Here is a 72,089-nt window from a genome sequence, read left to right as displayed (position 1 = left end):
TACCAGTTGAAAGTGGTGCGTGACTTTGCTTTTCCCTTAGCTATACAACTTCATCCTTGATGTCAGGAATTTGGCCTTACCCAAAAGATGGTAAGAAATTGCTCTAATCTAATCTAATCTAATCTAATCTAATCTAATCTAATCTAGTTTAATCTAGTCTATTATGAGAAATAAAACCTTTGTCAAGATCTTACGCAATGTGCATGGTAGGGTTGTCTTGCTCTTATACTACATTTTGTGTGAAGATGCATATGCTGTGGGCACAGTAACTTCCATAACTTACTAAAAGTATTTCTAGGGTGAGGCAGAATCCTTAGGAAAATCTTCTTCCAGGCAGGTTCATTTAGAAATCTTTCTCATACTCTTTTGATAAAGAAAATATTTTTTCTAAGTCCAGTTAGAAAAATGTTTTGCTACAAGGACACGGAGGTATAGTCTTTAAAAATTTACTTGTATTGGATTAATTTTTTCCCATTTGTTTCTCCTTTCTGAAATAGAGCATTTGAATTTTTTTCCTATTTTTTTCTAATAACATCCCTGTAATTTCTTGGTTTGACCAAGGGTTTCTCTTCAGAGAGTTAATCCACACTGGAAAGAATTTCTTTAGTGCCACTGGGTTTTCCTTCTCCTGCCTCAGTAAGCAGTCCTCTTTCCACTAAAACTACTGCCTGCAGAGAGCAACCTCCTTTGCCATCATTTCAGCTTCATTGCCTAGAAAGCATTGTGAGAGCTCACTATAAACTGAAACTGACCCCAGGGTAACAGAGTGATTTTTTTCACACATTATTTAGTCCATGGCTAGATTTCATACAGATTTCCAACAAGGCAAAACCATTATTTGTCTTCAATGGTATGTCAAAGTGGCAGAATAATACTCTATTTTGCTTGTTAGTTGTTTTTTTTAATATTGCAATGAAAGATACTTAATTCAAAAGTGTTTGGATTTTTGATTGCTTATAGTTCCTAGAGCTTTCAAATGAGATCTGTCTCTACAAAAGACTCATAATGTCAAAATGGAGCACTGCTTTCTGACACATCATCATGTCCTCAAGTTCCTTTTTAATAGATGTTGGTCCTGCCCCAAACCTCAAAGAACCTGAGAAGGAGCCTAGCATTTTCACAGACACTATGTTTAATTAAACTAGCTGTTTAATTAAAATAGCTGTGTGTGGTGAATGATAATCTTTAAAGGTTTGTACATATGATGAGACGGGCGCCATGACAGTAGCATAAATATCACTAGGTATGTTGAAAAAAGCATTAAAAGGAAAAAACATTATTTATCACCTGAACTGTGATTATCTATAACATCTGCAGTTGTTGTGTTCTTTTATTGTGTTATTATGGATTTTTAAAGAAATCTTATGACCAGGAACTTCAGTACAGAGAATACTAAGCTTCTCTGCAAAATGATGAAGTATTGAGCTGTTTTTCTTTCCCCACTTTTTCCATCACTCTGAGGTAGGAAAAGCCACTACAACCTTTCTTAGGCTAAATTAACATTCATGTTAGTTGACCTCTGAGCTCATTGCTCTCAGAACCTTTGTTCTTGACAGCTGTTCAGATCACATGCAGTGTCCAGATGTGCCTTGAAAGTACTATTTGTTTTGAATAACTACTCAAAATTTCAAGTAAAACAGTACATTTTTTGGGGAGAAAGAAGTGATGAGACAGAAAAAAATTCTGAATATGCACCAAAGTTGATTTGAAAAAGCAAAACAAATTAAGCAGAAAAATATTAAATCTCATTTCTTGAAAAAATAAGGATTCAATAACATAAAGCATTTTTCTTAGCACTTTAGACCAGATTTTTTTGTCTCCAAAATCATCCTCAAAATAGTGTTCCAACACTTTGCTTAGTCTTTTGTCATATAACTGCATAATTCAGTCTCTTTATCATGAGGTATCACTTTCTGGCTTGGAATAAATAACACTTTCTTGAGCATTGTATCACTCTGTGTATTGGATTAATATTTTTTTCACATTCCAGCTATTTCTATGGTATTTTAATACAGAAACTGAGAAAAAAAGTATTATAATCTTACCTTCATCTTTCCTGTTCAACTAGCTGTAGTCCAACATGTAAAAGTAATGTAAATCTGTTGACAAATGTAACTTATTTTATGACAATGGTATTAACTCTTGGTTTGAAGTTTTTAGTTTAACCAAATGAAATTCTTCTCATGTTTTAAAAGGATATGAGAAAAAATATTAAATTAATTGTACTTTAAGGATGAAAACCGTATTTTTCTTTTAAAAGGGAAAACACAATGTTCCAACGTGTCATACACTTTATCATCATCTTTTTTATGTCAGAGGAGATGGGAATGAAAACTGCTCATATCTTCAATTGCCAACACTTCAGTTTCAGAAATCTATTAATCTGCAGGTTTTGTCATAATCATATTTATATACCAGAGGATTATTATGAAATTATTAGCTCATGGACAATGAGAGTTCTGGTGCTGCCTGTCTTACAAGATGTCCATTTTCTACATAAATCAAGTCCAACTAGAATCACTGATACAGAAAAGAAGATACATTTTTGGATTTATGTTTATCAGGGAATGACATGGAAAGTTGTCAAGGACTACTTGTCATATGGCCATTCTTTTGTCATGGTGTGTATCTGTAGGAGAATCAAACTGGTTTTTACTGGAATTTTATTATGTGCATTTTGAGAAGGCAGTGGTGCCTCTGAATTGAGTTCTGAGCCACAGTAGAACAGTATCACTGAAGACGTTTTTCCAAACATCCATCATCTTTGATACCTCTTGGTTGCATCTGCACAGCAACAATATTTCCACTCTTAATTAATACAGTTCTATTTCTCCACTGGTGGACACATTCTCATCCAAATTGAAAGCAAACAAAACACACTTGGCAAGTCTGAGCCTGCTCATGCCTTGGACATAAACATGAAAGAAGGTATAAGAACAAAATAGAGGTATAAAAAATTGAGAAACTACTTGAAAAGACTGGTGAAAAAAATTGTGAATATTATTATCATGCTAGCATAAATTCAAGAAGTGGTAACCCAAGCCACATTAATACAAGGTACTTTGAGTGTGAGCTTCTTTGTAGAGAAAGAAACTACAAAAACTGTCAAAACCAATCACTTTATTATGATTTTACTGCATGACCCCAAGTTGTAAATTTGATACTGTGCTGTGCAGTATACTTGTAGATGTTTCTAATAAAGCTCAAGCAAGACATACAAGGTTGTTGTGAAAGCAAATGAGACCTTGCACTATGCTTCCAACCCAACAGCATACCACAGAAGGATTCAGTCAAGGCTTTCAGGTCAAAAGAGCAAATATGTACCAGAATACTTCTAGCAGAATGAATGCTATAGAGTTCTACTTAACATCCTAAATTATAATTATCTGTCCAAGACATACACTGCCTGCAGAGAAAGAGATTTTTCAATACATAGAATTAGGAAGTACCCTTGCTTCTGAGTTTTATCAGGATTTTAATGCATTTACCAGAATGGGTAAGAAACTAAGCATTCCTTGACTGGAAAATTCCTGCCTTTTTATGAATATTTACTTTAGTAAAATAAGCTTCTATTCCTACATTTAAAAAGTGTTTATGGTAATCAATATGACTCCACAGCAAACAAATAAAATAACCTGTCATAAGGATACTGTATTCTAAACAGAAAAAAAGCATGGGCATTAAGAAAATTGTAAAGAAAAGTAAGAGGAAATATCACAGACTGTCCAGAATGATATTGTATGTTAGCAACCACTTTTTGTGGTAATTTTTTTCTACTTTTTTTTTTTAAGGATTTTGTGTGGACTTCATTTTTAGGATAATTTTGAAGGGAAAAAGTTTAGTGCTCTTGAAGTTATAGAAGCTCTAATAACATATGTGGATTGAATTGGATGTCCAGCCTATAAAACTATAAGAATATTGACAGGCTGTTTAAACTGGTTATTCCCAGTGAAGGTGTTCATTTTGATGATATTTCTTACAGATGTGTGACTAATGGTTGTTCTTTCTGATCTTTCAGCGTATGCCAGGATATTTCTGATGCTTTTTAGCTTTCAGATTTTATATATTTTGTGAAGATGAATGAAACCTAGATTTTCTAAAGTTTTCCTAGTGTTCCTGTTATTCTTCCTCTTTTTTTTTAGACCACTGTAAGATGTTAAATATAAATTTTTCTCAAAAAATTTTTTCAGAACTTAATTTTCTTTGGGCAGATTATTAGGAAAATTCCAGTTATTAAGAAAATTCCAGTTTGATTGTATTATCATCAACAGATCTAAGGTCCTAGGGAAGCTACAAAGTCATAGGGTGTTACAAAAGAAATTTATTTTGAAAACTTGTCATATTGGATAGCAGTTGTGTTACTGCTAGATAGCCTTGCAACCTATCTCACCACCTACGTTCTTTCCAATTTTTCAATCTGTTTGACACATGTAGGAAAAGTAGGATTGTTCCATAGAAAAAAAAAATGAAGTACCCCTGTCCAAGTTTTTGCTCTCTACTTGTGTTTTGGAGATATAAATTTGAATTTATTTGAGATCTGTATTTCTTCTAGTGCTTTATGGTTAAATCCAGAAGTCAAATGGTGAATCTGAAGTAAGTTGAAACTGAAATAGTTTTAAAGGAGTTAAAACTATAATTTTTATTGATTTTAATAGCATCCATTCTGTACCTGTTAGAAAGATTTAACACGTCTTAGTAATTTTTCTCAGGTACTTCGGATTTCAAAAGATATGTCTGTTAGGGAAAAAAAAAAGCTAGGGGTAAATAGAAAAGTGTATCTTTTTATTCAAAAGGTTTCTCATTTAAACTTCAAGGTCACAGACACATTATGAAAAATATTGATTTTCTTGACCTCAGCTGAGCAACATCAAGACTTAGCTTACATTCATTCCTATCTTAAATTTATCATAAATCTCATATGTGCCAATATTCTATATTTCAATGTTTTGCGCACATTAACTATATTGTAAAATCATATTCTATTAAGTGACACAGCACTAAATTTACTACACAACAGGTTAATCTCAGCATTTCACGCATTGTGAATAATAAAACAGGTATTGACCCTAATGAAATATTATTATAACTTTTATTTTTCATTGTGGAGGGTATTTGCCCAATTTATATTGTACAGGTATTTGCTAAAACAGCACAGCCACAGGAAGCTTTCCTTATTGTATAACAAGGTTGTTCATCATAATTATGTTGTGTCAGCACACCCATATAGGTCAACTCAAGTTCAATAAGATAGGATTATATATTGTTCTGAGTGCAAGCATGTGTTTAAACACTTCCCTCCCTTTAAAAATAATCATAGTTGTACAACACCGTAAATAATGGCTAATCTATGAGTTATTTCACCCTATAATCTAGAAAACAAGAGCTGTCACAGAAAGCAATGAGTATAATGCTAAGCAAACTACATTGTTTCAGTGGCAGTATTTAATCTTAAAAATGAATAGGAAATATATTTTACCATAATACTTTGGTATCTACATATATTTCCAGTTATGAGTCATTAGCATTAGTAAGCCTTTGTTGGAGTGGTACAAATTTGTTGTAAAGAACTGAAGTATTTTCGGAAGACTCAGAAAAAAGTGTCTTTTTCTGCCTATCATCTTCAGTCTTTCTCATAATTAATTTGGATATATTCAATTTCTTTTGGCTAAAAGCTAAGAGAAACTATTTTCAATTCAGCAGACATTGTATTTTTGCATATTATTGTCATTACCACTGAATATAAATTGTCTTTCTTCCTTGCTAGTGTAGACAATGTTTCCAGGAAATATTTTGTCAGAATTTTTTTTTTAATTATCCAGTATTCATGTTTACTTGTGTGGTTGTATGTAGTAATCTATTTAATATGTGCAAGTTCTCCTCATTCCTTTCATTTTTATAAATAGGTGAATTTCACAATAATTTTAAAAAAGAGAGATGGAAAATGAGCCTATAAAGTGATGGTGATTTAAAGCATATGTTGTAGTACAAAGTTCCTTCTGTATTGTTACTCATAGGAAGAGGACATGGAAACAATATAAGGAAAATTTAAGTTTGCTGCAGTAATAATGAAAATGAAGTCTTTTTAAGCCATGAAAATCTCTGTGCACAACTTTAAAACAGCCAATAAACTTACACTGCATACTGGCTTAAACAAGCTGGTCAAACACAGTAGCACTCCATCAGTCTTCATCTTGAACTCCAGTTCTCTAAAGGTTAATGTATCATCCTCTTTCATTGATTTCAATCCTTTCAGTTGTTGATATGTTAATACATGTATTGAGAGTAGATTTAAATTTCTTTCTCATTTCTGTGTAATTCAAAAGACACAATACTCTTCATGAAAAAGAATCACGAGGAATAATTATAGGATGATTACTCTTTCTTCCCTGCCTTCTTTTCTTTCTCCCTGCAATAATTAAAAAATATAAAATTTTAAAAATAAATAAGATTAAAAAAGGAAAAAAAATACTAGTCTGGGAGAAAAATCACAGACAAGCCCATATTGTACCACTTCTCTTTTAGCTCATCATAAGTTAATAAAAAAAATATTAACACTTAGTACATTTGAAAAGATGAGTGTTATTTCAAGCTACAGAAATACACTGAATGGGGATTTCATTTTCATTAGTCTATATTTCCCACTAGCAGAGCTTGCAATTCTCATCAGTCCCTAATCTTTTTCGGCTAGGAAAGCTTTCACATTCCAAACTTACTCTGATGATAATGCTCCATTAATCCTAATGGTAGCGAGTATTGGGGTTTCTATGCATATAGGTCTCATATAGTTGTCTATACTGATGAATGTCATTTTGAATGACATGTTGCAGCTCTCAGGTTGATTGGATGTGAGCCCAAGGGCATAGGTAGCAGGCAAAGATGATTTTACTAGGACAGTTTGCATAACAAGCAACTGTCATCTCATTAGCAAGCATAGGCATTTTTGCCACATGCTGTTTAACACATCATCACACCTGTTCACACTTCATTGTCCCAAGAATTCAGTTAGGCAGCTTGTTGTTGGCTTTATTTTTTCATTTCTTACTGAGAGTTGGTTATTTGGTGCCAGAATAAGAGGTAGGAGATAGGTAACGTTTAGGGTTTAAAATATAATGTCCTGTGAATAATGCTCTGAAGGGTGGTAAAGACCAGGATGAGTTTGAATAATAACTACTGTCAGTGACTGTTTCATAGCTCTTGCTACCTGCTGTTCTTTTGGAAACTGAATTATCTGTCCTCATAGCCTATAAAATTGACCGTTTAACCAATGTTTGGTTTGATATGTAATCTGTCTTCATTTCCTCTTCTTGCTATAAAATGCACACTGAAGCCCCATAGCAAGATTTTTCTACAATAGGGAAGTGAAGGTCCCATCACTTTTTGCATAAGTCATTCCTGTGTCTGGGCAGATCCTGGTGTACCTTTACAATGGTAGCTCAGACCCTGCACCAGCTTCAGCCCGGGGCTACATGCTGGTGGAAGTCTGTCACCAGAAGACTGGGGGTTTGATGCACTGGCAGTTAAAATGCTTCTGAGGTGTCTGGATAGCCAAAGAGGGCACCCAAGGCTTGCCTGCTCCCCTAACTTTGCTGCTGGGTGGAGAAGCATTCTCCTTTTTCAGTCCTAAAACCAGGGAAAAAAATGAGGCGGTACAGATTAGATGAGCTGGAACACACAGAACTGCACAGCTAGTAAGAAGGAAAACATGAGAAAGGGATTCTTGCAGCTGCAGATTTGGAGAAGGTGAAAAGGAGGAAAATGAGGAGATCTTGGGGAAGGTTGACTTCACTAATGAAACAGATGGAGGAATGCATTGAAGTAAAGAAGTGGGACCAGATGAAGCCAGCTTTGATAAATTGGACTTGCTCATAGCCCGCCTACTCAGTCAAGTTGTCCAACTCACCCTTTTCATTTGCTGATGACTGCAGTTGTGGAGGAAGCTGCACACACTTTCATTTGCTCAGAATAAGCATGTTAGCCAGAGAAGAAGGAAGGGAAAATGGTCTGCAATGTGCTACATCAGTGGAAGTGTTTCTCACAAGTTTTCTTTGGTGTATGAGAAAAAGCTAAAAATCATCCATACATGTCTCGCAGTGTTGTGCCAATGTAAAAATATTGCTTTATTTAGTTCCATTGACCCTTTCTTGTATCCTGTTGAATGCACAGTACTCTGCAAGTGCTACAGTATCTCTGCATTTTGTCATATGTTATTGATAAATCAATCAGAAACAAAAAGCTTTAACAATGGAGTTCAGTGAAGGAAACCTAAATCTTCCATTGCTCCTCTATAGAGAGTGTGCCGTGTGTTGGTGCCTACCAAATTTACTTTGGCCCCCTCTCAGTATGTCTGTATTATCAAATAGAAAACATAAGTATATAACTGCAAGTGACTTATATTTGAGCTACATAAAAATCTGACATTCTTAACCCTCTTGGCAAGCATCTGGTCCCTGATTTTTTTTTATATAGATCTCAAAAACAATGAGTCATTTGAGTCAAATGCCGTCACTGTGGCAATACATTTATAATTTCCCGAACAGTGCCAGAGACTGAGACACGCACATTTATTTCATAAAGAGCCATACTTTGTATTGTTTCACTGCCTTCTTGATGAATATTTGCAAATTTTTTCCTTGAAATTATTTCTGGATAAATGGGGTTTAGTTGTAAATGAAATACCTGAGAGGTATTCTATGCCCTCAACCAGGGATGATTTGAAGAACTTAACTCTTCTGTCTCTTTCAGTTTCTTTCATATGTTTTTCGTTACAGAAAACACAGAGATAACCCATCAACACAGATCAAGGGACCCACTTATTGATCATATGTTGTGCAACACAGACTCTTTTAGCACATTTTCAGATGGAAGTTTTGTGGCTTTTCTCTTTACAGTTCAGAATAGCATTTCTGAAATGTTCCAAAAGCACGTGACATTTTTTGTTCAGTTGTCTTCATACTGGATCAGCAGGAGGCTGCTACTTCTAGGATGGGGGTATAAGTCTGAGATTCAATTACTGACTGTGGTCCCCATTTAGAAGGAACTGATGTGCTGCCAGAACTTCAAGACAAATAAAAGATAAATAGAGGATCCAGAGTGTTTTCTGCTTGCTGCAGGGTTCACACAGTGCTGCTGCCTGCTGCTTCACAATGTTCTGTTCTCCCTAAGGAGAATGTAGCTCACTGTGTTACAAAAAAAAAATTCTCAAGTACAAAATATGATTCTGCATGCAGCAAGATGCTCTGCTTAGAATAGGGTAAAATAACTCAAACAATGCCTTGCAAAACTATTTGAAAGGCACATCATGCTGCTTTTGGAGTTGAATAATACTGAAACCAAGCTGACTCATCAATCCCAAAGTTAAACATCCTGATAGTGAGGTGAAGATGTGGCAGATATGGTAAAGTACGCGGACCAAGGAAGAAATAAGAGGTACTACTAATAATTATCTAAAGCTGTTGAGCTGACACAGCCAGCCTGGACACATCTGACTGATAGTCAATCACTTCATACTATAAAAGCTCAATCCCACCTTTTAAAGGCAGGATTTTCTAACATACCTCTTGGATTGTGTCTGCAGATTCCTTCCTTGAGTGGGGATACCCTTCATGATTACTTCTTGTGACTTGCCCACAGTCATTAGTATATACAGAATGTCAAGCTCTACTTAATATTAGTTTTTTTCTAGCTTTAATAAAATTGCTTTAATATAATTGCTTCAATATTGCTTCAAAATGGTACATTATATGATACTGGTAGATATAGCTCTTACGCTCTGTAGTAAATAATTCTGATTAAGATATTTTTGTCAAATCACTATCACAATAAATATTTATGTAAATATATCTGGTTTGCCATCCTTAATCCTGTGGGAGAAATCTGTAGAAAGGTTCAACACATCTCTGGAATTCCCTAGACCTAAGACATTGAGAGTTTGGGGCTGCAATTAGATTAAATCCAAGATTAGATCCAGGGGTACCTAGATTTCTCTCTCTCTTAGCTTCTCTGAGGAGGAGTTTCAAAAGGAAGGGAGTTGTTTCTGCACCTCGTGTCTCAGCAGAAAGGATTTTCTGATAAAGTTTGTCTGAAACTCCCATTCTGCTCATGACACTGCATAAAGTGGACCAGCACTGTCCTTCTTACCCCTAGTCTGCTGGCTATATAGCCTTTAGGACTTGATCTCAGAGAAGAAAATTCGTCATTCTTTTTTTTTTTATTAGGAAAACATGAATATTTCAGGAAAGGTTCACCCAGCTCAATTTTCTTAGCAATATCCTGCTGTTTAGGACAACAAAGACAGTTGTCAAACTATTGCATCCAAACTCATACATCTTCTAATGTGTCACAGTATTATGCCTTTGGGACTGACCATGAGACTTTTCCATTTTCTGTTTCTTTTACCCTAGGTGGTTCCCGTCATTTATTTAGCCCTTTGCTCTTAGCTGCTGGCCAATCCTTATGAATCTCAGCTTCTCTTTCACCAATTCTTATGAATCTCAGCTTCTCTTTCACCACATGTACATAGCACTAGCTTTGATTCTGTTTAGTAATTCATAAATAACATAGGAAAAATGAAAATTCTGCTGGTTGTGCAGACAGTGCAGTACTTTTTGGGAAAAGGCGAAGTCCACAGCACATTATAAATTACATGTATGTCATTGTGTGATTGTTGCAACCTCTCCAGAAAGGAGCAAATCTCCCATACGAGCCCTTATTGATGTCACTGCTTTGGAAATGCTTCAAAAATTGCACTTAGTGCCTATTTATGTGCATCTGGGTTGACTTCACAGAACCATCTTCAAAGATTAAACCATGTTGATGGGAGTTGATTATATTGCACATTGCAAAAATAAAAAAGACAAATATGTTCAAATATGATACCTGTTTCTGCGGAGAATTCAGGGGAGGTTTTAAGGAATATACATTGTTCCCTTCCCTTCTTCTCCATATTTTCATAGCGTATTAATTTCAAAGCACTATGTTTAAAAATTAACTGCCATTAATTTCTTCTACTACTTTCAGAAATATTGTCAGATCATAATTGTTCTCTGCAGCAGCCATCATAGTCTCGGTTTCACACTTCTTCCGAGCAGTCAGTGTGGTTCAAAAGTTTATTGACAGCTATGGGGAAGGAAAATTGCATTTCCTGGAGATAGATTCTCTTATGGGATCAAATGCTAGAAAACAGCCAACTGAGAAGTCACGCATGTAGAAGCAATGACTATGGCATATTTTTATTAAAAAAATAGTAGTTTTTTTTGTAACTATTTCTGATAGAGGTCTCAATGCAACACTACTGCCAAAAGCATTTCTTGTTCTTGGGAGCAAGTGAGAGGAGAAACGTGTTTTTATGTGCAAGGAACACTGCAAGGGAAACAGCTCTTACTGTACAGTAAGTGCACAATTCTAGCATGTATGTTTTAGAAGAGTTATTTAAATATTGCAAATTGTGAAATGAGGAAGCAAAAATATTTTTGAGGACTATAGATTCATGTGATAATTCACCACAAGGAGATTGAGAGATGGCTTGATGATGCAGCTTAGGTACTCTAACTGAGGGGGAAAGCTAAGTTTTATGTTTTGTTTCATCTAGTAGAGAAGACAATAAAGATCAGTGGCTGAAAGTCAAAGACAGATGAGTTAAAAATTTTAATAAGTGACATCTAGTTTTCTGTTTTTAAAGGTGAAACTGTTAAACTCTCGGTAACATTAATGAACTATCAGTGTTACTATGTGCAGAGTGAAAACTTACTAGGAAACACAGAGCAAACATAAATTATATTCTAACCAAATAGAAGTTAATGGGCTCAATTCAAAACTAAGTAGATGAAATTTAAGAAGTTCTAATGATCACTCTGGCCTCAATCTCTGTAATTTTTGAGTGCTAATTAAGTAATCGCTTTTCCTGAGTAAGGACTTCAGCATCTAACCACAAAGTAAGGACACACAATTTCTTATTATTCTCTAAAAAAGGTATTTTTCTGACAGGGGTAACTGTATGCTAGCATGTTAGAGAAATTGCATACTGTTCAACACATAAAGTCCTTGTGAGAATGTCTCTTTTCTAAGAAATAAAATGAAAAGCGCTTGCCACTTGAAAGTTGTAAGAATATGATTTGAATGTCATTGGGGGATTTTCTCTCACATTTTATATTACAGGAGTCAAATGTGTAGCCCAGGAACTGTACTTGTATTATGGTTGGTTTAGGAAACTAAATATAGATCCCTCAGGCACTGTTTTTTCAGGTGATCCCATGTGAGATAGAGCAGAGGGGGAAAAGCAAAGCAAAAGCTCTCTCTGACAGATCCTCTCCAGACAAGTTTTTTCAACTGATAGGAAAAAAGGAGAGTCTATGTTTAGCTTCCAACCAAAAATCTGACTGCTCTGTAGTTTTCAGGCTGTTTGGCTAGGCCACTTTCTTTCCCACTGAGAAACACTCATAAAACTCATGAGGTTTATTTGAAGAGTAGTGTGGAAAACATGGAACATCTGTCTCCTATCTTCTGACAGGCTGTGTAAAGATGTGTTTCAACAAAGTGGATTACAAAACTCATGATCTCAACTTGAGTTATTCTATGCTGGCTATATCTTTGCAGAGAGGAATAAGTATGAGAGATAAGTAATTTTCTTTTTAAATTATCTTATTTTCAAGTAGCCTTTGGGAGACCGCCCCTAAATACGGACATCAGTGTTTTTTCCTAACATGTCAAAATTATTCACTGCATTGGGAAGAAAGCAGGAATACAAGTAGAAGGAAGACATAGTCTTGAAAAGCTCCACAATAAAAGGGGCTTAGGGAGGACACCTCCATGGAGACTTCAGTGGGAAATGAAGAGAATTCCTCCTTTTGAATAAAAATCCTCAGTCTGGAATACCATGAAAAGAGATTTTTTTAGGTTATAAATATTTTCCTCTAATGTTTTTGCTATCTCTTATTGAGTTACTCTGTACCTTTGCAATGATTAGTTCAGATTTATCATCTTCAAATCATGTAAGGAAGAAAAAAATCCAGGTGTGGATATGTCACTTCTATTTGACTTAGCCTATGCTCCCCACCCCCACCCACCACCCCACCCCCCTCCCCCTGTTTACTTTCTTTCCCCTTCTCCTTTTTTCCCCTGCCTCCCAGATCTGGAATTTCAGAATCATTTGATGATTAGGTACTTCTTATTTTGTGCATGATGTTAGAATCTTTCTGGGAGAACCATGTGTAGTCTCAGAACCAACACAGCACCCTTTGTCTTAATACATTTTATTGCTGCGGTTGTATTCAGAAGCTCTCACTCAAATTCTTATCCTTGTGTACTCCCCATCTTTGTCAAGGCTTTGAAGATAGTCCTAGTAAGAATCACTATTTGACCTTTAGGGTTACATCTTCCATTTCCATTTACTGAACTTTAACTCTCTTTTAATGCCTTCATCATATGGCTGAAATGAAAAAATATGTCAAGCTTGGGAAGGCACAAGCTAGTCCAGAAGAAAACATAAGTGTGAGGGATTTCCTTCTTCAGGATATTCAAATTTTTTTTAGAAAATATTCCTAAGGCAACTTTTAAAATTTGATATTCGTGGCATATCACTCACAGTTTCCATCTTTTTCATTCATTTATTCCTTCTTACTTGAGATTTCTTAGAGACAGGGATGTGAAAAGGTACTTCTGAATAGAGTGCTTTGGTACTATTTGTTAGTTTTTCCAGTGTTAACTAGGACTGGTTCCTACCTTGGCTAATGTTCATTTACCATGTGATGGTGTCCTTTCAGTGATGCAATTGTGTGACTGAAGGGCCTGGGGAGGGTTGGAATTTAAGTCAATGTTATTTTTAAGTCACTCAACACACAGACTGTATACAGAGACATGTGACCACTTATCAACAGCTGTTGGGTCACTGGTGTGCCTTGTATTACAGTTCGGTGGTGCATTTCAAGGTCTAAATTAGGATTTTTTGGATGAGTTTCCAAATTTAGACTCTTTATTCGAGACAGCATAGAATGAACTTTTAAGGCAGCATGAAGTTCAAGTTACTGCAGTAACAGATCATCTGAAAATGTGAATATCAAATTCCTTTTTATTTTTGGAACTCTTAATACCACTGCCATTGTTAACATACAGACTGAGTCCACCTCTGCAGGAATAAGTTGTACTTTTTTTTGCTGATAAGACTCCTTCTTCTGCTAAATTCTCAAAGTGGGATTTTTTTCTGCTAGTGTTGTGATGACAACTGAGAGATGGTGGCTTCAGTTCAATATTGAAAATAGTAGAAAATATATCCCTGATTCTATGACACATGTTGGAAGATCCAATTCCACAGGAATATTCAATCATTTGGTGTATTTGTTGATCTCCTAAGCGATGAAAGGAAGATGCGATTTCTTATGACTTCCATTATCTCTTCTTCTTTTGTCCACTGGGTGCTGGAGGCAAGTCTCAATCATTTGCCCCTATGATTTTCTGTAAACACATATGGTTTTCATAGTGATATTTTAGAATGAGATCATCTTAGTGGCAAACACATTGCACAAAATCTTCCTTGTCACTAAACATACTATAAAATGTACATGATTTCAGAGCAGGCAAGCAATTAAAGGAAAAAAATAGTGAGCTATTTTTAAATGTCTGGATTTTAATTTTCTGTTTCACGTCTGCTATTTTAGCAGACAAGACTGGAAGATAGCAATTGCACTGCTTGTTTAAATGATGTGCTTTAAAACAGCTGGCAATTGACTTTAACTGTAATTACTGGCTTCTTACCAGTATTTGCAGCTGTATAGTTAAGATTGGTGCTTTGAACCTCATTTTTGGCATTTATCTATATTGTTATATTGCTTTCCTAATTACCTTTTCATCAGTTTTATTTAGATCTTGCACTGAGATATAATTACTTGAACCCAAAAATTCTCTATAGATTGATTTCCATAAATTACAAATATGTCATGTGTTATTTTAGCAGACAAAAATCAGCAAGACAATTTTTTCTCCTACTAGAGAATTTCCTAGAGATTGTACAATGACCCTCTGCAAAAATCTGGCTTTGCTGTTGTAAATCTTGTCTTCTATTCTAGGTAGAATAATGCTTTGGCTGATTGTGGAACAGAACCAAAAACTCTGTCAAAAAAGCATTCAAAGTTTTCCACCAGTTCCTAGTGGACATGCTGTGAATGACTAACCTTTGCAATAACAAACAAAATTGTTTTGAGAGATCAGTGGCACAGATTGATAATCCTCTTTCAAAACATTCTAAATCTGCTCTGTTATTACACTGTTGTTATCTGCTGAAAGCTTGTATGCACTGGAAGGAAATCAGTCATGTGAGCGAAGAATTCAGGATCAGACCCTGTAGAGACAGAAAATTATTTTGCTCTCAGCTGATTAAAACATCTTTGAGTACAACGATGAGGCTGAGAGGATATGAGTTTAGAAAGAATAAATTTGTTGTTCAGGCACTGGAATGGGATTCAATTTCCCATTCTGCCACTCAGCACCTCGGTTCCTGGGCTCTCCTACTGTTGAATAGATAATAGCACACATTCATCCCTCCATTTAGTACGTGCATGTACCTTGCCATGCACAGTGTGGTGCTGATCTTGTCAGCTGAATGGGTTGATATAATACAAGTGACAGCACTGATAGCAATAATAGTCGGGAATAAGGCTGACAGACCTCGTGAGGAGCAGACCCCAAGACGCGGGGGTCCCCTCTAGCAGGTTGCCCTTTGGTCTGTACCAGCAAGAGATGGGCAGCAATGTCAGGGGTGGATGAGGATAGGGTGGAGGTAGCCTGTGAAGGCTCCCAAGGTGAATATCTGTGTCTCCCCAGGGCCTAGGTGTGATGCAGCAACATGCAAATTCAGTGTTCAGCTCCTCCACCTTTAACAGGTTTGGGCTCCTTGTCCATGCTACCTCCTGTGCTGAGCTGCAGCATCAGAGTCACAATGTCAAGGTAAATTGCCCATGAAGATCACAGACAGATGAAGAATGAGTCAAGGTATTTGTGCCATTATTTTTTTTTTTTTTTAATTTCAGCTTAAAATGTACTGCATTGTTCACAGGATTTCTGCTATTTCTCTCATCAGCCCTTTGGCACTTAAAATGTTCCTTTGTTTTATAAAAAGCCCAGACACTGAATCAAAATTACAATATTAATTGGTGTAATAGCTGGATGGTAAAATTCTGTGTTACTGACAATCCTGTCTCCATGGCTGGAGTTCTGAGCTTAGAGTCCAGCAGTGCAGATCAAAGTGCCAAAATGAGCCCAGTGGTGGAGCAGCTCCTAGTTGGAGTGCTTTAAAAACCTTGTCTTGCTCTGAGTGACAGCTGATAAAAATGTTTTCTCATGCCCCAGAAGCCTGACATTGTCAGAGGTCTAAAGGATGGCACTGTGTTAGTGTTATAGACCTGAGTTTGGCCCTGCAATTGCTGCTGTAACAAGCAAGCTGTGAGGCTGCCTCTGTCGCCTCTTTGTCTTCCCTGCTCTGGTGAATCTTTCATGTGGTTTTCTCCCTGATTTTCCTCCCTCCTTACTGCTTTACTAATTAAAATTCTAATCACTCTGACAGCCAGAGCTAGGGGGGAAAAAAAATCATTCTTCCATGCTGCAGAAGGTAATTTCAAGGTGTTTTAGCTGCCAAAGAAACGAATGGAAATTAGACAAAGAAACTGGTTGTCAGAAGGGGGTGAGTTAGCTGCTGTGCATCCTTCGACTGTAATAAAATATTAAACTTCTAAAGAAAAAAAGTAAAACAGGATTCATCCTGTATATTATTGCCATATATTTAGAGATAATATAACCTAATTTACCTTTCTGAATAGGGAAAGCTTTTGGTGTGTTTATTAACATCAGAATGATTTACTTACCTTGTAGTGAATGCAATGTCAAACATTTAACTTGGTTTGATGAGTGATTGGTGATGATATGTGTTACTTGTTTTTACAAGCTGTGCTTAAGAATATTCATTTAAAATGTATAGCAGCCTGCAGACACTTATTTAAAATGATAAATAGTTCTTGTTGCAGTGCTGTGTGGATCATGCTGTGGATATTGTGATATTAGAATTTATAAAATGTAGAATATTATCACAGTCAAATATCACCATCTGCTTTTTCAGGCATTTTTCTGTCTCTTAGACCTACATATTTCCTCAAAGTGTATGCTTTTATAATGCAGTTTAATAACATACAGTTGTTTTAAGATGCAAAAAAACCCCTGGTAGTCTCTATTGTACAAATATATGGATTGAATATAACATATCAAGAGTTTGCAGCAATTCAGTTTAAATAAACATTGCATCAGCTTTTAGCTACTGCTCAAACTAAATCCAAATCTTACTGGGATATCAACAAATATATGGCTCATTTCTGTTGCTACTGTTTTGTTTCAGCACTGATAGTGTAGAGTTAGAAGCTTTTACACATAGTCAAATCTCGTGGTATTTAAAGCCAGAGTATTTTAGCCTGTTTGCCCCTTTTTATTCAGCTTCAGGATAAAATGGAACAAGGAGATGATTATACTTTGAGTGTTGGGATTGTATTGTGCTCTGCTCTTTGTGTCAGAGCCAGTTTTGGACAATGTGGAAATGCTTCTGCAGCCCCAGCCTTGTCACCAGAAGAGCCATAGAGTTTTGCCTTTCTGCCTTGCATCTGTAAATGCTTGTAAGGATGGGTGTTTCAGGAAATGCATATCCTCTTCCTTATCATCCTTCCAACCCTTTCATAAACATACCATGACAGAATTGTAACACTTCTGCTATTTTGACAAGTCTTCAACAACTTTGCTAGAGTCTACCATTTGTCTTTTACTGATGGATGAAGAGGATCCTATACTCAAAACTATTTTATTTTGCTTGTCACTCCCACAACACTTTTTTCATCTGCAAGAACAATTGTGGCTCCCAGTTTTATCTTGAAAGTGGCAACCGACTACTGGAGCTTTCCCTTCTGGAACAGATTCTGTGATGTAATACATGCTTGCTGTAATCACTTTTAGAAAGCCCTCATGAGACTTTTGTCCAAATCCAGTTGGTAGGCCAGATGAAATTTTACCACAGCTACATGGTTGAATATATTTTTAATAGCAACAGTCATTGAATGTCCAAAATACAGTGGTACTGAAAAAGCAATTGTTCTTCAATCTGCACAACAAAAATCTTTTATTTCTGAAGTTCTTCCATTTTCATTGAAAAGGAAAAGGAGGAAAATAAGAAAAAGATTGCGGAATGCCTTACTCCCCCCCAAGGGTGAGGTGAAGCCATACCGGGGAAAATGAAAGACACAGCCAGGTTTGGGGTTTTTTAACACCTATTTATAAACCAGTTTATACTTTTTCTTCACCTTACTTAATTTTCCCCAACACAACATATCTAAAAATAGGCATGAATATGTGCACAGAAGAGGAACTGGGAAACTGACAAAACTTAGTTAAAAACAAGTGAACCACTTGTTTTTAAACAAAAGCACTAACATTGACACAGGACTTATTTAACTTGGAGAGTTGCTGATCCTACATTCAGGTTTTACAGAATGAATGTGTGCAGTTATATTTGAAAATGTCACTTAATAGTCAGTGTTAAAACTGTGTGGGAAGTGTTTAGATCATACCTTTATCAAGGACTCAGTGCTATAAGTTAATCAAAACTCTGTGGGTGGGAGGAAGTAATGCGCCTTTAGCTGAATATTACTGAAGTTAAAAAAAAAAAAAGAACACTAGACTAAAAATTAGTCATGACCCAGGAAGGTGTTCTTTTTGACTGATCTGATTCATGCATAATGACTAAAATTTTTATTTACATTAAAATGAGAAGCAGGACTAGCAGCGATTGTGTTGTGGCCATCTGACCGACCTCTGATATTACAGTTCCTCCTTCTAACTATAAACTGTTTCATGTTTGTCTCTGAAATCAAATAATAAACCCTACTTAAACAGTATTGGTGTTTATTATGAAAAAAAAAAGTTTTTAAGAGAATAATTATTTACCAGCATTATCTTCTTGACACTCTCATCAAAATTATATGGATGGCATAGACAACTGATGTCAACTACAAAATTTTTTGCTGTAGATCAGGTTCTTAGATGGTGTAAATCTGGCATTGATGTTCTTATAATGTATCAAATATCAAATGGGGATATATTATTTGTCTTTTGGGTATCAAAAACATAGTGTGCTAAACCTTTAAAGAATAGCTATGTGTTAAATATTAATTGAGTAGAAGTCATGGCAGTGCTATGTGTTGGAAAAGGAGAGTTCAGACTCACTGAATTCTTAATCCAGAAAGAAATTGGGTGAAAAAATAGCCCAGGAAAGTTCTAGAAAAAACATTTAAGATTAAGTTTTGAGATACCTACAGAGAAATCTTTCCAAAATGTTGGTCAGCTTGGCATTTCCAGGGAGATGCAAGGATACAGGAGGTCTAGGGATCCTAGGGACCTTGGGTGGTTATCTTTCCCAGCCTGATAATCATAGCAGGGAAAGATGAGGCAAGATTCAACAAGTTAGCCATGGCCTTATCTAGTGAAGCCTTGGAAACTTCCAGAGTGGACCTTTTACCTCCTCTCTCCCTCAAAACACTATCTGAGCTTTCCAGTCCCTCCCCGTGTAGGTGTGTCTGAACTGCATTGTTACAGGATGTTCTGGCTGGGGCTCCTTTGGTCGCTTTGGCTGGAGACCTTCCACCTTTGCATAAAATAAAGAAATACTCACTGAATTAGACAGAGGAAATTAATCTCTGTGGTGGTGACTGGGTCCTCAGTCTAATAAGTATTTAATTTTTTTATACACAAGGAGAAAACACTGACACCATGACTTGAAAGGCTTCTCTCCTTGGAATACCCTTGTGGTCTCTTAGAACAGAGGGATCTAAATGCCTTCAGGCAGGGTTGAGATTGAACCCACCCAGGACAGAAGTCCTAAACACTGAACTATTGAGTAAAACAGAGCTACTACAGTTCCCTCCCATTCTTGGAAATGATGTCATTTAATTGCCCTTGCTTTTCTTACAAACTGGCCAGAAATTATAAGTTTCCCTGAGGGTAAAATATATTGTGAATGTGGAGACATATGGGAGAAGTGGGAGCAGAGGAGCAGATTTGCAGGATGGAAAACAAAGTAAAAATAGTACACAATTTTATGTGAATGTATCAAATCCTTTTTTGTTTTGTTTTGTTTTGGTTTTCTTTTTTTTGGTTCACTGTTTGGCCACCCTTCTGAAAAATCATTTTTTTGCACAGTCATAATCAGGGCTACTACTATATCCATATCCTCATAAAAAGAGACAGTTGCATAATGAGGATTTAAAATCTTCCTTTTTAAATACCATGTGTAAGAATGCCACAGTATCTGAAGGGATGGAGAAAGAAATCTGCAGATTTGTGTCAAGTGGCAGTTGCAAGAAAGGCTTTAGGCAGCATTTCATGCAGCAGTTTCTGAATTCTCCTTCCCTTCATTTCCTCTCTCAGCAGCCAACAAAATGAGTTGACACAAGGCAAATGCCTGCCAAAGAACTTTAACAGGAGGCAGTTTTTAATTAACAGGGGCCAAAGAAGGTGATAACCCCAAGGGTAGTGAGGCGAAATTAACATCGAAAAGCAGTTCCACGCTTCCGTGGGTCCCAAAAGGCCATTCGTATTAGTGGTGTCTGTTCTGATTGAACCTTTTCCATGTCTTTTTATTGATTCCCTTGTCAGAGTCTAACAAAAACACTGCTGGCCATCAGTTGTTTGCCGTGGTGGCAGCTTATGGCCCCAAACAGCTTCCTTGTAAAACATTCGGCATGGCAAGGTCTGTCACTGTGGTTAGTATTTCCCAGAAATGATTAATTTTCTTAAACCTAGAATAAAACCCAACTAAATTAAAGCTAAAGCCTACTGAAATGAAAGAAACTCAGTTCACAGTTTCTGTCCAAGTAACTATTTCATCCTATTAACTGTTTGCCTGGCTTAGAGTAAAATGTTTTAATTATTAACCTTTTTAAAGTGACATTTCAGAGAAGATAATCATGCTGGCTGTTTCAGAAAGGATTTAGCCATTTAGCATATCTGGCACTTGCGGAAAGTATCTTTAAAAAATAATATCCTGTGGATAAATATTTCAAGTTTCTCTTCCTGGGATGAAAATGAATAATAAATAAAGCTTGTAAGAGCTTGAGGAAAAACCTGCCTAGCAAGCAAATATAAATAAGTCAAAAAAGAAATGCAATAAATAAATGAAAAGCTGGCACCTTTAGGTGTATCAATGCCTGATCCAAATTCAACTAATGTCAAAAGGAGAACCATTCTTTACAACATCTCAGGAATATCCATGCTTATTTTTATATATTTCTGCTGCATAATCAACTCCAGATAATGAAGGCCATAATTCAATAATATGTGAACAACTTTATAGAGGAGTGCCAATGTTTACCTTTCTGCTTCTTAGAGACATAGAAAAAGGGTGTCATTATATGAAATGGAAGTACTGTTCCTATTTTCTTCTTCAGAGCTAGGGCCTAAATGTTGATGTTAATTTGGTCAGCTGACTTATTCAAAGAAAACATGGTTATCCCATTTTGCCTGAAAAAGTGTCAGCCCCTCAGCCCTCCAGACACATTAGGTACTTGAGTACACAGACTCTGTCCTTTGAAAAGCATGCACAGCCCCCACTGACTTCAGTGGCAATGATACCTTCTTCAGGGTACAATGTTGGACCGTATACCACATCGTACTTTGCTATCAGCCCTCTTTACAAGAGAAGTGGAGACTGATTGTTGTTTATTTGTACTAACTGTTTCCAATGTTTTCAGTGAATTTTACCAGGAGTGCACACTGATGCCAAAAGAAAGAGAAAAAATTTAGTCTGAGATCAAACACTCCACCACACTGTGTGTGAAAATATTTGAGAGAAGTGAGAGTGGGAAAAATGCCAGTAAACTTATTGGGGAGAAATCCAGTGCACACAGGAGACAATATGTACATCTATTTAATGAGACATGTACCCATACATATAACATGTTTTGAGTGTTTCATGTAATGATGCCAAAATGATAACTTTTTTTTGCAATGGGCTAGCAATGTAAGACATTGAAGTATTTTATCTTCCATCTCCCTCTTTAAAACATTATGAGAGTCACAAATAATTTAATCTATGTTCTTTTGGCTGACTGCAGACATGCGCTGGATAGCAAGATCTCAGTGAACATATGTGATCGGCTCTCTGACACTACTTGCTAGTCACAGCTCCTTTTAGTTGCTGATGTTATATTAGCTGACAATGTTCTCCTCTCTGACTGTTTGACTAAAATGTCAAAGTGGAAAGAACACAATAGATAGTAAACCATAAATAATTAATCTTTCATATTGATTTTCATTGTAAAATCATTACCAGGATGATATACTCTATTTTCAGGAGTCAGAAAGAATGGCGACTTTGTGCTCATGCTTTCATTATTTACCAGGTTCACATATGTAAACATTTTAATAGAAGAAGACTTCAAGTTGTGCAAGAACACCATTTTGTATAAAAATGTATTCAAAAGCAGCTTTGTCTTTTGAGTATTGTAATGTTTTGCGTTAGTGAAAAGGGGAGCTGGGGAAGCTGGGCCATAGCCAGACATCTGCAAGTAACCTTCTTGACCATCTTGAAGTCCTTTAGTGACCAGGAGAAACACCCGGTAGATGAGGAAATCCACCAGGTAGTAATCTACCTGGACTTCAGCTAGGCCTTCAATGCTGCCACCCACATCATTCTTCTGGGAAAGCTGTAAACCCACAGCTTGGACAGGTGCACACTTCACTGGGTTAAGGACAGGCTGGATGGCCAGGTACAGAGAGTGGTGCAGAATGGAGTTGCACCCAGGTGGCGCCCAGTCACAAGGGGTGTACTCCAAGGCTTAGAACTGGGGACAGCCCTGTCTTAATCAACAACTGATAAGGGTATCAGGTGCACCCTTAGTGAGTTAACAGATGACTCTAAGTTGGGAGGAAGTGTTGGTCTGCTGGACAGAGTGAAAATTTGGCAGAGGGATCTGGAAGGCTTAATTGATGGGCTGAGGCCAGTTGAATGAGGTTCAATAAGGCAAAGGGCTGAGTCCTGCCCTTAGGTCTCAAAAACCTCATGCAGAGCTACAGGCTTGAAGGCAGAGTGGCTGGGAAACTGCCTGGTGGAAAAGGACCTGTGGGTGCTGGTTGACAGTGGCTGAACATGAGCCAGCTGTGCCCAGGTGGCCAAGAATGCCAGTGGCAACCTGGCCTGTAGCAGCAATGTTGTGGCCAGCAGGAGCAGGACAGACACTGTCTCCCTGTACTGGGCATTGGTGAGGCCAGATCTTGAGTTCTGTGTTCAGTTTTGGGCCCCTCACTACAAGAAAGGCATTGAGGTGCTAGAGCGACTCCAAAGAAGGGCAGTAGAGCTGGGGAAGGGTCACAAGCACAAGTCTAACAAGGAGCAGCTGAGAGAGTTGGGGGAGTTTATGCTGGAGAAAAGAATGCTCTAGGGACACTTTTTCACTCTCTACAACTGCCTCAAAGGAGATTGTAGCCAGGTGAGAATTAGCCTCTTTTTGCAGGCATCTAGTGACAGGGTAAGACAGCAGAGCCTCAGGCTGTGCCAGGGAAGGTTCAGTTCAGACACTGAGGAAGAATTTCTTCATAGAAAGTGTATTTAAGCAGTGGAATGTACTGCCCAGGGAGATGGTAGAGTCACCATGCCTGGTAATGTTCAAGAAACAAATATGTTATGGTTTTGGCACTATGTGTTATGATTTGGCTGATGTGGTGGTGTTTGGTCCAAGGTTGGGCTCAATACTCTTGGAGGTCTTTTTCAACCTTAATGATTCTATGATTCTGTGACTCTCAACCCATTCCCAGGAGTGTTACAATTTAAGTAGCTATTATTGACTATTATAATTTGTAATTCAGCCTCAGAGATATTACAGAAGAACATTCAGAAAAACATCTTGACAGTTAGTGTCACTAACTGTTTATTTCTATTACATTGCACATTACTGACCTCACTATTGATATTAGTATAATTTGTACTGCAATCCAAAAAGCAAAATTCAGAAATAGACTAAGATCTGTTGTTTATCTCACATAGCTGATTAAATGTGATTTTAAATGCAGTGTCCTTTTCTTGCTCTTTTTGGAGATATTTTCGCCCCCTTAGAGGACGTCATCCAAGGTAAATGTTGTCACTGATGCTTGGCTTGCCATGACTAAAATGGCAGCTGTGTAACAGCTATGTAACAAGCCTTGTTTGTTTATCTATTTTTTATTTTTAGAAGAAATGGTAATTGACATTAAACAATAGGAGCTATGGTAACAAGATTAATACAGCTAGAAAGACTGTGGGTATCAGAATCCATTGTACTCTGGAACCAAGACTGTAGATATCAGAATTTATTGTACACTGGAACCCATGAGACTTCAGAGCTATTCTTTGTTATTTGGCAATACGTATTTTCAGAGATAACCCTTTCTCAGCCCAAAGAAAAGAGATGTTGTGGTGCTAGATATTTTTAATAAGTATTTTATATTTTCCAAATCAAAACTCTACATAGTTTCTAGCTGAAAGACCCCATAATGCATCTCGGCTGGCAGTGTTTTTTATTATCTCCATGTGTTACCATTCAAATAAAGAAAATGAAAACTGTGAAAACATTAATCTCCTCTTCCACCCTGTCTTGAAAACAAATCTCAGAGAAAATACTGACAAATGGTATTTTAATTTGTTTGACCTCTAAAGTGATTAAACAATTATGAAACCTCTCCTCTTTAACAACTGGTTGAAGTACTTTATATTCTCTCCTCAAAGAGATGCAGTTTCCAGCTAGTAGCAGAGTGATTGATTTTTCCATATCAGATACATTGTTATGGTCTATTGCTTCCATAGCAAACCTATAACATCTGTCTTCAAACTCGGGCTGCAGTCCTGCTCTACTCAGTGATACTTTATGCAACCACATCCTTCTATTACAAGTATGAGTGGATTAATATTGATTTTTCCCTCTTGTCCAAGACAGAAGGTAGATCTTAACAGCAATAAATTACATATCTGAGATATGAGGACATGCTTGGTCCTCCTTGGTCTTCATGCCACATATTATTACTTTGCCTTGCAACCAATTTCTGATGTTTTTAACCCATTACTAGGGTCAAAAATGAAAGTTGTCTCCAGGTTTAAATACTTGTTTGGGTTATGTTGACAATAAAAATTCACTGTCACAGGTTCTAGAAACAGCTTTTAATTCTAATCATGAGTAGTGAGAGTGATCTTCCAAAGCTTGTACACAGGCAGGCTTGGAAATAAAATTGCTAAGAGCAGCACTAGAGCAGGAATGACACGAAGTGAGAACTGATGGCTTTCTCAGAAAGTCAGTCTAATGCAGACAGTAACAAAGACAGTAACAAAGTAGTACTGAGTAGCAGAGGCCGCACTCGGGAGTGTGAGGATGCACCGAATGAATGATAAGCTTTTTTATGAATGTCATGCATTACACTGCTGTCACATCCCTCTAGACTGGTGAAACTTTTCACAGTTTCCTTTTCCAGCCTTACTTAGGATAAAAGGATGCTTAAATTGCGTTTTCAGATCTAGGACTTACAATAGGCAACAATCTGCAGGAAATTAATTGTTAAGTATAGACACTTTTATGGCTCCTGCTTGATTTCACTTGAAACACCAGATTCCTCATGGTGCTCTGCATGCTTTGTGGTGTCCTGCTGTGGTACTGGCTGGTCACTCTGGTGCTTTTAGGCAATGTTTCATTAATATGAGTTTTATTTTGCTTGTTTTTCTGGTTCATTTGAAATTTTTTGAAGTATTTTTGAAGTATTTTTGCACATTTTTAATATGCTGTTAACAGATATAGGCTTTTTAGTCTGACAGAGTCATGTATGTAAAGATTGAAATATTAATATATGGGGCTAAATTCTGCCATGGAAGGGAGAAAATCTGCCCAGGAAATGATGCAGTTGCAGGGATATTATAGAAACCAGGTACAAATACAAGATCCCTGACAAAAGAGGAGCTGCTGAGCCAGTGGCTCCCTATGTACCTGGGCTACCACAGAGATAGCACCTGTGAGTGCTCAATGCTCATGGGGGCATCATCTTTTCCCTTGCAGGCAGCTCACCATGGGCAACTCACCTATTATCTTCTCTTTCCTGTTCAGGCAGCAGTTTCATCAGTTTGTTGTAATCCAGCCAGCATTTGAACAGGTTTTCATGTACAATAATAGTTTTTCTAACCAAGAAGCCTATTTATAACTGCATTGAAAAGCTGTGTGGCTGCATTTCTAGGGGAGTTGGAGGCTAGAGAAGATGAAGGCAATTGAGTTTGTTAGTTTATAGAAAGCATTAAAAAATGGATAAAAAAAGGTTATAATCTAGAAAAAAATCCTAGTCCAATTATTTTCAATATAAAATGTACTTCTTGCTTTGTCCATTGCCGCCCCTCCCCCCGCCCCCTTTTTTTAAGCACATGTAAACTTCTCTATTCACCACCAATTTCATGTGGTCAGAACAAAAATCAACCATAGCTTGATGACAGCTTTTTTCAAGCTTCAATTGTGCTGATGGTTCAACACTTCTACATCTGTTTAAGCCAAAATTACTCTGGTAGTATTTACTATTTGCAAGTATTAACCACAGAAGGAGCTGGCCAAGTACTTCTTCCTAAAACAAAATTCTCCCAGATAAAATATTGGAAAAAACAACAGAAAAAATGCCATCTTACCATCTTTGTCTTTTACAGAACATACCTGTATAGAACAGTTCTTTTAGTGAACTACCTCTGTAACTTAGAAAGGTGTTATCACCAGAAATCTTAGTCTAGGTCTGAAAAACAGCTAGAAATTTCTCTAGTAGAAGACAAACAAGAGATATAGCAAATTTTATGCATTTCTTATGGTGGTGTAGTGAACATGGCAGTTGAAATGTTTTGTAAACAAAATCACTGTATAAAAATTGCCATAGTTTGAATACTACTAATGTGAGAAAGATTTAGATTACAATCCTAAACAGGCAAATATCACAGCAGTGTGTTGATGTGTTTATAATCTAATTTTATTCACAAATTATTTGCAAATGAGTTTTTTCATCATTTGCTGTTCAGAATTTCTTGACAGTATTTAATGTGAAGAAGCTTTGTTCATTGTATCATGCAGATTTTTGACTGGGAGCAATTATTTGCATATTCATATTTGTCCTGTTATGTATGTATTGCACAGGTGGCTACCCTTATGTTTTAATGTGGCCTTCTAAGCTATCTAGGGATCTAGGGACATAAGTGGCTTTCTTTTCTCAGGTAAGGGCTAGAGATATTTTTTTTCTTTGTTAGTTCTCTTTTCTTTTTTAAATAAATTTATTATCATGGTGCCCAAATGTTTTGTTGTTATGACAAAGTGGCAATAATGGCAATAATACCTGTTATTTGTGTCAGAGTGGTTCAAATGGAACCTTTAAAATGTTATATTTTTCTCATTTCCAGTAGAAAATAAAAGATTTTTTGTATACTGATGTACTCAAGATTTAAAAACATCTTGTGGTCAACAGGAGTGAAACATTTGTCAAAAAACAAAGATTGGGTTTGTACAAGAACAGGTTTTGGGTGACAAGTCCTTTTTGTTTAGGCCTATTGGTGCACTTAGAAAAACAAATGAGATTTGTGGTATGAAAAAAAAATCTTTCTTATGCCATATCATGATTTTAGTATGTAACTTAATGACTTTCTTATGAAGGAATTGTTGGAGCTAATAATTTCTTAGATAGGTGAAAAATGCTTCCAGTCTTTTTCATTCAGGAGTATTTATTGTTTTCACTAGAAAAGCAGTGATTATTTTCTTCACAATAATACTGTACGGTGATTTTGTATTTGATTAGCATGAAAAATTATTTCAGTGGAGTCCTATTTGAAAATGTATTTGTGATATTTTAAGATATCATTAAGCAGTTCTTAAGAAGACATTGTATATTATTCTATTAGATTACATTTTCCTTCAGCATTACCAAATGCTTTACTTATTGCTTTATCAGGCTTTATCATTGACAGGTTTGCATAACGTGTCAATATTCATAACTAAAATCTGAAATGGGAAAGAGTGATACGTAATAGAAACTGATTTCTCTCTGCAATCATAGTTTCAAAATACATGCAGCTATTTTTATTGTCATAATTGGTTTTAAAATATTTAAAGCATTAGTACATGAGATACAATATTACAATTTTATGAGTCTCATTAGACCCTTCAATCAGTGAAAACAACAAGGCTAGGGTGCATAAGGTGATGCTGCTGTTTGAAGGCAGTGAGGAAACGCAGCATTCTGAGGCAGGTGTAATCTATCGGGTTTTGAAGACGAGCAACATTTTTACTCCTAGCCAGGGGAGGAGTGAAGATTCTATGACTCCAGCTTCCTTTGACTTTTTATCCTTGTACATGAGCTAAAGTCAAGTCAAAACCTTTCCTGCAAACCTGGTCCTGCAAAGGAGCACAGGTCCCTTGCATTTTGTGAGGAGTGATGTGCTCAGACTGGATACCAAGGGCTGATCTCCTCCAGAGGCCTCTCCAGGGTCCTGTGCATGCTCCAGCCTTAGTGGGCTGCCACTCAAAACCAGCATTAACCTGGACATTTTTAATGCCTCAAATTATTTTCAAGTTCCATAAACAGAGGTGATAATGAGGGATTTTCATATTCATAAACTCAAAGCCATTTTCCTCCTAGCCATGGAAGAATAGTTAAGAAGTTATTACAAAATCAGTCGTAGAAGTTCTGAAACATAGCTTTTTTTTCCTTGAATAAAGTAATTGTTTTAGAGAAATATATTTCTTATATGTTTGTACAGAAAACAAATGCAAATTGGAATATAGCCTTATCTATCCTTATTTATATAGCTTCAAGTGTGTTCTTTCACAATACCATTAAGATTATGAGCAATATGCTGAAATGTTACAGAAAAAACACTGTAAATAAGGATTCCTTGTTCCTATGTATTACATTATATTCCTTTAGTATAATGATCAAATACTACTTGTTCTAAGATTGAAGTATGTATGCTGTGTTCCAAGGAAATCTCAGTGTAGAAAAGACCTGAAAGAATCCAACCATCTCCAAACTCGCTTCCTGTAATAACTTGATTTTGCCCTAAGGCAGAAGCTTCAGAAAGAACTGAATAGATCCATTACTTATGAGAACTTTGAGACAGTATAAGGACCTGGAGTAGTATTTCATGGGAGAAAAAAACTGTGGCAAATTTCATACCATGTATAGGCTCCCAAAAGACAAACATAATTTCCTAAAAGGGAATATATATACAAAGGCAGATGTTATAAATACATGACTCATATAAATTCAGCAGTGTTCCCTAAAATGACCTAACAAATCAAATACAGGATCAGTATTCCTCTGAGGAAACACTGAATGTGCCTACATGAGCTTTTAGTTTTCATCAGGGGTGTGCTTTTGAAGCAGATCTCCAGGTTGTCTCTACTTACTGCACTTTGGTTCACAGCACACAGACATCAGCTTGCTCAGTATGGTTTTCTTTCAGACGAAACTAAAATTAAATACACTTGGAAAAGCCATTTCAGGCATCCCAGCCACAGTCCGGGAGAAATTTTCTTTCTCCAAAAGAAAAAGTAAGAAAGAGCACACAAGACCCCCTGAAATGTGTTTTGTCTGTTTCTGGTTCTTGCCTTTAGCTACAGCTCTACAGAGCAGTTTGGTTGCTCTGAAGGCTCACGTAGACCCAACCAAAGCTGCTGCAGACTGCTATTGGGGGTGTTCACTGCAGCAAGAGCGTATCACTCAAAAGAACAGATCTTGCAGAAAGTTACATTTCAGAGTGAAGAAGCTTTGATTGGAGGGGGAAAAACACAGTAGAAAAATATTTTTTGAAGACTATTAAAGTTACAGGTAGCAGTCAATGAACCTTGCAGTAGGATCACTGTGCATTATTAATAGCACTGTTTGTTTACAGTGGTAAAATTTTTTCTACTACCTCAAAAACCTGTATAATTTTAAGCTGATATATTAATGGCTTCAGAATCTGTCTATGTATGCACATTTTTCTTATATTTTTTGAGTTTTTCTTAGTGAAACAGTGAGTTAATATTTTCTTTAATTAAGAAAAATGAAAATAAATTGTTGGCAAAGATATTTTCTGCAGCTTCTGAAATTAGTATTAAACTGGAAGTATCTGTATGATACAGAAATGTGTATGAATTTGTATGGGTAGAAAAGAGATACCGCCTTCTCCCACATGCCTTTATTGAGGGAGTTTCTAAAGAAAGCCAAGAACCTTAAAGGACTTTACTGAAAAATATAGCAGCAAAGGTGAATTTATCTGTGACATTTGCCAGATTATTTATTGTGCTCCACTGTACATGAAATGAAATGGGAAAAAACAAAATAGATAGAATTATAAGGGAAAATCTTTTCTTGTAAGAAGATTACGTGTATGCTGTAGAATATGTGGTGACACCCTTGGACTGTGTCCAGTTCTCATGCTGCTGTTAAAGAAAAAAGGCTCTTTGTTCTGAGTAAGTTCATGGTCCATCATGAGGTGTCCTTCCCATGTACGATCAAGAATCATTGAATCATAGCATGATTTGGGCTGAAAGGGAATTTTAAAATCATGGTTCCAACTCATCCTTTTGGGCAGATCCATCCAACCGGCCTTGAACTCTTCCAGGGTTGGGGCATCCACAACTTCTCTGGGCAAGCTGTTCCAGTGCCTCACCACCTCCACAGGGAAGAGCTTCTTCTTAATATCTAATTTAAATCTACCCTATTTCAGTTTAGAGACATTTTACCTTGTGCCCTTGGAAGAGTTCAGTGTCCAGGTTTTTTCTAGACCTTTCTGGAAATGTGCAATAACGTCTCCTTTGGTCTTCTCCAGATTAAACCTCAACTCTCGGCCTGCCTTCAACAGAGGACATGATGCCAAAGTGTTTTCGTTTGCTACACACTTGAAATAGTGCGACTCCAAACACATTGTTATGGCTTTAAACCTCTCTTTCTGCCACCTGGCAAAACTACCTTACTGCCTAATCTTGTTGGGAATAGGCATAGGTACAATAGGATTTCTGCTGGAATGGGATGTTTAAGTGATCCCCTGTCATTAAAGTCAACAAGGTTAATTATAATCATCATACGATGCAATAGCTCTGGGTTTAAACTGGAGTTTTCCTGTCCTCTAGGAATGGCTGGTAACTACAAGAAAGAGAAATTAAACCAAAAGTGGCAGGAGTTGGTGTGTTATATCACATGCAGTTATATATTGTCACATATAAGAAGGGAAAAATTACTAAAGAAAAGAGATCCAGGGTGAATATAAGAAAAGTGTGGTAGCTTAAAAACTAGGAAATTTTATAAAATCATCAAGATTCATCAGGAGCACTATCCACTGTCAGGCAATGGTCATCACTGCTAGGAATCATTCGGCCTAACAGGATCCTTTGGGAATTACTATTTTATAATAAATTCTTTACTAGTCTAGCTCTGCCAAAATGAGGTGGTACATTTTGCATTTTCTGAATCTTGCAAAACTCACCATGGCTTTCTCTGGAGCATTTTAAAAGCTGTGGTACATTGAGGTGCAGTGTAAAACAACAGAGTACAACAAAACCCCAAACAATTCCACAAACACAACCACAACAAATCAGGGCCTTATTTTCAATAAGGTGCCTGTCTAAACTGATGTTGTTGACTCTGGAATGACATCTCTTACTTATATACAAATGATATATATTTAGATTAGTACAAATTATTTGCATTTAGATTTTACTAAATCTGTCTGGTTCTACTTTCAGTGACACATCCTTACTAAAAAAGCATCACAGAGAGGAGATGGTATTTTGATTTTTGTTTTTCTTTAACTCTTTGAACTTCAATGGTGTTTTTATAGCATAGAAAGAATTCTGCTAGTTTTCTGTTTGTTTGCTTTTTCCATACTGTAGTCATTAGTGCAAATATCTTGGCTCAAGTTAAATAAAACATTTAGTTATTATCTTTGGCAGATGGATATTCTTGATAGTAGACTGAATTTGAGGCCCTGTGCTCAGAGTCCAGAGGTCATGTGTGAATTTGTTATGCTTTCTGGTTAACTCAAAAAAATAAATGAATCTGATGAAATTCTCATGAAGTGTTTATTTTTTAATGTTTCTATAATATACAGTAAATTATAATTTATGAGGTATAATTGAAAAAATTCTAGAGGAAGTTGTGTATAAGATTAGGGGATTATTAAATCAACTTTTTTGTGTTTTCAAGCTTAAAATATTTTACAGTTACAATAAATTGTTTGAGAGTGCTATGCCACGGCGGTGTCAATGGCAGGAGCGCCGCGACCTTTCTGAAGAATCGCCTTTATAAAGACGTCCCAGGGGCACAGGCACAATCCCAGCAGCAGAGAGATTCTCAGCTCGGCAGCAGTGCCAGCAACACGGAGAAAAAGAGACTCGAGCACTGTGTGGCAAGTCCCACAGAGTGGAGGCCTTTATTAGAGCAGGGCCCTCTGTGAAGGGAGCCAGGGACAGCTTCTTGTGTTTCACAGGGAAAAACAGGGGTTTATATAGGGAAGGGGAAGCACGGGGAGAAACAAGTAACAAATGGGATACATGTAACTTGGAAGAGTGACAAGGGAAAAAACCAATGGGGTACAACATATTAACATAGAACTGCAAAGGATCATGGGTGGGAGGGTTTCCTCACCCTAAGTGAGTGTGCCTCGTTCAAGGATTGGCTCTCCAAGGGAGACCAGCCACTCGTTTGCTGGCCGATTCCTTGGCCCCCACAGTGCTATCAACCCACAAATTTTAATAATTTAATAAATACACTGCTGTAAAATGGGACATATAGCCAAATCCCAGAGTGGTTTGTGCACAGAGTATTACAGTACTAATATAATATTTTTTCTTTACTTAGATAGTGGAAGAGTATCTGTTTTTATCCATAACACATGGTGATTGGTCATCAGTTTTAATGAACTGCATCTAAGAACTTGCGGGAGTTAGGAGGATAGTTGTCATCCCCCTCCTTTTTCTCCATCTGTTGCAGGCTGTTAGATACTGCTGTTGAATACAAGGAGAGAGTGTCACTTATTACCTCTCTTGAAGCATGTTGACCTTTTAGGCTCTTGGCAAAGTGACTGCAACGTCAATATTCATCTTATGGGAGACTGAAGGCAATTATTAATCTCTCAGTGCTTGCCTGGAAGGAAAAAAATAGGAAAAATGTGAATTTATTTTTCTTGAAGGAGGATGAGAATGAACAGAATGAAAAAGGAGCTGCTGCAATTGGTGTGCATATGTGTGTGTGTGTGTGTGTGTGTGTGTGTGTGTGTGTGTGTGTGTGTTTCTTACTTTTTAAAACACTATTATTACTATGGTTTGATCATAACTCTAATTCTGAAATGGTACTATGAAAATTATCTGTGGGAATTTTTTTGCACATAGCCTTGGCAAACTATCCTGAAAGTAGAATGGAACATAGTGAAAGATCTGAGGTCTTCTCCAATGGTAGCTGCTCAGCACAAGGTGGTGGGAGCAGTGAGATCAAAGAGATTTGGCGCAGAACTCTGTCCAGATCTTAATAAGGAAGGTCCAACAACAAATGCTGTAATGAGATAACTGTTTTAATACAAAGAGGAATATAGATACCCAGCAAATCTTAAGTCCCTTCAGTTGCTGGGCACCATGTATTTGTGCTGCATCAGCTGGAGCCCAGGTAGACTTTCATATCCCGCTGTTCAGAGCTGATCCTATCCACAAGGGAAAGCTCTCCCTTTTGGTCATATAATTTCTTCACAAGTAAGGAACTCTGTTCTAATGAGAACTTCTTGCTGCCCTTTTAGGTGAAGGCAAGGCCATGATGGTGGTCCAATAAACAACACCCAGTGGAAGCTGCCTAAAAAAATTCTCTCTTGCAATGGGTAGGCGTAGTTTATGCTGCAGCCAAGGAACTTTTGCTGGACAGTACAGCCCCAAAGGCCTCACATTGTGTGCAGCTCAGCACAGCACAGTTCAGCACAGTCCTGTGCTTCCTTAAATTCTATCACTAGTCCAAAATGTGCAATACTCCCCCCATCTGTATCAATAGAGTAGGTATTCAACAGTGACATAACTGAGTTCAGAGTGTAGTGTAGAGTGACATTTGTGTTTGTTGGCAATACAGTACCTAGAAATAATAATTTATTTTAATAATATCATTTATGATAAATATTTAAATGATACACTGGGTTTTTTTCTGGAAATTTAAGTAACTAACTCTAAAATAAAAAGAAATCCCTCAGTTGCTTCTACTTTTCCCATGTTAGAAAGACTCTATAGATGAGATGGATGAGATTTCATCCAATTTGCAGTGACTTAATAGAGGGAATAGTTGTATGATAGCTGGTAATCTATACAGGCTATTTGCATCATCTACAAATACAATTTCAAAACCTATTGAAAGGATATGCATGTGTGCATGAATTCATCCATTTATTGCAAAGGGAGAATCTGTTTTCTTTCAGATTATGCTTATCTCATGTGAAAGGAATCCTCATTTATTAGTGGATAAGACCATGTATCAAGTGACTGTTCCTACCTTTGAAGCAATTTTGTTTTGTGACTGTATATATATATATATATATGTGTGCACATTTCAGATACATTTTGACTTAATGAAGGGCTTAATAAAAATCAGCATTCATAGCTTCTTGTGTAGTCAGATAAATTAGTTAATGCATAAACTGAGCTCTTATGTATTATGCAAAAGATTAGTTCTAAGATTTGCATAATGTGCTACAAATGACCTACTGTTTCAAACTGTAGCAGCTTGGGTAAAAGTGGGTTGAAAGCTGAAGTGACGTCAATAAAGTAATTACTCCTGGCTTGGCACATCTCATTCACTGTCAAAAGTTCAAGTCCCTGTAGTGCTGAGAGAACAGCTGAAAAGACATTGAAGGCAGGTTAAAGCAAAAATACTGCTACAATAGTCAGCAGGAAGGGCAGAGAATGGTCAGTGTGATTGGGATAGCAGGGATTCTTAGCTCTTCAGCATCTGATCCAAAATCCCATTAAAATGAAAAGCAGTCCTTGTGCCTCCTTAAAGAGTATTATTATTCTGAACCACAAGCTGTAGATCTGAGTTGTGAGATTGTACTAATTCAGACCTGACTACACTGTTAACTAAATGTTAAATCAATTCAGTTTCTGAGAAGGGGGAAAAATATTCTTTCCTTACAAATCTTGAAGTAATTGTGTAGTAGATTCGCTACATGAGAAACAGCAAGTGCCTGAATTTACATAACAAGTTTGATCATATCAGGGGGCAACGCACAGAGTGGATTGGAAACACATGGACTCCAGTCAGTCCTTAATTTGGTTTCTTATGTGGTCAAAGCCCTTCCTTTCTCTTTCCTCAGGTGTCCTTTAGGAGAATTTTTGTGAAAACACGTCACAAAATTTTGTCTTGCTATGGCAAACAGCTTACAAGCATAAGCCCATGGCACTAACACTACTCAAAGTGGATTTTCTGAATCAATATTAGTCTAAAAATATCTAGCTATCTCCTGTACTGCAGCTTATACTGAAGGCATTTCAGTCCTTCTGCACTCCTGGGGGCCAAAAAAGCTCTTGAATTGGTGCTATTAAAAGGCTTTCTTAATTTGCTCTCAAACAAAGGATGAAATGGATATTAGAATTGTTAGCTCCAGATTGACTGAGGCATGTGAACAGAGCAATTAGAAGAGACACAATTCCACCACTGACTGAGCAATGGGCTTCCCTCTGTCAGATGCTGGCAGAAGCAATTAGAAGCACAAAATTTTGTCTTCTGTGTTGGCCAGGCATGCAGGTGTGTAAATTCACTTACCATAATTTAAATTTAATTTTTAAGGGGATTATCATTAAATTTTAAAAAGAAATAATCAGTACACAAAGTATTATAATTTTACTTATTTTGTTCTTATTGAAGGAGAAAGAAAAGCCTTTTTTTTTTTTTTGCGTTAGGGGCAAGAAGATTTGTAATCCACATAATTTTTGGCTGAGGCCATCTTAAATTATAGTTCATTCAAGATAGAATAAGATCTAATCCACTCTTGAAGTATAAAAATATGAGCTGCAGCTGTTGAATTTCTGTCTTGCCAATTTGTGCAGTTTGTTAGCACGGCTCTTGTAATGTCTGACTGCTCCAAAGAAGCCTCAGCCACCAATGCAGTTTGAAAACATAAGTAAAATAAATTAATAGGTCTTCAGGTAAGAGAGAAGAAGCTTTGAGAACCAGACATATCAGCAGAACTGAAGAAAGAAGTAATTTTTGTGGCAAGAGGCAGAAAGGATGGTAGACCAGCAGTGCATCAGCAGTGTGGGCTGGGGGCATTATGGCTTCCACAGGAAACGGCTGCCCTGGGCCGTGTCCATGGTCACTGCCAAATAGAACAATGTGTCCTGTGCTTTGCTCTTATCATCACCCTCAAAGTGCCCTGTGCTTCTACTGTCAACAGGGCTTTATTTGGGAAGCCCTGGATGGCCAAGAGTCTGTGCATCCTCCAGAATGGGAGCTGTAGCCCAGCATGACAACCCAGGGCTGGTGAATATGTTGACCTGCAAGCTCTGTTCGATATCAGGACTTGTTCCTACTCTGACTTCCACTATTCTTCTGATCTCATACACAGTGCTGCTCAAATAACTGACTTTAAATAAAATGCTGTGTTGCTCAAGAAGAAATGGGAGAGTGGGAACCCCTTGCTTTCATTAACACACACAGGCATAACAGATGGAATAAATGGACCAGCTGCTTTCTGTATTGAGGTACCTGGATTTTACTCCAGCCACTATATCAGGAGGAAAATTACATGCTTCAATGTCTGGTTGAAACCTTTTTTTGGGAAAAAGAAGAAAGAAATTTAAAATTGTATACTTAATTCAAAAATTATATCATTTCAATCTTTGATCATCATGGGGAATAGTAAGAAACCAAGTAGGGTATCTATTAATGGTAACTGTTTTCAGAGACTTGGTAACAGCCACAAGCACAGTGGATTGAAGTCAGGTCATTTCTAACAATAAGATAAAGTCTCATTGTTTCACTAGGAAGCAGTGTTTGTAGCTATCTTTATGACAGGCAGTGTTCTGTCTTAATTAGTAGTATTATTTCTACTTCACCTAAAATAGCTGAAGGGTTCTCCTGGGATCTATTCTTGTATACAATTTTGTTTAATCTTATTATTAATGATAATATTATTTTTTCTTTCTTGCTTAGATTATCATCTGTATGCCAATGATTCTATTATTTAAACAAATAATTATTACACATTACAATTCCATTTGCTGCATGACAATAACAAAGTATAGTTACAGCTCATTCAAAGTAAATTAGTTCTAAAACACTAATAAAATTAATTGCAAGATGCTTGATTGAATAATAGAAACAGTTAAAATAGGAGCTCTTTACCATGGTGTTCGATAGTATATTCCTTACTGGAATAAAGTTACTAGCCTTAAATATCTTGGTAATTGTTAGCAAACAAAGAGTAATTGAAACTTGGTTGCTAAGAAACATTATTTCTCATTGTTGGCAATAATGATTTTCTTTGATTGCTGCTTCTGTTGTTCATTGCACAAGCCAAATGTTTACTCATAACATTGTGAAAACATTCTTTGGACTCCAATTGTTTTATGTGATACCATTGGGTCTGCTTTAAAAGCTTACAGCAGCATGGTATTCTCCTGGAAGAGTGGTGATGTGGGATTTTCTGTGGTAGACGTAAATTTTTAGAATGTCAAAGATACATGAATGAAAGCTGGAATTGCAGTCCAAGGTCAGCAATGCTAACATTCTCTCATATACTGCAGGTGGATACATTTGTAGGAATACTTTTCTTGATGTCTAAATGGCTTAACAGCACTAGATACATTTTTCAGATACTAACACTTGCTTTTGGGGAAACAATTTTAATAATCTGAAAAGAGACTTTATTTTTAAAATTTTTTAAGTCCCAAAAAAAGTGGCTTTAGTTCCCCCCAAATCATTAATCAAAATCCATAAAAAATGTAGCCACATTTGTGGCTGGAAAAGTATTCTTTGTCAAAAGCCAGAGCTCTTTGATTGTTGATGGAGACAGCCATCTAGAATTTTTTCCCCAAGCATTTCTGTTTGATCAGATCATATAGTTGGGAGATTCTATTCCCAATTTCTTTGTGATAAATGCAAGGGATGAAAAATTAACAGCAAAAAAACTCACCCATGCTAGTTTATTTTTTTGACCCATTAAATAGACAAGTTCTGTTTTAGGTCAAAACTCTGCTCTGTGAAAATTAGTTTAATATTCAAATGGCAAAAGTTTTAAAAAACAATTTAAATATTTTAATTTTTTTTAAGTTTTGGAGTGTTTTTAAATGTATACATTGTCTTTGAAATTAAGTAAAATCTAATGCATGCATATCCTAATTTTAAGAGGAAATACTAGGAAAAGAGGAAATACTTAAAATAAAGACCTGCATTATGACCTACAAGTGTCAGTGAGGATTTTTCATTCTCCAACAGGTGCATGATTTTCATTGTAGAGACCTATGTTATATCCCTTTTCTCTTGTCTGCTGAGGTGTTTTTTAATTATTAACTGTAGGATGGCTGAGTGCTGTTTAAATCTATAAAAGCAAAGAGTCCACAAGTACAGGAACTGCACACTGCAACAATTTACATGACAAGAGTGGTTTACAGAGCAATTTATAGCATAAATTTTCAGACTGGGAATGTATGCTTTGGACAGATGCCAGCTGCAGTTAGAGGAGGAAGGAGGTATTACCTATTTTGTTTTGACTATAGTTTTTTTCAGTTCAAGAGTTATAACCTTGTGCCTGTGAAGTACTCTGAAAAATTAAGTCAGAACCCACCCGGTGCTACAGAGCACAGCTGTTACATACATCAGTTCTTGTGCTGTAAAGAAAACATACATCATAAGAGAGATGTTTCTGCCAGAAAGAGAAATGAAATTTGTGTCTGTATGTGTGTACATATGCACCTGATTATTGGTTTCACATGGCAACTCATTGTGGCAAAGAGTGTTGTAAGTTTTAGTCCCCTAAAGACTGAATTCCCATGCTGAAATGTTTGAGGCTGAACTCTTTCAAATAATTTCTGTGTTTGAAGATTTTTTTTTGTTTTTTGATCTGAAAGCTGGTTCTTTTCACTTATTTAGAGAGGGATAGCTTCTGCTTCTTGAAAATGCTGGGAAGTGAGGTTTGTATTTACTGTGTGAAAAGAGGAATTTCGTGGAAAAACATCAGATTTCTTGATTTTCTTCTGAAAGCAAAATGATTTTTGCAACACATTTCAGCATCTTCTTTGTGTGTTTCCATGTGTCGTAAATATGTGCTGATGTTGATAAAATCTGTTTTCCTAATGAGTGTTTTAGTATTCTTTTGTTCCATTATATTAAGTTCCTATTAACTGGCTTACTGTTTAGGTCCTGTGACTAATTCTTTGTTTCTAGTTTCTAATTTGATTACTTAATTAACGGTTTCCAGAGTTCCAGAATGATGGTACTTTTATAAATGAAATGCAGCTACCACTGCTTCTGAATATGGTAAAAAAAGACTAAATGTCAGTCAAGTTCCAATGAAAAAGAGAGAGAAGAGAAGAGAAGAGAAGAGAAGAGAAGAGAAGAGAAGAGAAGAGAAGAGAAGAGAAGAGAAGAGAAGAGAAGAGAAGAGAAGAGAAGAGAAGAGAAGAGAGAAGAGAAACCTATAAGTGAGAAGGAGAATTGATCCAGTTGTCAAGGCAAAATTTTAATGGATTTTAGGTGATCTGAATGAGGTAATTACATATTTAAAGGGAGCTTCTCTGTTGGACTAAGCCAGACTGAGTCTCTCTTGAGAATCTCTCAAGTCTTCTATGCATTCTACATGCACTGTATGATTTTGCACAGGAGCCAAGTTATAAATTCTGCTATCTTCTGTATAGAATTACAGAGTGTGATGCTACCTATTCTTTTGGGATTTTATTCTTTCAGAAGAGAAAGTGTATTCATAAGATCTAGTCACCTAGTAACAATGAGGAAGTACTGTCTATGTACAGAAAGCAGATTAGGCTGGGGTCAGTGACTTTATGACAGCTATTCCAGTATATTTTATTTGAAAAGCAAAATGCCAGAGATTTAGTGCTTTTGAAAACAGTGCTATATAAAGCCTGCGTTGTATGATGAACACAACAGAGGAGCAGCAGAGACAGCAAAGAGTGATTTTAATTTCTTTAAATGTTCCTTCTTTCCATAGCAGTCCCTGCGTCACATCATCCTTATAAAGACTGCTGGAGTCTCTCAGTAGGACATTTACTCTGGAGAGATGATATGGACTGCCTTCAATCAAGGAATTCAATTGCACATAAGGCAATAGGCTGAAGGAAGGCAGTATGGTAAAAAAGGGAGAAAGGCCTGAAATGCCTCAATAAAACTACCATCTCTAGTGCAGGTTAGCTTCACCCAGGTAGTAAGAATAACTAAGCCAAAGAGAAGAACACAGACATTAGTAAGCTGCATCCATGTTGCTGGAATAATTATAAAGCAAGATGCTGAAAATATATGATATAATAGGAGAAGTCAGTGTAAAGAGCAGAGGGAAGAGGACATTTTATCAAGCTGTGCCACATGTTTTGAGGAAGCTGATATCTACATCAAAACGTCGCCCACCTGACATGTCATCTCTGTCCAGGTGTTTGCTCTCCAGATATGGTAGCTGTGGGTGGATGGATGGGTACAACTGTAATGTGGGTAATTTTTGTATTTGTGTTCATAGCCATATTCTGCTATCTAAGAGACAAGTATTTATGCTTGCATTCTTGGTTTGCTTCAGAAATGATTCCATTAAAATGAATGAGCATATTAGTCCAATGCAAGGGGAAAGAATCTGGTGTCATATCAGTTGAGAAATATGTGTGACAATGTACTTGCTTATGAAAGAGGCACCAAGGATATTCAAAGCTGCTACTGCCAAAACAACAAAGTGAGATTTTTCTGTCTTTTATATGAAAGAAAATGAAAATTTTTAATATTTAGACCCTCATCAAGTTATGAAATTGTGCATGATAATGTCTGTGGGCACTGGATTAAATTCACTGCACTTTGTAATTACTCATGATACATTCACTCCTGTAAATGTCATTACACCTTTCTGGGTAGTGGTAATAGGACATGTCTGAGGTCTCTCACCACCCCCCCCCCCTCCCCCCCGCCCCCGGCTACAGCATCTCTGTTCTGGTTTGAAAAGAGAGTTAATCCTCCTGCAAGAGAGGAGAGGAGAGGAGAGGAGAGGAGAGGAGAGGAGAGGAGAGGAGAGAGAGAGGAGAGGAGAGGAGAGGAGAGGAGAGGAGAGGAGAGGAGAGGAGAGGAGAGGAGAGGAGAGGAGAGGAGAGGAGAGGAGAGGAGAGGAGAGGAGAGGAGAGGAGAGGAGAGGAGAGGAGAGGAAAGGAAAGGAAAGGAAAGGAAAGGAAAGGAAAGGAAAGGAAAGGAAAGGAAAGGAAAGGAAAGGAAAGGAAAGGAAAGGAAAGGAAAGGAAAGGAAAGGAAAGGAAAGGAAAGGAAAAAAGAGAAAGTCAGGGTCTTAAGTCTGGGGCATGGTTTAGAGTAGCCCGAAAATATTGCAATATTTATGAGCATTTTATTCTGTGTATGCACAAAGCACTTGTCATTCTGAGTCAAGAGAATGAGATGTTTGAGTGCTATGAAAAATGAGACCATATTCTGCTACCAATGTTTGCACCTATGTGTTCTGAGCGCAGAGTAGGTTTGGCATGTTATCAGCCCAGATGGGTAATATTTCATTCCTGCATTATAATAATATAAGCACCTATGAACAGCAGAAGGTTAAAAAGTTGTAGTGTTGCCAATTCTTGAGATGTAACTGAGCTTCACGCTTTTTTGTTTCTTATGGTGCCAAAAGTGAGAAACTTGACCTTTATTTAAGAAAACTTATAAACCTTATTTTTAAAAAAAGGTTCTTGAAAACAGATGGAGAAAAATACATGACTTATTTAGTCAGATGTCTTTCAAGCTGCGTACAATGAAACATCATATGATAAATTTATGATTAATAGTTTGTTCAATGGAAAAAATTCTTTGGATTTATTTTTTAGCATGGGTGTTTTCAGTGCATGAAGTATGAGGCTGCGGAACTTAATAATTTTAAACATTTTTATTTTAATATGTCTGTGTTTCTATCACATTTCCGTACCTGGCATAGTTCCATACTCAGTGTTGGTTTCAGAACACTTAGCTGGACTTCAGTCTGTCCTGAAAATCTTTCTGCATATGTTTAAATTTGAGGCATAAGTGCATGTGTTCAGTTACTACATTTGGAGATACTATTTGGTGTGAGTAAAGAGAACAGGAGCTGTGTACTGCCTACCACTTCTCTAACAAAATGGCTTATGCTTCCAACATAAATTAGTCATCCATATTGTGGGAGCCAGAACCTCACAATCCCTCAAAGTCAAATTTGGATGGAGTCAGTATCTCCCTTTGGGATATACAATACTCTATTTGTAATGCTTTGCGCTTCCACTATTTCTACTTTCACATAAATCTTTTTTGGATACTGTTTATGTTTTTTGTTTCAGATATTTTAGTGTGGCTGTAACTTTTCATTTGCACCACATGCATTTCCAGGGGAATATAATTGATCTATTCCCCTTTGCAATATTCTGTGTTTTATATTCACTTTAGCTGCCTGCCTTTCTTCCTCCACCCCAATAAATTCTTTATTGCAGATTCTTTTTTTCTCAAAAGCTTCCAGATTTATTGTTTTTGTTTTAAAGAAATGTGTAAAACAATAATTGCTGAGGGCATTACTGCTTTCAGTTTACAATGTTACTAACTAGAATGACAATCATTTTGCTGATAAATGTGGAGTAAATTAGAAATTCAGAATAAAGAAGCCATTACTTTGGTGGTTTTTGGTTTTTTTTTTGTTTGAGAAAGAGATTTTTACACCATAACTTGTCAATGAAGAATTTTTAGCTGCCAGGGCTTTTACCTGTAGTGAGTACATGGTTCAGGGTAAGAGGTCAAAGACAAAGATCTCCCTCAGCTGTCAATATTCAGACAATTGATCTTCTCCTTTTATTTCATCTCACCAGCCACTTCCCTTCCTTTCCTCTCCTTTCCCTCTTTTTTCCCTTCCCCCATTCTTCTCAGGGAAACTAAATGTCCTGCTGCCAGCAGAGCTTAGTGTAAGTGTAATATTACATAAATCAAAGGCCCTTTAGGCCATGATATAGACTGGTAATTTATTACTGAAGAACAGAGGCTTTTTTGAAATTTCCTTTAGTTCAGGCAGATCACTATGAATTAACTAGGCAAGAGGGCAGCAGGTGCTCTCATTAAATTTACAGTCACTGCCAGCAGACAGGGAAGCATTTAAAAAAAAGAATATGCAGCTGTGCTGACACATGTAATTGCAACCATCCACAGACTCACAAGATGTGTGGCAGTAGCCACAGACTTTTGGTCACTGTGCTCGAGCTGTGCTGGGACACAAGGACCAATGCACATTATGCTAATGATTAGGTCCCTAAAATGGCAAATTGCTTTTACTAGACCTCCAAACATTGTGTGAGAAACAAATGAACTACTGGCAGGGCCGGGTTTAGTCAAACCTCCCAGCTGAAGTGACCTTGAACTTCAGAGAAGTTCATGGCCTGATTGCAGCTTTGTGGTTTCGGCATTGCTCCACTTACCCTTTGTAAAATAACAGCTTCAACAGATCTCCCCTTGATCTATGTTCTTGGCTCAGTTTCTTCAGCCATCAGATAGTGTTTTATGTAAAACTGGTATTTGAAACTAATGAAAAGACATTTTTTGCAGAATGAAACCTATATTTTTCCTTAAAAGAAAGGAAATTCCATGCAAAACTGCCCACTAATGATACCTTCTTAGTTTTCCTTTGTAATTGCTTATTACAAAAAAAAATTAGTATAGAAATGCTTATTTTGCACCCCAAGCATTTCTTGGGGAAACACTAACAAAGTAAACTCTTGGCACTGATCCAGAGTTCCTTTGAGTCAAGACTTCCATTGACTTCAGTGAGGTGTTACATCTGGCCTTTAAAACCTAGTTTTAACTTTAGACATATGTGTTTTGTTTTCATTACTTTTCATGGAAGTTTCACACACATGTCTAAGGTTCTACACTAACCAGAGTCTTATGCCTTGTTATCTAGTTCAAAACAACCCTCAAGTGCAAATGTACTGGAGTCAGTGCTCTGTGTTCAGAATATGTTGTACTTTGTCTCTGGCTGTGCATCATATGGTGTTTATATACTGCCCACTGTTACAAAATGTGACTATTTTTTCCTTAAGTTTCTTTTCAAAATATTTTAACTAATAAAAAACCCCCTAAATTAATTAATAAATAAAAACCTGAAAAAAAGTTAGTTTGATTGATTAGATAATTACATCTAAATTATGTAATTTGCCATGTATGACTAAAAAGATATTTGAGTTTTTGTTTATAGAAAGGACTCTATTTACTTCTTTCTTTCTTTCTTTCTTTCTTTCTTTCTTTCTTTCTTTCTTTCTTTCTTTCTTTCTTTCTTTCTTTCTTTCTTTCTTTCTTTCTTCTTCCTTTCCTTCCTTCCTTCCTTCCTTCCCTTCCTTCCCTTCCTTCCTTCCTTCCTTCCTTCCTCTCCTTCCTTCCTTCCTTCCTTCCTTCCTTCCTTCCTTCCTTCCTTCTTCCATCCTTCCTTCCTTCCTTCCTTCCTTCCTTCCCTTCCTTCCTTCCTTCCTTCCTTCCTTCCTTCCTCCCTTCCTTCCTTCCTTCCTTCCTTCCTTCCTTCCTTCCTTCCTCCTTCCTTCCTTCCTTCCTTCCTTCCTTCCTTCCTTCCTTCCTTCCTTCCTTCCTTCCTTCCTTCCTTCCTTCCTTCATCTTCCTTCCTTCCTTCCTTCCTTCCTTCCTTCCGACACTTCCTTCCGACACTTCCTTCCTTCCTTCCTTCCTTCCGACACTTCCTTCCGCCACTTCCTTCCTTCCAACACTTCCTTCCGACACTTCCTTCCGACACTTCCTTCCTTCCGCCACTTCCTTCCACCACTTCCTTCTGCCACTTCCTCCCTCCCTTCCTCCCTTCCTTCCTCCCTCCTTCCACCACTTCCTTCCGCCACTTCCTTCCGCCACTTCCCTTTATTTTCTTTCTCTCCATACTTTCTTCTTCCTTTCTAATTTCAGAATGCATAAGGCAAAGAATAAGGTGTAGTTTCAAGTTTTTTATTGTTTTTAATCTTAAAAAATAAAGATGCTTTATATTGCATTTTTAGTGTGTCTGAACCTTTCAGCAAATAAAGGGAAATATTGTCCCAATTCCTCAATATTTTTCTATATGTTCCTATAAACATCTTTTCAGTATTGTAAATCACCAAATACTTCTATATACAGTCATTTATACAAAGTTTGAAGAAGTTTATTCTCTCTTGTCTTGTATTTACAATTTCCCTGTGTTCATGAAATAATTTGATGCTACAAAGCTATGAACAAATTACACTACTTTTAATAGAGCCATTTATCTGCTTTAGAGAAGATTAGCATGCAATCCCTAGAGACATTTCTCAGCTAATAAGAATAAAATGAATGCTACTTGAGCACCTGTAATCAAATTATTTTTTATTCCCTAAACCCCTGACAGACTCTGCAAGTCTTGTAATTTCCTAGGCGGGTGTTTTACAGACCCTGGTAGCATACTGCTGGGATTTTTCCTTTCTGTCCTCTCACATTTTGCCCACTCACCAGCCGCCATTTCTTGTAAGAAAAGTGCACCATCCACCCACCTAGAAGACTCCTTTCAGGATAAAAATCACAGCATTTTGGAGGGATTAAGAACCCCACCAGCCCTTCCTCTATAGGTGTCACAGCTCAGTCTGAAGTGCTGGTGGAACAAGGGCCAAATAATTTTGTATCTTGTTGAGGAATGCTGCCACTGCAGACTTGATTGTTCACAGACAGCAGTCGCAGCAAGACTGCTGCACCTACAAAAACCAAAACAAAAAGCAAAACACAAGCCAAAAAAAAAAAAGAAAAACAAACCAAACCAACCCAGTCAAACAAAAGGGTAAATTAGATAAGGAAAAAAAATCCCATTTGGGCATAGCAAAGTCTCTCAGTTCAAATGAAAAGCAATGTGTAAAACTAATTCTGTTCAATAGAAATTTGTTTTCAAGAATAATATTGGGCTCAAATTTAGTCTGATGTTTTCAGACAGAATTCAGTACTTTTAACTCAAATAATTAAAAAAGGTAATTTGAGTTTGTTATATGCATATTTTAAAATTAAATGGCGCTTCCTTGTATAGCTCTGATGAACATTTCTATTATCTCCACATGAAGAGTTTTGGTTTTGTCTCATGATACCAAAATTAACTAGCTATGAGAGATAGATCCATTTTTCAGACTGGGAAATAGAAGTTATGTTTCTGCACAAAATTAATATGTTCTTCAAACTGGAGGCCCATTTGGATTTATTCTTGTCCCTCTGAAAATGAATTAATTTAATTATTTTATATATTTTAATTAATATTATTATCAATAAATTTGCTACATTACCAGAAAGAAACCCAACAGAACAGACACAGACTACTGCTAGATAAAGAAAAAAGGCAAGTAATAACTGTTGGTGGAAAAGTTGCTATGTAAGCAGATGTTCATGTCAGGATGTCATTTCATGGATTTCAGATCAGACATGCCACCAGCTTGATATCAAATCTTTTATTCTCATCTCACTCTCTGTAATGTCTCAGCATGTGACTCCCTAGCACTTGTGCTGACGTGTTCACAATGTCAATCACACTTGCATCTCAGGTGATACTGATCAGAAAGACTTCAGTGAAAACGACTTCTCCAGGCATCTCTACATTTTGTAAGGATAACCTCTCAAGGGTTGTTTAGAAGAAAAAGAAAAGGTTGTTTGCTAGGTGTGAGTCTTAAAAATTAGCTTTCAATTTAGTCCACATGAAATCCGAAAATCTACTCCCACCCCCTACAGTAGAAGTTACATGCCTCACCTTTCTGGAAAATGATAGTGTGAAGCAGGAATTAACAAATCCTGAACAAGATATCTGCAAATCAACTCAATACTAAAAAATTTCAGCAGCCTGTCCTATTTACACATCTTAGGCATGCTCTATAACACTATTTCTTCATGAACTCATTAGACAAAATATTGGATGAAAGAGTGGCTAACTTGCCATCTAGGTTTTTTTCCTTCTTCTTATTATTTGTTAACTTTTAAATTTTTTTTAAATTTAAGATGTATCCTGTATAGTGAGCAGATATCAGAGCATTACCAGCAATGAGCTTATTTACATAACAATGCATCAACATCTTACTGGCTGTTGAAAACGGATGAGCCCATACTCACATCAAAAGCAAAAGGGGTCCTACAATGAGGGCCCTTTTGATGAGAAGCTGCAGGAAGTCTTTGCTTGGAATTTTTCTCCTTTTTTAATGGAAAAAAAAAATCTTCCTTTTAATTTTCCTACTTTTTTCAGCTATCTTGAGTTCATTTGCTCATACTCTGACTACTGCAATGTCATACAAAACAAAGGGAAAAAGCTTTGCATGGTCTTCATTAGGATTTAAGTAATAATAATAGTTCTTGAAAGTACATGCTCAGTCCTAGAAAGTCCTTTAATGATTTCATGATGTAATAGTGGTCTATGAATATCAAAATATATGAACCTGTAATAACTCTTGAAAACTTATTTTACATAATTTAATTGGAGCTTAAATATCCTTGATGATTGAAAACCAAAAGCAAATATTGTTGCAAATTTATACAGGAATAGAAGCATTACCAAAATGTGAATTTTTTTCACAGATGTTAAGCGAAGTTCTGCAGTGGAAAAACCCAATGTGTTGCCAGCTACCTCTTTATAGTGCCCAGAAATTTCATTTTGCTGATACTGAGATTTCCTTTATAGCAGAAACAAAAGCCATTGGGCATAAACCTTAACTAATTATTGTCAAATGCAAGAATCTGCACCTAAATCTGTATTTTTACATGACTGCTTAAACAGAGCATTTACCTTTGCAAATTTTATGTAAGATGTGTGGCATTTAAGGCACCTTTACTGAAGAAGATCTTTACATCTTGGCATGTGTGTATCCACAGGAATATCTGGTTACCATAAATTCTTTTAATTTAACAGACACCACAGTGACATTTGATTTCAGTGATTAGCTCTCAAGATGCTTAATGTTGAAGTGACAAGGGTTTTATTTATCAAAAGGCCACATTATTTCCTGGAAGCCATCACCTTCCCATTATATTTATTGTACAGGTAGCTAAATTAAAATTTCTTTTAAAAGTATTTATGTGTATGTTCTGTGTCTTCTCTCCCCCTGTGCGAATGAGTATCATGCTATCATGTCTTTCTTTTAAAGTTTTGCTGAGGACAATAAAATGGAATAGATCACATTAGTGAGGTGCAATGTAACTCAACCATAGGAATGAACCCCCAGATGTCCTTACATTGCTCCATACCTAGAGTAACTACACTGGCATGCCCTCATGTTCCTTTGATCAGGAACTTCTGCATGCAGGGCTGTCTGATTGTCTCTAACCAAGCTCTGCTCCACAACCAGAAGTCACAGTGTAACTTCATCATTTTTAAACTATTTTTACTTACACGTACCACTTCTTTCTATTTCTCACTCTTTATGGCTTTTCACTTTTCACCTCACACTGGTCATTTGTTGACCCTGTTTTGATTTTCACAGTATTTTACTTATACTTTTCTTTTTTTCTCCAGCTCTCCCATCAAGTGTGTTAAAATTAGTAGATGAAGTAAAAATCATTGTGGTTTAATGAGTTTTTAAAGTCAAATAATTAAGCTCAAATTTTAATATAATTCTAACAAGTAATACAAAAATTAAATTTATTTTTACATTTAAATTATAAGCATAATTGAAAGTTTTAAGAGGCTTAAGTGTGCTAATTACATATTCTTTGTCCTTCCTTGTGTATCAGTTTAAATACAGAAGAGATACAAAATGTTTTTTTTCTAGTTATGCCCTGTTCCCTCATCATCATCACATTTATAATCTGTGACATGCAACCAGACAAGAAAAAAGAAGCATTTTAGTTGAAACTCAAGGAAAGATTCTAGACTCTCATCTAGGAGCCTAATAACATCTGTATTTCAAATCCAGGTGAAAAAGGGCCATTGAAAATTAATTGGGCAATAATTGTAGGATTCGGTGGATTGCAATAATCATATTTACCAGATGTAGAAGGGGGAGAGCACCAGTGAAAGACAATGATGGTTTCTTGCCTTGAAGTACACACCAGTACTTTAAAAACATTCTGTATCATTGTGTGACCAATGTGAGATAACATGATGGTCAGTCAGCAACTAAGATCATTTGCTTTTTTTTTTCAAAACTTGAGAGAATACAAATATATATTTTTAGAAAAACAAATTAAGCAGGGATTGACACAATATTTATGCTGTGGAATACTGAATAGTTTAGCCTGAAATGTACCAAATTCTGATGTGGTTTTTTAGAACACATTGTAAATAGAATATTTATGTCACTTTCTAATACAAATACCCACATCAAATGCAATTTTTCAGGTTTTAAAGTTAGTGTAGGGGGCCAAGAAGTACCTGTCTAAAATCAAAATCAGTAAATCATCTCTACTTTAGCAATATTGTTGTATTCTTCTGACATTTCTTTCTGTGAAAGAAGCAGAAATTTTAAAAATCTTGTTGTAATGCCTTGTCTAAAGGGACTCTGACAACAGGAAAAGCAATTTCTTGTTTTTCAGTGGAGCTTCAGTTGAAACTGCTGAACAAATGAAATCAACAGTCGAGTTTATATTTGCTAAATCTTGATCCATGTTGAGAAAAATTTGAATGACTCTTTATTGCTGTGCTATATCTCTGATTCACAAAATTCTTTGAAAACATTCTGAGCCCTACCTAGTTGTTCTGGTTGGCAAACTTTGAAAACTTCACCTCTACGCAGTGCTTGAACAGGGCACACATTTGATGTGAACAGTGAGATGAGTCCCCTCAGTGATGACCAGTGAGTAGGGGACATCTCTGAAGGCTCACAGTTTGAGTGAAAACCATATGGGTGTCAGTTAGAGGTGTTGAATCTTATTGAACATAGGCAAAAATATGTGATGAAAGCTATCCAAGTATATTTTAGCCTGCATTTAATAAAAATATGTTGGTAAGTAATTATTTCTGAGAAAGCACATATTTCCCTTGGGAATTTGGAAGCCCATTATGTACATTATATAACAATGTACATTGTTATATTGTATAAAGCACTCAATGTGCATTTCAGGTGGGGCAAGGGTAATTCCTCTCATGGCAGGAGATTGCTTTTCCTCTAGTTCTGATAAAGAGATGATGTTTCAAGGGACTTCTTATACCTTTTTTCTTTCCTTAGGTTATGAATAATTTTATGCAAATTGAGAAGTCACTCTCCACCACAGCACCAGTTCCTGCCATGTGTTTGTACTAGATAAATGCAGGTATGGGTTTGCTCAATTACATATATTTTACTAGGAGTGATATGCTATCACAAGACATTTACTTCTAAGCCTATAGATGTGGCCAGAAATAAATAGTTTTTTGAGGTCATTCAGATATATACAGATTGTAGTTCTAATCACCTCTCTCTCTCCTGCCAACTCTTTTCCACTCCCTCTCCCCTCACCTTTATTTTTGATTTTGTTAGTCCTTCCAGCTCAGCCATTTGCATTGTTTCTGTAGATAAAGTCTCACACATCTGCCATATGGGCAAGTATATTCTTTGGCTTTAACAGAAACTCAACAAGTTTGATTCCTACTTTGGTAGAACTAGTCAGTGTGGTACCATGGCAGGGTGATGTGACTAAATATCTGCTTTTTTTAACATCCTCACACATGAATCACAATTGCTTTCTAATTGGCTAGTGCCTTTGATCATACCTGGCCCCTCTACAGAGCCTGTGGCATTCTAGCTACAGACTTCTACTCCAGAATGGATTTGGCATCTCTTCTGAGTGTGTCTCTGTTCCCACTGAAGTATCACTATCCCTCTGTTATGCACACACATACATATATGGTACTCTTTTGTACAGACACTTCATCTTAATAGCATCAATGCACTGAGGAAGCAGATGGAGCTCCTCCCGTGGTATCTGCTTATTCTGAAAGAAAGATAGAAATGAGGCCTTCATAAAGGTCCCGTATTTTTTATAAAGCTAGGAAGTAAACCTTATAATTTTATTTCCCCTCAAATTGTTTCTAGTCCCTGCCTTGAAGGCAACACGCATTTGCTTTGATTAATGCACTTTATCAGACTAAATATATTTTTTTGTTGTTCAGCTGCCATATTTCTGGGCTGCAAAACTGTTCTTCAGTCAGCCATGTACATAAAAGCGCCAAAGATAGGACTTGAATACTAGCTGTTCTGTCATGACAGGACAAACCATACAAATCTTTTTCAAAAACTCTCCAGTGATGAATATTTGACTATCTCCCCACTCAGTTGGTTCTAGTACTTCACCTTCCTTATCCCTATGAAATTTTTCCTAATCTAGTTCTTTTCTCCCTCATGCAATTTAAGTGCATTGCCTCTTGTTCTAACTGTCATTGATGTGGAGAATAAGGTATTCTCCTCTTCCTTTGTCTACCTTTTTCTAATATATTTGAACACTGTTACCACATTCCCCTATCAATTTTACCTTTGAGACATGCAATGCCAGTTCTTTTAATCCTTCCCCATGGGTCATGTTTTCTAGACAACTGATTGTTTCCAGTTTCTCTCCTCTGACCTTTTCAACCTTTTTTCTTTTAAGACCATTTTTTTTGGATTTCCTTTCCTCCACATCTCACCACCCCACTCCGGACTTTAACATACACACATATGTATGCATTCCTCCTATGCCTATATATGCCTCCTCCCATGAGGACTCTGAGGAAGCTGGATATGTTTAAACAAGATAAGAAAAGGCTGGGGAGAAACAGTTCACACGATCACAGACTGGGTCAGATTGGAAGGGACCACAGTGGGCCATCTGGTCCAACTTCCCTGCTCAAGCAAGGCCTCAAACCCATTGTGCATGATTGTGTCCAGACTTTGCTTGAATATCTCTAGTCAGGGAGAATCCACAACCTTTGGTAAACATGTTCCAGTGCTCAGTCACCTGCATAGTAAAGTTCTTCCTCATGTTCAGGTGGAACTTCTGTGCATCAGTTTCTGTCTGTTGCCTCTTGTCCTACTCCTTGGCACCACCAAGCAGAGTCTGGCTCCATCCCCTTGACACCCTTCCTTCAGATACTCATAGACATTGATGTGGGGCCATCTCAGTCATCTCTTATCAAGGTGGAATAGACCCTGCTCCCTCAGCCTTTCCTCATAAGAGAGATGCTTCTATCCCTTAATCACTTTTGCAGTCTTCTGCTGGACCCACTCCAGGAGCTCCATGTCTCTTGTACTGAGCACTTCAGAAGTGGTTGCTGTCTTCAATGGTGTAACACTATGTAGAGAAGGCAAATTCTTCTAAGGTGCATTGTGAACAGATGAGAGACAAAGGTCACAAATGCTTCCCTATGAATAAAGAATGGTAAAACACATCAGAACTATATATTAAAAATCTTTAATTTTTGTGATAATTTAAGATATTTTCTTTCATAATTGCCTTGATTTTTCTGCTTTTTTAAAAATCCTGCAATTTATTGATGTGAATGTGTTGATTGTTGGGCTACCATGTTCTGCTTTGATCTCTACCAGAACCTTTAGAAGGTTTGTATTTTCCCACAGCTGCGACTTGCTTTCTTCTTGAGACACATATTGATATGTTTTAAATAATTCCTTCTAATCATATCACTCTTCCTAACAAATGAATGTTCAGTCAGTTAAATCACAGCTTTTATCTTACTACTTCTTCCACATCTTCTTGATTGTTTCCCGATCTGTTTCTGCTGGTGCACCAAAATCATGCAACAGTGAGTTCATTCACTGGACTTACTTCCTTTATGTGATGCTGCTATGAGTAACATTATCCTTCTTGCTTTTAAGGGACTTTATCCAGAGTGTTGCAGTTTGTCAGCCAGTCACAGCTGAAGAGATCCTTCTCTAAAGCTAATGAATGTCATGCAATACGTGCAAACCCCTTTCATGTCATAGAAACCACTCTCCAACAATGACTTATGGACCATCTTCCCAAAGTCAAGGAAACTAAAGCCCTCCTGGTGAACCATCTGTGCAACCTTGCTTTCATCTGTAGGATGAATCTGTCCTGGTTTGATCCTTTGACCCTTGATAGAAGGATTAATGAAAATACTGTCTGAACCTCTGACTTCTTCACCCTTGCGCTGAGCCTCATTGTCACTTTTGATCCATTTAGAGGCATTCATAGCAATATTGTTAGCATTCAGGTTTTTTGTTAAATCACGTTCACTTCAATAATGTATGCTATTGAATAACCACTTTGGAGTTTTTCTAAGAATTTGTCATTAGTCTCTGTACAATAATTACCTGTCTTTGGGGACACTGCAAAATCTTTTTTGCACACCAACACTATTATAAAGTAGTATTTTTTGGTCTGAATTAGTTCATGCTATGTTGATGCAAGAGTCCTTCATTAAAAAGACAAGGCTGACTGTTTTCTAGTAGTTGATCCTCAGAAGTTCCTCATTGTCAATGTATGACAGCTGGCTTGTTCACACCATGAAATGTCAAGATGTGACTGCTATGGAAGAGTATCAGGGAGCTTGCAAAAACCTGAAAATTTCTTGATTTACGTTTGTGAAGATGAGCATCAGGAATGAAGTCTAAACAGAAAAGTCATAAAGTCTCCCATGGATAATATTTCACTTAATCTTAACATTTATATCCTTATTTTTAAATAAATTTCTTATCTACTTACTGATGATAGCAAGTAAATGTGGGAATGGTCATGCTGATACCAAATTCTCTTCATATCCATGTATATTTGGTTAAAATGTTGACTTCTGCACGTCCTGTTCTTACTGCTTGCTGGCAATCAAAATTTGACTGTTTCAGGAAAAGATTTAGCTTGTTGCAATCATCTTTACGCTGTAAGGTATTTGTTAGTGTAGTTTTCTGGCTACTAATTTTTGCCAGAATTTTTCTGTGGTATTAAATATACAGAAATAGAATGTATATGAATTTTTTCCCACTGGTAATAATGATGATATTAGGGAATAAGTATAGAATACTCAACGACTAAGGTTGAATTCTTTTAGGAGGACACCTGAATCAAAGGGAAGACATTTTAGTTTAAGATTTAGTTTTCAGACACTTCATCAATATTTTCCAAATGATACAAGTTATTTCAGAAGTAAGTTTTTTGCCATTAGTTTTTTTTAAATACTACCAAAAAATTTAATTAAAATAATATTTTACTCTTAAAGATAGGTTAAAATGTTTAAAAAATGGCTAATTTTGTCTTGAACCAGGTAAAGTTTCATTGCTTCTTAATAAAATTAAGAATCAGATAATGTATCATCCCAAAGGAAGCAGACGAAAAGAAAATCCAAGTTATTCTAATTGAGATATTTCATGTTCATATGTCAAAGAAAACGAACTTGAGACTGTTTATAAGACATGAATTAGGAAGGTAAAATGTTACTGCTAGGTTAAATGATCTTAGATTAATTGATCTAGGATTAATGATCTTAGAGGTCTTTTCCAATCTTAATGTTTCTATGATATGTTAGGCTATTATGTTACATAAGGGAAAAAGACTTTTTGTTCTATTATATGATGTCTGTTGAAAGAGTAACCAATCGTGCTAGGTCTAGAAGACAGAAAATAAGGAAGAAAGAAAACTGAAATTACTTTAACAGCTGAATAAGTGATCTCAAAAAGAGTTCATCTGTTGCTTCTGTAGGGCAGGAAGGAGAGATGATGATCCAGTCACTCCAACTGAATTTGCAGGAGGGGACAGCCAACAGATATCTACGACAAAGAGCATTCCTTGCTTTGTTTCAGATGATACTGAATAGCTGTGGAGCAGAGTTGTGACACACTGCAGTAGAACAACACCAGGAGGTATGCTACAATCCATCAAATTGCCTTCTAGAACCAGATGGCAGCATTTGAATTTTCTATATAGATAGTGAAAGAAGGAACCAGCTTGCATTACTGGGGTGAAAAATTTAGTCTGATTGATTTAAACTGAATGAGGGCAGTAGACTTAGATTATATTCTATGAAAAAATTCTTTAGTGTGGGGGTGGTGATGCACTGGAATTGCCCAGAAAAGTTTTGGATTCCCCATCCCTACAAGTGTTCAAGGCCAGGTTGGATGGGGTTTTGATTTTAGTCAAGTTTGGTTTTCCTGGTCTAGTGGTCTAGTGTCCTTACCCATGGTGGGAAGTGTGTGCGTGTGTGTGTAACTAGATGACCTCTGAGGTTCTGTGACTAATATTTAGGTTCTAATGCTGTGAGGATATAAGTTTCTCAAACAGGTCTAAAGTTGTTACTGACAGTTTGCTGATTTAAAAAGAGTTGCATTCAACACATGGAATCTTACTCATCAGCTTAGCAGAGTTTTAAAAGATGGTACATGTTTAAATGTTTATGTATTTCTTCTGGGCAAATAAAAAAAAAAGATGACTAAATGCCAACGCTCACCTTTAAATAAAATATCTGTGTGTCCTAAAGAAGAAAAATATGAGTGGTAACTGAATCCTGCTATGAAAGTATCATAGTACATGCTCCCAAACTGCATATCTGGCATTAGCACAGAAGCAGGACTGTTTATACTATAAAATAATAAAAGGTAAGTAGAAATATCATTTAGAGTTGATCATTAAATATTCAGCAACCTATAAAAAGTATTCAAAATACACAGCTAGTAGGAGAGAGAATTGTTTAAAAATTGACTGAAATGTATTTTAAATTAAATAATTTGTGTTTAGAGATTGCAAGGATCAAAATGAAGCCTAAAAACTGCATTATTCATTATCACATAGAAATCACAGAATATTCCAAGTTATAAGAAACACACAAGGATCATCGAGTCCAACTCTCAGCCTTGCACATGGTTTCCTCAAGAATCACAGCATGTGACTGTCAGTAATAAAGTAGAGGAAGTGCTCAATAAATGTTATGTCACAATCAGCTATTGTTCATCTGATGGCAGAAGTTGACATGATAATATTTTCTCCCATTCTCTAAGTAATTCTGAAGGATCTTAAGCAGTTAAACCATGAAGTCTAATGAATTAGAAATGTTTTAAAGTATTTTAAACGAGATCGATGTAAAAAAACTAGCTGGCGACCTCTGATCCTCTGGTTTTCCATATCTTTTGAAAGACAGAAAGTTCCACAGAACTTGAATAAAGCTGATACTAAACAAATGTTTTTAACGGCGATTTTGATGCTGTGCATAATTAAAGGTTTATAAAATAAAATAATAGATTAGCACTTGAAGGAATACAAATTAAGTTTGCCAATGACACTAAATCTGGAGGAGATGCTGGCTACTTCAAAGACAGAATGGCCCTGGAGAGAGATCTCAACAAATCAGACAGTTTAAGGGCAATCACCAACATACAAAGTTTAACAAAGGCAAGTGTCAGACTCTGAACCTAGGACTGGGCAACCCTGTTTGTGTGTATAAACGAGGGAACAAAAGACTGGAGAGCACCACTGCAGAAAAGGCGCTGGGGGTCCTGCTCAGTGACAATTGGAACACGAGCCAGCAGTGCCCTGGCAGCCAGGGGGGCCCCCATGTCCTGGGGTGCATCAGGCACAGCATCACAGCCAGGGAAGGGAGGGGATTGTCCTGCTCTGCTCTGCATTGGATTGGGGCAGCCTCACCTTGAGTGCTGGGGGCAGTTCTGAGTGCCACAACACAAAAAAGACATTGAGCTGTTAGAGAGTGTCCAAAGGAGGCCCCGAGGATGGTGATGGGTCTTGAGAGGAAGCCGTGTGAGGAGTGGCTGAGGTCACTTGGTATGTTCAGCCTGGAGAAGAGGAGACTGGGGGGAAACCTTCCTTCTTCATGAGGGAAAGCAGGAAGGGCAGATACAGATCTCTGTGGTGACCAGTGACAGAACTCAAGGAAAAGGCATGAAACTGACACAGGGCAGGTTTAGGTTGGGTATCAGGTAAAGGTTTTTCACCCAGAGGGTGTTTGGGCACTGAAACAGACTCCCCAGGGAAGCGGCCACGGCACCAAGCCTGACGGAGATCAAGAAGGCAATGCTCAGAGGCTTATGGTGTCATTTTTGGAATGTCCTGTGCAGGTCAGAGAGTTGATCTATAATTCTCCACATGGGAAAGTCTTCTTTTCTGTAGACCTTCTCTCTGGTTCCCTTGTCACTGCCTTGGCAGTGAAGTCTGAAGCACAGGTGCTCAGTATCTTTGCCTTCTCTGCAACCTCTCTTTCAAAGATTCCCTTTGTAGTCTCACTAAATCCATATTTTTTCTACTAGTCATTTTGTTATTGATGTATTTGAACAAGGCCTGCTTGCGGTGTCTGGTAGGTTTAACTCCAGATGGGCCTTGGTCTCCCTTATTGCATTTCTGCATACTCTGACAATGTCCCAGTATTCATCCCTGCTTCCACCTTGTGTATCTTCTGTTTTAACAGGAATTCCTTCTTCACCCAGGTCTCAGCCATTTTTGCTCAATTTCTTTCCTAGGGATGCACCATTCTTGAGCCTGGAGGAAGTGACCCCTGAGTATCAACCAGCTCTCTTGCTGTTTTAGTATAGACCTTTATTACATTTTCAGATTGTTCTTGTTGTCTAAAAACTTTCCATTTGCAAACACATCCACCTCTGTAGCCACCTGATCTGTTTTCTTTCTTCTGTTTTATTTCACTCTCCCTCTCCACACTCTTTGTTTCCGATTTCAGCAATCTGCAGGAGCTCATTAGGCAAAACGTTGGCCCCATATTCAATGTTTCCAAGTACAAAAAAAGAGGAAGAATCAAGAAAGTGGCATATTTCATGCTTCCTTTTTTTAATTGCACATATTTTCAGTCTTTTTTAAAAGTACTTCCTGAAAATACATTTCTCCACATTTCTAGACATGACTGTATTAAGCGTATCTTTAATTTTTTTTATTCCATGTTAATAAGCTATCTCTTGTAATTGATATGATCTGCATATTACCTTAAGTAACTTTCAAATAGACATGTTTATTTCAGTGTTTTGCAAAGAGGTTAATTTCATTTGTAAAATTAAATATTTTAAGATCCTTGCAGTACAGAAATATTTAATGTTTTTTTCTGATTGTATGTGAGATAATATTTCTCTGTGGACCTTTATTGGCCCTTAGGACTGGTTTCAAATTTTTTTACACTTTTTTCTTATTATTTTTGTGGAGTTCTATGTTGCTTTTTCATTTTGTGTGTGAATTTCTATGCTTCAAAATAATTTCAAAGAGGTATCTTTCTGCATACCATCCTGACGTACAGTTAGAAGCCAGTTTTAAAAGAGGCAAAATTTTGCAGACATACTGTTTTGTTTTCTTTGGAACAGTTTGCAAAAATGTCAGCAGATTTGTAGGAAACACAGCAGCATGAAGGAGTAAGGGGATAATTTTGATCATTGCCAAGAACTAGTGCAGCCTTTGGAACCCCAGGAAAAAATTCCATCTGTTTATCTAATAAAACTCCTAAAATTAATGTTACAAATCCTCTTCATATTGTTTGTATTATTATTTGTCCTGTCTCATCAAAACCATTCAACTTGCTGGAAAAGAATTGAGAATTTTTTCTCACAAGTAACTAGAAGAATTCCCAGCAATTCAATACTTGTCTTAAAGAATCAACAATTATGTACTTAGAGGAGGTGCCAGGCAACCTGCTACAGAGCAGCTCTGATATAAAATTCTACTTTCTTCAAATTTATAAATATTGTAAGGGTCATACTAATGTTTAATAAAGCACAGAAATTTATTGTTAAGTAAATTAATTGTGAATTTCTTCAAGTATCTTCTTCTGTTCAATACACCCAAACTTTATCCAGGCTCAGCCATTGTACAGAATTCATGCATTTGTATGATGATGCTCCATAAATTGCTATTGCAGAGTGAAGTGACATACATAAATTTTGAAGGAAGAGTCTTTTGTAACTAAATATAATTGGGGAAAATTATCATCTGTTTCCTTAGTCTGAGAAGATAGGTAAATAATAAGGAGATGGTCAGGCAGACCTGACCACGTAAGAGCAGAATTTTGCAGACGTACCTGGTGTTTCAGAAGTTTGTAGGGGATGGGGCAAAAAATTGGTAACTTGGAGGAGTAGACTATTTTTGTGAAGTGAGCTCAGCTTAATATTATTTTTCAAGTATTAAAAAAAAATTCACAAGGATTCCATACACGTACATGTGTATTCCACCAACTGGCTGATCCTTTCCCTTCAGTGTTCACCAGTTTGCAGCTACATGTTTTATTTTCCATGTGTTGATACAGATTTAAGAGGCAAGCCTTTCTTCTGACCTTTTCAATAAATGTTAATCTCTGTTGGGTACTTCCTAAGCCCCAGGCCCCGGGAAATGAGCCTCCTCAGACTGGGCAGTGTAGGAAGGGAAGATTGTCACTGTGGGGCCGCCATGTATGGCATCTCTGGGATTTAAGGGGAATGATAGCGAAATAGGTAGTGAGTTTGGAGAGGACGGCTGTCACATGCTGTCTCTGGAAAGCACATTTTTGTGTTAATTGACACCCATGGCCAAACTATTCCTTTTACAGGCATGGTCTAGCCCTTAATCACTGCACGTTATAAGCCCAAATGGGACCATTTCCAGTGCTATGCATTAAGAATATTTATTAGAAGACCCAATAAAGCTTTTCTCTGTAGCCAGGCTCCTATTGTATGGTGTCATTACATAAACAAGATTTGGAAGACTGCTTCCACTTACAGACATGTAGCAGAAGGCTTAATCTGAGAGGCCCAGTAGGATGTGACTTTAGGCTTTTTTTTTCCATCTACATTACAGCAGACTAAATATTGAGGATGATTTGTGAACTAGAGTGTTTCAGCCAAAAACACTTCTTGCAATAAATTATTTCCCTGTTTTCATTCCTTCACTTTAGAGACTTGGAAGGTTGGGAGTTTCTTTTTATTTAATTTTCTTTTTTTTTTATTATATTGTGGAGTCTGTACCAGCATCAGCTTTCCATATGTTAGAGGCATCTCAGGGTTTATTAGTCAGCCTAGGTCAACTGAGATTTGTTGTATTTGCTTTCATAAAATCTGTGTGTACTATATACTTCTTGAACTGGAAATCACACAATGCTTCTTACTTGCCTTCAATCACTCACAGATGCAGAATGGTCAGACCATTTCCCTTTAAATTGACCTGAGGGATTAGAGGAATTCAAAGGAATTTCCAGCTAACTAGTGCCTCTGATTTCTCTGACTTTATTTCTTGAGCCTTCGAGGTCAGAGTCTCTGGTAACTTAATCTGTCTCTGCCTCCCCCCCATTTGTTCACTTCCTTCCTTTTGTTTACCTCCAGAGCAGTAACTGAGTGGCCAGGCTCAACTCCTGTGTTTGTGTGCTTCCAGTATTTTAAACCAAACAGTCGTGTAAATCTGGTTAGAGGAGAGTGCTCTGTTAAGAGCATGGGAGTCTGAAATTCTCCTTCATAGCAGTTTATGCCCTCTAATCCACACACATAGATAGGCGTAGAAATATATCAAAGAATTAAACCAAAGAATTATATGTGGAAAACAAGCCTGTTGGCAGTTCAAATCTGGCATGCAAGGATCCCAGCTTCCACTGAACAAAACCTACAGGAATTGGAGGAAGACTGAAAACTGAAAGTGCAGCAGAGTATTGGGAACAAGTGAAGGTCTTTCAGTGCTCATAAAAGCTGCCCTGAAGAGGATTCAAGAAGTTCTAACTCACAGCAGAAGATTAAAAATTCCAAGGAGAGGAAGGGGGAAGTTGGGAAGAGGAGAGCAAGGCCACAGTCTGCTTTCAATCAGGATGGCTAATGGCAATTCTGCATCTTGTGTTGGTTTTTGTTTCAGAAACTGGTCAGGAGTCTTTGTATGTATTGACTTAATTATCAGGGGACAGGAGCTTACGTAGCAGGTGGCCATCTGAAAAGTGGCTAATGGCTTTAAAAATACCTCTAACTCTTTTGTTCTCTGCCTGCTGCCATAACTTTGGTGTTTCTAGTTTTGACATCTGCTCTTCATCCAATTACTCATTTTGACTATGTTCTTGTAGGGAATAAAAGGGGCTTCCTTTCAAAGACTTTACATGTCATTACATAGCTGACTGCCATCTTCCCTAGAAATCAGTTTCTATTTAAAAAAATAAATTAAAAACCAAAGACAGTAAACTTCCAATAAAATCAGTGATAAAAAAACCTAAAAAACTAAAAGCTTTCTCATTTTTCCTTGATTTTTTAACATGAAAAGTATTCATAAAGAGTACTGATTCTAAAAAGTAATTATTTAAAAATCTCACAATGCATCAATGTGATTGATGGTGTAAAAATCTTCAAAATATGAACAAGATCTTTCCATGGAAGACACTAATTTTTGGCTTGTGTTTCTCAAGTAAAAGAAAACTAAATCTCTTATCATTACTAAAACTGCCACCTTCCTGTCCAATGTGTTATGGTGATCCCCAAAAAAACTAATTCAAATGCATATTTTATCTACTCATCCAGATTAAAATGAGGAAAACAAGTAAAACATGAAGGAAAAAAAATACAATATATTATTGTCCTGGAATAGTGTTGGATTTTTAGATAGCAAGCAGCTGCCACTTCAAAGTTTTAATTTATTTTATTTCTTCATTGTGACCAGACAGTCAAATTCTGTGAGGATGGAACAAAGCTCGAGGCACATCTGAATCCATCTAAAGTAGCCAGAAGTGTTTCCAGCAGTTTTGTCAATATTTCTTCGGAATTGAAAGAGCCTGAGGAAACTCAGGAAAATGTTAAGTTTTAGAAATCTATGGGATCTAAGAACAGATATGGAGAGTAAAAGTAGATGATGAACTCAAAGGAAAAAAAAATCAGTCTGGTTTTGAAGTTCAGTCTTATCTTTGCTTGTTCAAGTTTTAAAGGAGGAAGGAAATGTTAATAAAGCTGCTGTATCCACAAAGCTTCCTTTTAATCCTGTCTCTCCTTTACTTGCACTGCTCTAGCGAGTGCTTTGTCCTGTCATTTTTTGCTTTCCGGTGAAAAGTGATAAAGTGATTATATAAGGTAAATAAAACCTTAACGGTGTGAAATATTTTTCTTCATTTCATACAAGCATCTTTCCATAAATTGTACAAGTAAATTGTCTCAGATGAAATTCAAAAATATAAATTAGCTTCAGAGCTATTGTGATTGTTTCCAGCAGCCTGTGGAAGTCTATAGTCTTTTGGCTTATCCAGGATGCACATCCTCCTAAATCAAAAATGTGGTCTGTGGTTCTTTTATACTAAATTTCTCCCATATTATACTGGTGAATGAGGCACACTTATTAGGTCACCTCAGAAGAGAGGGATTGACTGTTTTCTCCCATCCATCTCAGTTTGGAAAAGAGCTATCGGCAGTTTAATAGCAATGGCCTCTATCAATAAGATTGTGAACAGAAGTGTGAAAGGGGCCCTAGAATAATGATTTTACCGAGGAAAAATGTGGGAGAATTTACTTGGCCCTTGGAAATCCAAGGCAGGCCGGCAGACTGTTACAGCCAAATAGGAAGCTGCGCATCCACAGTTCTGCCACACAAATGCATCAGGTGTGGATCTAAACAACAAGTGCTGTTTAGAGACAACAAACATGCAGCATATAGAGAGAGAACCATCATATAAATTGCAAAAATATGTATTTTTTAGTGTGCTGTACTCTTTTGTTTTAAATGATGCAATAGATGGTGGTACATTTTTCCAAGACTTGGATTTCAGAGCAAGGAAGTTATTTTTTTGTTATTCAGTCTACATTTATTTTGGCTTCTTTCCATTTTCTGACTCCCAGTTACACCTTCATGGACTAAGAAGCCTGTGCAGCTCCATGCTTCAGACCACCATGTACTTCCTGAACTTGCTGCCTTCTGTAGATGATGAAGAGGGGCTGGAAGGGTCACTTATAGTCAGTCCTTGACTTGAATAATCATGAGGTTTCCCTGGTGCCTACATCCTGCAGTTAATCATAGCAGTATTTAGCTGATCCTGCTGCATTTTAAGTCTGTGAAAATAATGAAATTGATTTCCATAGATGAAAGCTCTGGACCTGTGTTTTTGATCATGTGCTTAATCCTTCATTTATGGAAGTTCTCTGAACTTTCTCTGACATGTTAGCAACTTTGTGTTTTACCTGAGTTGCCAAGAAATTAATATTGATGTTTGAGTTCAGTCACACCACTGCTATACAGAGAACTGTCACTTCTTGTATATGAGAAATGATGGTTTTTTCATATGGTTTCATAAAGTGTATTGATCTCTTTTGCCACCAATTTTCTAGTTACAAGTTCTTTGCTAATTTTGACTTTCCTATTCTTGAGCTTTATTCCCTTCACTGTTTTGCAAATACCTCCCTCCTATTGGGTATCTGTTTCAACTTATTTTCCCTCAAACACTTTAACTTGCCTTTTTTACAAAACTCTCATTTTATGACTTCCTGCCTATATTTCTGACCCTTCTAGGACACTCTGGTTTATGATCAAACAAACCTGTTCATAGGCTCCATGAAAGAAAAGACTGTGCATTTGTAGGTTTATTTTTATTGAATCATAGTGAAAATTACACCTTGAGGGAGGGCTTTATTACATTCAACTCCTTAGCCAAGATTTATTAAAAATAAACAGCACAGAAGTCAAGACCTTCCAGATGGGATCTAACTTTAAATTTTGCTTCAAAATATATACAGACTTATGCATTATCTACTTATAACTCCTCTGATTAATGAATCTTAGATCAGCCTAGATTAGTTGTCTATTATTTTTGGTTCAGATACTCCAAAAGCCTTTGTATACCATGGATTTGAACAGGTTGAGTGTGGTGACTGAAGAGGAGTTTCCCTTCTCATGGCACTTTTATGTGGGAACAATAATTGAAAACATCACATAGGAAAGAATTACCTGTACCTCGTCCTCTGTCATAATTAAGGTTCTTCCAGCATTTCTGGGGACTCTGTCTTTTTAGGAAGTTAGTTTTCTGTCCTGCAGTGCTAAATAGCTAAACTCCAGCTTTTCAATATTTGTAGGAGTTGAGGGACATCTGGAACTTTGCATCTTTTTTTGGATCCTAACTCACAGCCTATTTATACAGTAAGAAAAAAATATTTTTGTTGTATTTTCCCCATATTTTCCCATATTTTTCTCCTGGTATTTTGAAGAATCCAAAACTTCCAGTCAAAAATTCAGTGGTTTGATTTTATAGAATGTTTATAGGAAAAGAAAGTCTTCTGCTATATAAGTGGAAATGTTGCCCTGAGACAGGTTGCATCACTGTAATGTTAAACAAATGCTACAGATCCTAGTGCAATGACATGGGATTTTTTGCTGGATTCACACTGGACTTATAGAGATCAGACTCTAAATTTCTATTTTTGGAATGGACTTCAGGGAAAGTATTGACACTATTTGAAGGATTTCTGCAAAACACATAGACTCTGTGTATATGACATTTTTTTCTTTACATGTGCATATGACAACCTTTCAGACACAACAGTAGGGTAAAGGGTCCTTGACAGAAGTCACTTACAGGCAAATTTTTTTTTTTAGTTTCTTTTTTTTTTCCCACTAACACCACAAAGTTTAAATAAGCATACTGCACGGCTATAGAAGAAATAGTCACAGCACCAAAAATTGGGGCTCAGGCGAGCAAAAATCAAAGCTGGTGTCAAGTACATCAAGATCACTATCAGACTTTGCCGGGCTGCTAAAAAGAGCTTACTCCTGATAAAGGGGGAAAAGGCAGGAAGAAGCAAGGTTTTACACTCATAACTCACATTTCATATCACATAACAGCTTTGTCTCATCCTATAAATATGTTCTTTACTGAGGAATGAAAGAAAGGAATGAGAAATCCACAGAAAGAGGTGTGCAGTGCCTGCACAGAGAATCTCTCCATGCTGGAAGCTTACTGTAATGCCATTTAGACATCACCACTACCAGCCAAAGAAGAAAGAACACGGCTGTGTGCTGTGTGTGCTTTCCCCATACCCCCTGCACACTCGTGCTCATTACAGCTCTTTCTTTAAATTGCTGGCTAGACAGCTGGCCATGCCTCAGAGGAGCATGGGGTAAGGGAGCATATAAATTACTGTTTCATTTTATGGCCAAGATAAACTGCAGGGTTATAGCTTGAACTGACACACAAAAAAGAGAACCTTGCAGGCCTCTGAAAAACAAAGGGAAGGAAAAGGAAAAGGAAAGTAAATGTATTTCAGCTAACATAGCAGTGGTGGAGGGGGGTGGGGAGAAGAAAAGACACATAAAAGATAGATCTTCTCTAGGTCTATAGAGAAGAGCTAGGTTAATACTTCTGTGTTTGTAACTGTAAATATGTAATTTTAAATTAGTATTTTTAAAGAAGCTTTAGGCCTCCTTGTATTATGTCATCACTGTATATTTTCAAAGATGGTAAAGAATACGGGATGATAATTTTCAGACTCTGCATTTTATTAAACGAGGCTTAACATATATGTACTGTCAGGTAGGTAAGTGCTTGGAGAACGTTCCCAGATGAACAGTAAGCAGGTTGGTCTATTTGGGCTTGTCTGTGGTGGTTCCATGCCTCCCACATGTGATAAGGTATAGACTGTTATTTTTTCAAAAACATTCAAGATACATTTGAGTGTGAAAGAGTTATTAAGAAATAAAATATAATTTCATCCAATATAATTTCATCCAATATAATTTCTGATTGGCATTACACAGGAAAGAATAAACAGTGGTTCCTAATTTCACAAGATCACAAAATGCATCCGGTTGGACAGGACTACAGTGGGTTGTCTTGTCAAACTTCCCTGCTCAAGCAGGGTCATCCCAGCGCATCTGACATGGGATTGCATCCAAGCAAGTATGGAATATCTCCAGTGAGGGAGAATCCACACATTCTCTGGGCACCCTGTGTGTTGTCACTTGTACAGTAAAAATATTGTTCCTTATGTTCAAGTGGATCATCCTGTGCATTAATTTCTGCCTCTTGTCATTTTGCTGGGCACCACTGAGCAGAGCCTGGCTTCATCTTATTGATACCCTCCCTTCAGATACTCATAGGCATTGATGAAGTTCCCTCTCAGTTGTCTTTTCTTGAGGCTGAGCAGGCCCAGCTCCCTCAGCCTTTCCATTCATAAAAGACATAGTCTGGTCTCTTAAATCATCTCATTGTTCATACCTCGACTCACAGCAGGAACTCTGTGTCCCTCATGAACTGGGAAGTCCTTCACTGGACATAGCATGCCAGGTGAGGCTTTACTGGGGGCTAAGCAGAGGGGCAGGATCTCCTTTGACCTCCTGGAAATCTTCTTCCTAATGCACCCCTGAATACCATTGGCCCTGGCCACTGGGCACTGCTGGCTCATGGAGAGCTTGCTGTCCACCAGGACCCCCAGCTCCTTCTCTGCAGAGCTGCTTCCCAGCAGGTCACCCCCTGGCCGTGCTGGTGCCTGGGGTTGTTCTTCCCCAGCTGCAGGACCCTGCACTTGCCTTTGCTGAATTTCAGAAGGTTCCTCTGTGCCCATCTCTCCAGGCTGCTGAGGTCCTCCTGAAGGGCTGCACAGCCCTCTGGGCTATCGGCCACTCCTCCCAGCTTTGTGTTGTCAGTGAAATTGCTGAGGAGGCCTCTGGCCCTTCATCCAAGTCATTGATGGATAAATTAAACAAGACTGGGCCCACTATTGGACCTTGGGAGGTGCCACTAGGATCAGGCCTCCAACTAGAGCCTGTGCCACTGATTATGGCTCTGGGATCTGCTGTTCAGGCAGTTCTCAATCCACCTTCCTGCTCACTCTTCCTGAGTTTGCCTGGGAGGACATTGTTAGAGACAGTGTCAAAAGCCTTGAAGTTGAGGTAGACAAGATCTGCTGCTCTCCCCTTATCCATCCACGTAGTTGTTTCATCATGGAAGGCAATCAGGTTGGTCAAGCATGATTTGCCTTTAATCTGTTCTGACTACTCCTGATCACCTTCTTTTCTTCCCTGTGGATAGAGGTGGTCTCCAGAATGAGGTGTTTCATCACCTTTCCAGGGACTGAGGTGAGGCTGGCTGGCTGATAGTTCCCTCCATCCTCCTTCTTGCCCTGTTTGAAAACTGGAGTGACATTTGCTTTCTTCAGTCCTCAGGCACTAGTCCTGACCTCCATGACCTTTCAAAGACAAGGAAGAATAACTATGATGTCAATCAGCTGTCTCAGCACTCCTAAATGCATCCTGCTGGTGCCCATGGACTTGTAGATGTCAAGGTTGCTTAGGTGTTCTCCAACACAACGCATTTTGACAAAGGAAACCTCTTCCGGCATTCTTTAACCCTGATCTCCTGGTTCAGAGATCACTGCAGGCTGGTCTTGCCAGTGAAGACCAAAACAAAGGTGTCATTCAGTAACTCTGCCTTCTCTGTGTCCTCTGTTACGAGGGTCTCCTTTTCATTTAGCAATGGGTCCACATAATCCTTAGTTTTCCTTTGGTTGTTGATGTATTTGAAGACACTTGTATTGCTGTCCTTGACATCCTTGTCCAGATTTAATTCCAGATGGGCCTTCAACTTTCTCATCTCATTTATACTTACTCTGGCAACCTCTCTATATTCATTCCAAGTGGCCTGATACTGCTTCCATCTCCTATGTATTTAGTGCTCAAACTTGAGTTACGACAGGAGCTCTTGGTTGATTTGTGTGGGTATCTTGCCTTCTTTTTCCAGTTTCTTGCTCCCTGGGATGCACTCTTCTTGAGCCTGGAGAAAGTGATTCTTGAATATCAACCAACTCTCTTGGAAGCCCCCTCCCTGCAGGGCCTGTTCACTTATGGTTCTTCCAAGATCCCTGAAGAGACTAAAGTTGGCTGTTTAGCCTCAAACAATCCACAATCTCATGGTCTCTACAGCAAGGCTGCCCCCAACCACCACATCTACATCAAGGCTTTGCTTCCTTCTTTGTATAAGTTCCTTGTGGGATCTTCCACTGCCTGTGTCAGGAAGCTGTCAGTGGTTTCCAGGAAACTCCTGGACTATTTGTGATCCACTGTGTTGCTCCTCCAGCAGATATTAGGGTAGTTACAGTCCCTCATGATAACTGATGTTTGAGATTATTTATTTAATTTCACATCCAGTACTGGATAGGTTATTTGGAGAACACAGGATTTGTTTGAATGCCACAAAAGATTTATGCTCTAGCCTGTAATACCTGGTGGCAAATATTCAGATTGTATATAAAAACTCCAGTCCATTACCTCACACCACTGTAAGTATTCCCTGGGAGTGCCATATAGTTTGGGCAACAAAGAGAAGCTGAAATGTATAAAGCTTGGCCTCTTCCCTCGGGAAACTGTGCTTCAGTGCCAGAAGAGCAACAAAATGAATACTGGGTGGACTTGTTTTCAAAAACTCATGGACTGGAGCACAGTGTGTGGTGTGTAATACTGCTCTGCTGCAAGAAAACATAAAGCATGAAGCTTTATCTTTCAGCCAGAAACCCTGGGACCTCTGGGACACCACAGTCTAAATCAAGAATCAAAATACTTCCCCAGCAAAACTGCAAATTGAAAATAAATCCTTGTGCTGTTCCGGCAAATATACAGATGGAGGACGACTTCTAAATGCTTAAAAGGTTCTCAGAACAACTTTGTGACTTTTCTAGGGGAAAAAAATAATAATACCAGATAAATATTTGTTGTGATTTTGTGAAGGTCTGATAGGTCAGAAAGAAAGCTTTTAGGAAAAATAGTTATTTGTTTGCTGTATATTAATAGGATGATGATGATCACTTAAATGTGATTATATTGTATAAATAAAATGTCAGAGAATGAGGCAAAATATTCTACACATTTTATTATAATACAAGTTCTGCAAGAACAAGCCATATCAATCAACAGTATCCACTTCAACAAGCATGGTACTCTCTACACCAAATTAGTGACTGAGTTTAAGAAAACCCTTCTGATTTCAGTTCCAATGTCGCAGCACTATGTCATGGTTACAAGAGAAAGTGCCAAAGATGTAAGTGCCAAGATGAAAGTGCCAAGATGTGCCAAAGTGCCAAACCAAACTGTGTATTCTTCACCCATCTACATTATTCCTGGCAAACTGTTAATGGTGGGTCGTTTGCAGCAACTGTCCAGTGCACACCCCACTCCTCAGGCTTGGTGTTAAATGAGATAAGGAAAAAGAGAAAACACTGTGAGGCAGGGTGATGTTTCTTTTCCTTTGCAAGGATGACTCAGCCCTGATAGCTCCCTCTGGGAAGCAGCAGCACAGTCCCACCCATCCTGAGGGGGTCGTCTCTGCTAATGGGCCATAATGACCTCAGTGGCACCAGCAGAATAGACATCTGCAATGACCATCAAGGACTCCAAAAACATCTTATGACTGTGGGACTACTTCATCCCATTGTGAAACTCTATGCCTCGAGGGACGTACTGAACATTCCTGCCTGGATTTTGAGGGTGTATAATCCTGAGGTTTGGGAACTTGGACACCACCACCACCACCACTGGACATCCAGAGGAAGACCTGAACTTCCACAGGACCACTACTTCTGAAAATAATGTGAACATCACTTCAGCAGCATTGCAACTATTGCTTCATTGGGCTGTGACCATCACCCTGACTAACAGGGGCCAGGTTGTACTCTGATTTTGTGGGTTTAAACAAGTTTTTCTGTACCATTGCATTTATTGTAATCTTTCAATTAAAATGTAACCCTGACTTGAAATCTCTCACAAGGCATTTATGTGGGGTTCATTTCTCCCACTGGGTTACTTTCAAACCAATGGATGCTAGAACTTCAAATAATTCCAAATAAGGTTCAAATGCCGAAATATACTTCATACCAAACCTTACCCAATAAAACTTTTAAAAACATTGAGACTGACCTATAGACACCATTTTTGCTGAGCCAGGTGTTGAAAACTTCTGGCCATGTAACAAAGTGTTCTGTAGATGAGATACAGATTGTGTTTTCAAAACCCTCCAGTTTTCTGGATGTTTTGGTCATGCTAGTTACATTCAGGTCCTGGACCTATTTTCTGGTGCTCAAAAATGCTGGATTTTAGTAATATGTAAGGAAAATGAGAAAAAGATTGCATTCAAAGGATGTTCAAAACAGCTCTGACTCGAAATTAGCTGGAACCTTCCTGAAAGGCTCTGGGTTCTCCCTGCTGTGTGGGCTGTGTGGGCTCCTTCCACCAACTTCAGCAGCATTGGAAAAGCTGGCATGCAATGCCCCATTGCCTTGCACTCAGGAGGCTGCGTCCCTGGCTAGGGGGACCAGTGTCCCTGCACTAGAGTGTCCATCATGCTTGAGGTGCTGAACTTCTGTAAGCAGAGTGGGGAAAAAATTCAGAGCTGCCGGACAGACCCCTTTTTTGTCAGAGGATATTTGTATTTTACAGAGAATTTGTCCATTCCCTTCTTAATGGAAATATAAAATCTGGGTACTGACCCTATTTTTTTCTCAAGGGTGGATTGAACCCAAATACACACTACCTGTCACCTTCATAATTATTACATTCTATAGGAACAGCTTTTTATGTCTAGAGATTTCTCAGAGTCTGGAATAGGACTTTTACAATGTCCTAAACTGGGCACTGATATATGCAGTGTTACAAGTGTGTGACTGGACTGGATAAAAGCTATCCAAGTACCATCATCTGTTCTCAGCCTACAATAATACAGTATTCATGCAGCCTTTCTGCTGTCTGCCATGAATCATGATTATTGACAAATACAGGTAAAAGCTTCACAACGCTGCAAACAAGCAGATAGTTCCTTTGTGGTTTTTTTTAATCTGTAAGACAATTAAGTAATTAGACTTCTGTGGCCATGACTTCTTCCAGTCATTAAGAGGCAGCAATGAAAGATGTTTTGCATTAAAAAAAGAAAAATACACAAATTTTCCATAAAACCTAGGTTCTCCTATTAGATTATTTTCATTACAAACAAGCAGTAATTCTTACTTCGAATTCACTGTAAGATCTGTATGTGAAACAAATATTAAATAGATTAAAATTTATTTGCTTTATATTTAAGAAGTACTTCAAAACTAATGTTGATAAGGTCCTAATACTAATTCTGCTTTGGAGATAGGCTTCCAATGACTAAATTAGGCTTCTGATCAATAAACACAAAAATACACATTTCTGTTAAATTATTATATTTTACAGTAGGAAATGCTACATACTAATACAGTGAATTATTTTTGCAGAAAAAATATAGAAGAGTTCTTCAAAGGAAATTTGAATTTATGTCCTGATTTGTTCTGCTAAAGATTAGATTCATTCAAGGCAGCTTTTTGCAGTTAGATTATTTCAACATCTAAACCAAGGCAGTAGCCTTTTGAAGACGATACTGTGATCTAAAGGATGTAGTAACAGGTAGCCTTGTGATTGAAAGAGACAGAGTATTGCTCGAAAAAACAAACCCTCTAATATTTATTTGATTTCTTTTGAAGCCAGAAATTTGCTGGAGTGTCTGTCACATGGTAATGTGTTTTCAAGTAAGGTTGGCTTTACAAAGACTCTGGAGAGTCATGGAGCTATTCTCTTGAGAAAATACTTACTTCCTATGACACTAAGTAGGCCATCAAATGATATCAGAGGTCAGATATGATTCCAACTTTGCTGCTAAATATTCATTCTCTCATCAGTGTTTCATATAATATTTTTACAGTTGCTCTCTTTTCCACAATTAATCTCCATTATTCTACAATCATATCCTATTACTCTTTGTTTTTTTCCCCATTATGGTCTTTAGGTTGTGTTGTATCATATGTGTTTCCCAGTTGAATGTCATCCTCTTCACTCATTTGACTTTCATAATTGTACAAGACGGTCTATAATTATGGCCTTTGGTTTAAATTTATTTTTATTTTTGGAGTTTAATTTACTGAGATAAAGTCTAGAGGATGACCAAAGAAGGGTTGGTATTATAAAGTGTAAACCAATTGAAAATCTAAACATTGCTCTTAATTTTGGATTCCAATCTTCCTGCATCTACATTAAATTTATTTTGAG

This window comes from Motacilla alba, chromosome Z (genome assembly GCF_015832195.1).
Source record: "Motacilla alba alba isolate MOTALB_02 chromosome Z, Motacilla_alba_V1.0_pri, whole genome shotgun sequence".
Classification (NCBI taxonomy): Eukaryota; Metazoa; Chordata; class Aves; order Passeriformes; family Motacillidae; genus Motacilla; species Motacilla alba.
This window is presented reverse-complemented; position numbering follows the sequence as displayed.